The sequence below is a fragment of the Vicugna pacos genome, chromosome 9 (genome assembly GCF_048564905.1).
Source record: "Vicugna pacos chromosome 9, VicPac4, whole genome shotgun sequence".
NCBI classification, from domain to species: Eukaryota; Metazoa; Chordata; class Mammalia; order Artiodactyla; family Camelidae; genus Vicugna; species Vicugna pacos.
This window is the reverse complement of record NC_132995.1, coordinates 2,450,734-2,514,791: the sequence shown is the minus strand read 5'-3', so window position 1 is coordinate 2,514,791 and position 64,058 is coordinate 2,450,734. Positions and strand designations below refer to the sequence as shown.

The 64,058-nt window shown below is 56.7% G+C and overlaps 5 protein-coding genes and 1 long non-coding RNA gene across 25 annotated transcripts; 5 read left to right on the top strand and 1 right to left on the bottom strand.

The window, feature by feature from the left end:
* Positions 1-3,501: 3,501 nt before the first annotated feature.
* ZNF580 (zinc finger protein 580) lies at positions 3,502-16,118 on the top strand. 12 transcript variants are annotated; one of them, XM_072968439.1, is made up of 7 exons: positions 3,502-3,697; positions 4,073-4,156; positions 7,350-7,614; positions 7,940-8,164; positions 8,601-11,429; positions 13,188-13,964; positions 15,153-16,118. In XM_072968439.1, exon 7 carries the CDS (start codon positions 15,165-15,167, stop codon positions 15,681-15,683), a length of 519 nt encoding a protein of 172 aa, XP_072824540.1. In that variant the 5' UTR covers positions 3,502-3,697; positions 4,073-4,156; positions 7,350-7,614; positions 7,940-8,164; positions 8,601-11,429; positions 13,188-13,964; positions 15,153-15,164; the 3' UTR covers positions 15,684-16,118. The 12 variants fall into 12 exon arrangements, with proteins under 12 accessions (XP_072824540.1, XP_072824545.1, XP_072824541.1 ...); XM_072968440.1 differs by lacking the exon at positions 3,502-3,697 and adding an exon at positions 3,746-3,931; XM_072968441.1 differs by lacking the exons at positions 3,502-3,697; positions 7,350-7,614 and adding an exon at positions 3,746-3,931.
* Positions 16,119-16,146: 28 nt separating this feature from the next.
* On the top strand, positions 16,147-18,312 carry ZNF581 (zinc finger protein 581). Of its 3 annotated transcripts, none has more exons than XM_006216268.4 (2): positions 16,147-16,436; positions 17,224-18,312. In XM_006216268.4, the coding sequence occupies exon 2, from the start codon at positions 17,243-17,245 to the stop codon at positions 17,834-17,836; it is 594 nt and encodes a 197-aa protein (XP_006216330.1). In that variant the 5' UTR covers positions 16,147-16,436; positions 17,224-17,242; the 3' UTR covers positions 17,837-18,312. The 3 variants fall into 3 exon arrangements, with proteins under 3 accessions (XP_006216330.1, XP_031537552.1, XP_015105071.1); XM_031681692.2 differs by lacking the exon at positions 16,147-16,436 and adding an exon at positions 16,475-16,503; XM_015249585.3 differs by lacking the exon at positions 16,147-16,436 and adding an exon at positions 16,509-16,645.
* Positions 18,313-18,796: 484 nt separating this feature from the next.
* On the top strand, positions 18,797-23,742 carry CCDC106 (coiled-coil domain containing 106). Of its 6 annotated transcripts, none has more exons than XM_031681689.2 (7): positions 18,797-19,177; positions 19,820-19,886; positions 20,551-20,626; positions 20,738-20,845; positions 20,933-21,109; positions 22,178-22,390; positions 22,798-23,742. In XM_031681689.2, exons 3-7 carry the CDS (start codon positions 20,596-20,598, stop codon positions 23,112-23,114), a joined length of 846 nt encoding a protein of 281 aa, XP_031537549.1. In that variant the 5' UTR covers positions 18,797-19,177; positions 19,820-19,886; positions 20,551-20,595; the 3' UTR covers positions 23,115-23,742. The 6 variants fall into 6 exon arrangements, with proteins under 6 accessions (XP_031537549.1, XP_072824528.1, XP_072824526.1 ...); XM_072968427.1 differs by having other exon boundaries at positions 20,436-20,626; XM_072968425.1 differs by having other exon boundaries at positions 18,798-19,177; positions 20,478-20,626.
* Positions 23,743-24,390: 648 nt separating this feature from the next.
* U2AF2 (U2 small nuclear RNA auxiliary factor 2) lies at positions 24,391-40,646 on the top strand. 2 transcript variants are annotated; one of them, XM_072968393.1, is made up of 12 exons: positions 24,391-25,403; positions 29,181-29,316; positions 29,987-30,031; positions 30,320-30,423; positions 30,708-30,859; positions 32,108-32,224; positions 32,416-32,554; positions 36,033-36,112; positions 36,214-36,336; positions 36,622-36,708; positions 36,943-37,191; positions 39,887-40,646. In XM_072968393.1, the coding sequence occupies exons 1-12, from the start codon at positions 25,355-25,357 to the stop codon at positions 40,019-40,021; spliced, it is 1,416 nt and encodes a 471-aa protein (XP_072824494.1). In that variant the 5' UTR covers positions 24,391-25,354; the 3' UTR covers positions 40,022-40,646. The 2 variants fall into 2 exon arrangements, with proteins under 2 accessions (XP_072824494.1, XP_072824493.1); XM_072968392.1 differs by having other exon boundaries at positions 25,155-25,403; positions 36,622-36,720.
* A 501-nt stretch (positions 40,647-41,147) lies between these two features.
* Positions 41,148-55,405, top strand: EPN1 (epsin 1). The gene is made up of 11 exons (XM_072968371.1): positions 41,148-41,442; positions 44,247-44,573; positions 49,334-49,583; positions 50,791-50,915; positions 51,255-51,329; positions 51,780-51,863; positions 52,542-52,845; positions 53,198-53,308; positions 53,425-53,511; positions 54,450-54,704; positions 54,791-55,405. Exons 2-11 carry the CDS (start codon positions 44,346-44,348, stop codon positions 54,997-54,999), a joined length of 1,728 nt encoding a protein of 575 aa, XP_072824472.1. The 5' UTR covers positions 41,148-41,442; positions 44,247-44,345; the 3' UTR covers positions 55,000-55,405.
* LOC140698342 (uncharacterized) lies at positions 47,788-51,784 on the bottom strand. The gene is made up of 2 exons (XR_012076086.1): positions 51,696-51,784; positions 47,788-50,017 (listed from the first exon to the last, which is right to left on the bottom strand). It is a non-coding gene; the product is annotated as an uncharacterized lncRNA (long non-coding RNA).
* Positions 55,406-64,058: the final 8,653 nt, after the last annotated feature.

The window sequence follows — 64,058 nt, the reverse complement described above, 5'->3', positions numbered from 1 at the left end:
TCATATTCTTTTTCATTATAGGCTATTATAAGGTATTGAATACAGTTCCCTATGCTGTACATAAGATCCCTTTTTTCTGATTTCAAAATTTAAAATTTTTTTCATTGTCCCCTAAAAGTGGCCTCAGGCACTGTCTGTGCTTGCTGTGTCTAATAGAAAGTTAGCCTTCTCTGTCTGTTTCCTCATTTACAAAACAAAAATTATACTAGTACTTATTTGTGGGAGGGAGGGCATAGCTCAAGAGGTAGAGCTCATGCTTAGCATACATACACAAGGTCCTGGGTTCAATCCCCAGTACCTCCCCTGAAAACAAACAAATAAGTTAGCCTAATTACCTCCCCTCAAGTTAAAATAAGTAAATAAGTTAGTTTAAAAATAGTACTTATTTAACTCAGCTTCATGTTAGGTGCTGTGAGGGTTAATGAGTCATTATCTGTGAAGTGTTTTATGACACAAAGTAGCACTGTGCATTAGCTGTAATTGTTACTGATTTACACTCCCACCACCAATGGATGGGCACTCCTGTCGCTAGACAGCCTTCAGAATATTTGTCAGACTTAAAATTTTGCCAGTCTGATTTGTATGAAATGGTGTTCTACTGAAACTCCTTTTATTAAATGAGACAAAACCCTCACAGCATGGAGTCCAGCACACAGAACTTATCCTCTGTCCCCCCTTTTTAAAATTAACTATTTTAATTTTTATTATTTATTTATTTATTCATTCTTGGGAGTGGTAGGTAATCAGGTTTATTTTTAAATTTTTCTTGGGGGTGTAGGTAATCAGGTTTATTTATTTATTTCTTTAATGGAAGTACTGGGGATTGAACCCAGGACCTCGGGCATGCTAGGTACGTGCTCTACCAATGAGCTACACCCTTTCCTTGTCTCCCCTTTTTTTGAGGGAAGCATCAATTACATCTCTACACCCACAGAGAGGAGGCATGTAGATGCCTCACTGAATGGTTGGTGAATGACTGAACAAATGAATAAGTGAATCAATGAATTAATGGAGATAGAAGATTGAGATTTTTGAGAATATTAATATTGAAATATTAAATATTTGAAGAGGAGGGCACAGTTCAATGGAATGACACTAAGGTGTCAAATCAGATGAACCCAGATCCAGAGCCATCCGTCCACCTGCTCTGCAGCTTCTGAGTGTCCGGCTGTCCTTTCTCGGTGTCCGGCTGTCGTCAGCACACCAGGCACCATGGCGCTACTTGGTGAGGCTGTAGTGAGCATGCCCAGCTTGAGAGCACTGTGGGTCTAGCATAATTCCTGGAACTAACTGGTGCTCAACAGACGTGAACTCCTAGCCTTTTCCCTTCTTGTCTGTTTTCCTCAGGGGCTGGCACTCCACTGACTGTCCATCACATGATCTGAGGCTAGAATTCTGGCTAGATGGAACCACTAGAAAATGGCAGTAAGGGTCCTGCACTTTAAATCAGAAGACAGCATTCCCATATGACCCAGCAATTCCACCCCTAGATATGTGTCCAAGAGATAGATGTCCACACAAAACCTTGTAAACTGATGCTTTTAGCAGCATTGTTCATAATAGTCAAATAGTGGAAACAGATGAAAATGTCATCGATTGATGAATGGATAAAGAAAATGTAGTATAGTTCCATACAATGGAATATTATTTGGCCATAAAAATGAATGGAGTATTGATACATTCTTCAATATGGATGAACTTTGAAAATACATGTTAAGTGGAAGAAGTCCCTCCTCCCTGCCCTCTCCGCACTGATCACCATGAGTGTGTTTTTTGTATCACTGAGTCTGTTTCTGTTTTGCTACATACATTCATTTTATTTTTTAGATTCCACATAGAAGTGATATCATACAGTGTTTGTCTTTCTCTGACTTATTTCACTAAGCATCATATTCTTATGTGTCCATCCATGTTTCTGAAAATGGCAGAATTTCATTTCTTTAATGGCTGAGTAGTATTCTAATGTATGTATGTGTATGTACATCTTTGTTATCTTTTTGTCTATTGATGGACAATCGGGTTGCCTCCTATCTTGACTATTGTAAATAGTGCTGTCATAAGCAATGGGGTGCATGTATCTTTTTGAATTAGAGTTTTTGTTTTTTCTGGGTATATATCCAGGAGTGAAATTGCTGGACTATATGGTAGTTCTATTTTTAGTTTTTTGAGGAACCTCCGTCCTGTTTTCCATAGTGGCTGCACCAATTTATATTCCCACCAACAATGTAGGAGGATTCTCTTTTCTCCACCATGATTACCATCCTCACTATTTGTTATATGTAGATTTTTTTTGGTGATAGACATTCTGACAGATGTGTAGTGATATCTTATTGTAGTTCTGATTCACATTTCTCTAATAATTAGTGATATTGTGCAACTTCTTATGTGGGGTTGCGAAGCTTGTACAACTCATAAAAAGAATACAAAATTTAAAATACAAAAAAAAGGTATACAAGGGAACACTTATTTAGCATAGAAAATAAATTCCAACCAATTACAGACTTAGAAGATGACAATTACCATGCACGACCCCCAAATTTAAAAGCGTATATGGTATAGTATTTTAATTGGTTGACTACCTGACTCCGCCCTGTAATACTTGAACTCTGTTTTCTTTGATTGCCTCTTTATATGACAACAACTTTGTAATATCATTTTCTATAGAGAGAATAGAAAGATTACCTAATCTCTCCTATCACGTGATTGATCAAAACTTTTTTACTATTAACTTAAAGTTTCACTTCAGGTTTACAATTTTTTCAGTATTGTTGTCAAGTTTGGGGAAATTCGGATCAAGTTTCTTTCACCTATGAATTTAAAGTTACAAGGCATTGCGAGTTGTTTTTGAGCAGTGACTATCTGAAGCACTCTTTGAATTGTGGACACTCTGGGAAGAGCTTGTGCAAGTGCGGAGGCTCTTAAGCATCATTAGTTTCGTGGTAAATCCACCTCTGCAGTTTTGCTTAACTACTTTGAAAGGAAAAAATTAGATCTGTTTTGCTTTGTGTGAAGAATCCTTGCAGATGGGGCTGGGAATCGGACTGGAACCTGACTGTGAAGGCCCTGCCCGCCTCTTTTAGGAGCTCTTCTGTTACTATCTACCTACACCTATTTTAAAACAGAAAAACACTGAGGTTCCGGGAACTGGGAATCAGGGGACCCTGGCTGGAGTGCCATTTGGTTCCTGGTTGACTCGTTTTGAGCGTGTTCCTTCCCCATTCTTGGCCTCATTTTCCCTGGTCTGTGATATGAGGTGGGCATCTCCTGATTTCCTTGTCTGTCTCTGACGCTGTCAGAATAAAAATGGAACGAGAGACAGGAAACTCCTACAGAGAGAGTGATCCTCTTGGGATCCCACGTTATCAGAGGGGGCCCAAACGCAGAGCGGATCCTTCCTCTCTGTGCCGCGTGTTTCCAGTCGGAAATATTTTCGCAAAGGACCTAAACGCGCAGCTGCTGCTCAGGGTCCCTCCTTACAGGTCCGGGGTCCCTCCTTTCCCGGGCTTTCCGTAAAAGCACTTCCCCGGGGGCCGCCGTTTGCGCTCGGCCTGGCCAGAGAGGCCGCTCGGGGAACGGATCTCATTGGGCGCGGGAGGCTGATGGCCAAGACTGAGGCGTTTAGAGAAGGAGCTGAGAAGTTGAGAACGAGAGACGAGGGCGTACCATAGAGGAGCTGGCGGCGGATAGAGGGGCCATGGTGGGCGGGGAAAACGAAGGGAGGTTGGGGAGCGGAAGTGGCCTCCGAAGGCGGGAACTGAAGACCTAACAGAAAGGGCTCGGGTCGAGGGACGGGGGTTTTGGAATTGGGGGTGTCAGGTCCAGTTTCCCCACATCCTCATTAAAGTCTGGTGTCTTTGGGTTCGCTGTACAGCCGTTTCCTTCAGGTCCTGCAGCACCTCCTGCCTGGACTCAAGGCCTTAGTACATGCGAGGTCTGGAAGCACGCACTTCACCATCGAGCTTCCTTTTCTCACCCTTTATATCATGCCTGCTTCTCTGATTCCTTTTTTTTTTTTTATGGAGGGGGGAGTAATTAGGTTTATTTTATTATTTTTATTTTTTATTTAATGGAGGCACTGGAGATCGAACCCACGACCTTGTGAAAGCTAAGCATGTGCTCTACCGCCGAGCTATCTTCCCCTTCCTTTGGATTCTTGGTAAGTACATTAAATTGGGGGACACTTTGGTAGGGAAGTATCTGACCATGTTCACTATTAGAAAGTCAGGTGCTAGGATGGAGATTGTGTAACTGTCTCTGCTTTGCTCTTTCCATAGACTGAATGTTTGTGTCCCCCCGACCCCCAAATTCATATGTTGAAAGCTAGCCCCTGATGTGATGGTATTAAGAGGTGGGGATCTTTGGGAGATGGTTCGTGCATGAAGGTGGAGCACTCATGAATGGGATTAGTGCCCTTATAAAGAGACACCACAGGACTCCCTCACCCCTTCCTCCAAGTGGCATTATCATCAAAACAAAGCCATCTGTGAATCAGAAAGCAAGACTCACCAGACACAGAATCTGCTACACCTTGACCTTGGACTTCCAGCCTCTAGAACAGTGAGGATTAAGTCTCTGTTGTTTATAAGCTGCCTAATCTGTGATACTGTTGCAGCAGCCTGAGCAGACCGGGACAGCAGTGTACCATGAGCAAGTCACTGAGTGCTCCTAGATCTCAGCTTCCTCAACCCGCCCAGCTTCCTGCGTGGCCATTGACAATGAGAGCTTCCCTCAGCTTAAAAATGAGGGAAATCTTTCAATAGATATTTCACAAAAGAAGATATTAAGGTGGCCATTAAACACAGGCAAAGGATTCGACATCATGAGGGGTTAGGGAGATGTGAAATGAGATTCCAGTTCACACCAACTAGCATGGCTGAAAGTAAAAGGACTTTCAGTATCATGTTTGGGAAGCATGTGCAGCAACTGCAGCTGACATTGCTGAAAGGAATGTAAATGGGTACAGTTCCTTAGAAGACTGTTAATACCTGCCAAAGCTAAGCAGACATACAAGCTGGGACCCAGTGCTTTCAGTACCAGATAAACACTCATAAGAAATGAGTCCATCAAACACATGTGCAAGAATATTCCTTGTAGTTTTACTCATAATAGACCAGAACTCAAAACATGTCTGTCAACGGTTGGAAGGAAGGAAGAAACAAACTGTGGGATAGTTATTCAATAGAATACACAACAATGTGAAAAAAAAAACCTATCAATACACAACAGTGTGGATGATCTCACAGATGTAAAATGTGGAGAGGAAGAATTCAGTCTCAGAAGAGTGCCCACAGTACGATTATGTTTGAATGAGGCTTAAAAACAGGCCAAAGTAATCCTTGAGAATAGAAATCAGATCACTCTCGGTGGGGGCTGATAGGGAGACTTCTGGGGTGCTGGTTACACGGCTGTGTCCAAGTGCAAAAATTCATCGCCTGTAACTTTAAGACTTCCGTACTTTAATCAATGCAACCATCGAAGCAAACAATCAATACACAACCTGTAATAGGAATAGAAGAGAGTTTTATTCAAGCCAAACTGAGGACTGTAGCCTGGGAGACAGATTCAGGGAGCACTTGAATTGTGTTCCACCTGACTAGCTTCATCCCTGTAGCTCTCAGGGGCCATAGAACAACTTCTGCAAAATGGAACTATTGGGATAAGACAGTGTAAAGCCCTCCCCGACGTAGGCTGTAATCCTGGCTCTGGCACCCATTTGCTGCAGGATCATCAACGTCTCCCTTAACCGCTCTGAGCCTGTTTCCTCATCTAGGAAGGACTAAGGCTGAATGTGTGACACCTTGTAGGAAGTTCTCTTCTCAACCTATATAAGATTCTTTAGTGAAGGACGCTGTCCGTGGTTGAATTTCTCCTGATTGTCCCTAACCTGCTGCTCCCAGGTTGTCGAGAAGCGCGGAGGCGTTTCAATATTTTGGTCTCTGTCGCCCCCAGGAGGCTCAGGAGAGTTCTTGGATGCAGTAGCTGTCCGATGCATTTAACGTTTGTTGCCTCTAAGGTAGAGGAAGTCAGGGACTACCTTTGGTTGGCTCATGCTTTTGTCTCCAGAAGCTGGCATGTAGGAGACACTTAACAAATGTTTGGTGACCGAATGACTGTGATACAGATCAGCAGAACAAAAGGCTCTTGACACCTTCCTTTGAAGGTGTGTGTTTCCAGCCAGAAGGCTTTCACGTGGACCTGGTCCCCCTCCTTGCTGGTCGCAGTGCCATGGCCCCCTTAGGGCTCCAAGAAGGTCTAGTCTCTTTGCCTCCTGCGTCCTGGGGATCAGACTCCTGGGAGGCAGCTTTGGAAAGGGATGGTGGGGAGGTCGTGGAATAGGTTGAATGCAGACTCTCAGAGGTGAGAGACTTCCAGGGAGATGGGAACACTTAATTGGTGTCGCAGGACAAGCATGAAAGGAAGAGGTCTTGGAGTTGGGGAGGAAAAAAACTCGAGGAGTACGGGGAGGTCTGAGAACAGAGGAGGGTTACTCCGATGAAGAGGAATGGAGATGCAAGGAAAGGAACCCCCCATCCCAACACACACACAGATTCTAGGGGCCTGTAAGCAGACCCTCAGCGCACATCTTACGGGCTGGTTGATGGATGCAAGAGGCCTGTGCAAATTCAGGGAGCGTGGAGAAGTGGTAAAATTAGAAAGTCTAGGGTTTGGGCACATAGAAGACCATGAAAAGCCCCCCAGTCCCTTGGAGAGATGAGGCTGGGGTGGAGGGGTTTAAGGAGTGTGTGTGTGGGGGGGTTGTTGGGTGACACAAGTAAGCAAAGATTGGGGGATGCAGACAAGTCCTCTGGTCACCTCAAACCCTAGTTTATGTCTTTGCACCTTCAGTCAATGTAATTTTCCCTTCCTTTAGCTGCTCCTCTGGATTCAAAGATGACTATGACTTAATTGTTATTGTGGGTGGATTCTCCTACCTTTAGCCTCACTCAGGAGGCAGGGACCCTGGGTTTTAACTGCACAGCGTGGCCTCAATAACCCCTTTGTAAACTAGGAATTGATTCTCTCCTCCCTGTTAGCAGCCAGATGGTAGTGATTTGGCAAATCTGCTAAGACATCTATCAGCTTGTCTTGTTCTTTTTTGCCTCTAACTCTCAGTTTTAAAACTGGGAAAGTCTGGAATGCATCTCAAACGAGGATGAGTTGGTCACCGATTTTGTCCTCAACTGTGCCCCCCAAACTCAAGTAGTCACTTGTTGATTACCGTGGGGTGCTCTGCACACATCCTACTGTGGTTGGAGGAAGCAGTTCAGGACTGTGCAGATGGGTGGGCCAGCTTCCACCCGGCTTCCGCCCTTTGTGCTTACAAACCTGTAAAAACCTGCACTCCTCAGGCAGCATCGTGTCTTGCACTCGGAACTCCGGCCCTAAGTGTGTGGCCTCTGCGGGAAGACATTCAAGTGCTCCAGGAGTTCAGATGTATACCAGACCCGGATTTCACTTCCCTCCACCACTGCAGCCCTGTGGAGGCGCTAGCATCATACTAGCCAGCTCTGACTAGCTGTGTGACCCAGGGCCAGTGACTACCCCTCTCTGTTCTTGGTTTTACCACCTACACGGAGAATGATACTTGACTCTGTTTTCTTCCTAGGTAACACGGTAAGTCACAAGGCTGGGGTTTCCTCAGCAGTCCCAGAGGCTGAATAATTCTGGCCATTTGCTGTGTAGCAACAGACAAGTCACTAGCCCTTTCTAGTTTCCGTTCCTATTTGTAGATAGACTTTATATTTTCTTTCCTATTGAAAGAAGTCTTATTGTAGAACCATTGGTTCCTTCTCCAGCCCAGAAGGATAAAGTGACCTTTTAAAAGTCACGGCTTTTCGGATAAAAATCCAACCCTTTTGTCTCCCATCCCTGTGCATCTACCACGTCGTCAAATAGTGGTTTTATATTACACCCCCGTCCCTCCACCGCCCGGTTGCAGAGAAGTGAGGCGGGCAGACACGCGGAACCCTTGTTCGGAGGTGTTTGTTTCCCGCCGGGGCGGATTTCGAGGGACCCCGTCCGGCCGCGATGGCGGCGGAAGCCGGGCTTCAGGGTCTCGGAGTCCATCTCCACCTCGCGCTGGACACCCTGCGGCCGCCCCTAGAGCTGGTTCCCGCCGCGCTCGGCCCCGAGAGGCCCCCGCACCGCGAACCGGCGCCAGGAGGTAGGCGCTGAGCCCCGGGCGCTGCCGGGGCAACATGGGCCGGCGCCGCGGAGGCGTCTCCGGGCGGCTGGAGAGGCCCCGAGCGGGGCGTCCGCCGGGTGGCTCGGGACGCGGGATGGAGAGGCTTTGAGCTGGTGAATTCTGGGGAAAGAACTTCATCTAATCGCCCGTCTGCCCTCCCCTCAGGCTCCCAAGGTATACCTTGTCCCCGAATCTCTCTAGAGGCCATGGGCTCCTCCCTTCCTAGGATGGGTCCCCCGCCTCTTAACCGGCTCCCGCTTTCTCCACGTCCCCGCCCCACTCGCGGCCTGTCCCCTCCTCCAAAGGGCCGTCATCTGCTCACTGACGGCAATGGTGTTCCCTGTATGTGCACACGGAGGTGGTCCCCGGCGGAGTCCGAGCCCCCAGGGACTTCAGTTGTCCTTCGTGTTTCCAGGTCTTCAAGAGCTGCCCTCACCGGAGGAGCGACAGCATCACCCCACTCAGAGCTCCGGCCCTACGTCTGTGGGGAGGCCTCCAAGCGCTGCAGCGAGGTATCCCTCATACAGCAGCCCCGGTTTGGTCGGTCTCACACCTGCCTGCTCTGTTCTGGCTTTGCAGGATGCAGGGTAGATGGTGCGGCACGTCCAGGACCACTAGGTTGGAAAGAATTTCCTGGGCGGTGGAGAGACCCCAGGGGCTCTGTGGAATCTCTCGTTTCTGGTACAGAAGGTAGAGGTCGGGGTTTGGCCTTGCTGCTGCTTACTTGCTATGTGTCCAGGGGCAAGGGGCTGCCTCTCTGGGCCTGGGTTTTCTCATCCTGAAATAGGGAATGGCTTGTGGTCTCCAGCCATCCTCACCAGAGGTGAAAAGCTGGAGTCTCTTGTTGGATCCCTGACTCTGCCACAGTCTCTCTAGTCTGGGGTCCATCACCACCCCATTCTGGAACCCCAGTTTCCCTATCTGTAAAATGGGATGGAACGGTGAGCTACAAACATCAGGTGCTGAACGGAGGTAGCAGATATTGCCCCCTCACTTCTTTGTAGCAACTCACGATGGCTGCTAAGACTGGCTGAAATAAATGTTTGTTAGTTTTGATTCTTCTTTAATTGCGGGGGTAGGGCTGGAACCCAAGTGAGGTAGGAACCTTCCTTTGGCGGGTGTGAGTCGCTGGCTGGAGTGCTCCCCTAGGGGCACTTCCATCTGCTTTGGAGGTTGGAGTCATCCCAGAACTCATCCCTGCAGCCCTTTTCTGACTGGTATTGGCTGTACCTGGGTCTGATGGCCGGGCTGGGGGCTCAAGGGAGGGGAATTTACAGAAGACATAGATAGTTAAGAGTCCTGCTCAAGGGAGAGGAATTTACAGAAGACATAGATAGTTAAGAGTCCTGCTCAAGGGAGAGTGAGGGCTTGAGGTGAGGTGACGGACTTGGGGTGTGAGACTGAGAAGGCCTGGAGGGAGGGTTGGGGGTACCCACGGCCGGGTACAGACAGGAGGCCAGAAAGCCTGGTGAGTGGGTTACTTGGACCCAAATTGAGCCCAAGGCACAGACTTGGCAATGGCTTTATTCTCCAAGGTGGAGGAGGGCTTGTTGCCTGGGGATACAAGCTAGCTTGGGATGGAGGATGGCCGCTGACAAGAGGGTAGTCCAGGAAAATTCCAGAAGGAGGCAGGGCTCAGACTTTGGGCTGAGGAGGGTTTGGGCAGCCATGGGAAGTGAGGGTGCCGGAGCAGAGGCACTAGTTTGAGTACTGCCTCTGCACTCGGGCTGGAGGCCGGACCAGCCTCCTCTTGCCCTTGCCCTCAGGGGCTCAGTGCTCCTGGTCGCTGCCTCACTGGATTGTTGAGAGGATAAGCGAGGCCCTGGATATTAACAGGCAGCACGAACTGAAGTGGGGGGTACATGAGTGAGTCACATGTTGCAGAAGATTCTGGATTGGGGACCAGGCGCTGATTCTGACTGGGGACCCAGGTGCTGATCTGACAGCTGGGGAGGCTGGGGCCGGAATCCCAGGCAGCGTGAGCAGAGGCACAGTGTTGCCAGGTCCGAAGTGTGGACTGAGAGGTCAGAATGGTTCACCGTGGGGCCAGTCAGGGTGGGTGAGGGGCAGGTGATGGGGAAAGGTGTTTGGGGCAGATGGGGAGAGGCCTTGAGTGCCAGGCCAAGGGGTTTTGACTGCAGGCAGAGCCATGGTGGAGGTCCATGGGAGGAGGGTGTTAGAAGGACGCTCCTGGACCTGGTGGACTAGTGGTGTTCAGGAGATGCCTCGCTAGCTTGGGAGGTCAGGACACACAGGATTCCAGGAAGCTGAGGAGGAGGCTGCCCGCAGAGGCGATAGGGGAGTTCCAGAGGGGAAAGTACATACTAAACCTTTGCTCCTGGAGCTGCACAAGGTCTAGTCAGGGTCTGTGAGATGCTGTGTGTGGTTGGGGTGGGGTGAAGTGGTAGGCCACCTAGTGGAGGGCCTCAGGTCCCAGGACTGAGGAACCCGGGGACTTGGTCCTGAGGGTCATGTTGAGGGGGGGAGTGTGATAAAGTCTGCATGGTGCAGAGGTCACATGGGACACAACTGTGAGAAGAGTGTCAGGCCAGTGGGGCAGGGAACTGGAGGCCAGGATACCAGGGAGAAGGCAGGGCTCAGGTGACTGGAAGGGGCCAGAGCTGGGGCTTGGAGAGTGGTGGGAGGCAGATCGCCCTAAGAACCTTCAGGATGAGGGAGGGACAGAACTTGGTGCCTCTCTGGCTTTGGGGAGTGCGGAAGTCAGGGGCGGGGTGAGGACAGTTGAGGTTCCAGACTTGTGTGGGTGTGGGGGCTTCATCATGATCCTGTCCCAGGAGAGAAGCAGGTGCGTGTGTGTGTTGTGGGGGTTGTGGGGGGAAATTATGCTTTACTTTTGGATGGGGTGATTGAATTCATTCATTCATTCATTCATTCATTCAACCAGTGCTGCCTCCAGCCCCTACCCTCTCCCCAGGCCTTTGCTAGATCCCGAGGCTAGAACGTTGCTCAGGACAGAGATGACAGGCAGGCGGTGACACAGCCAGTCAATAAATGAGCAGGAGCACCACAGACCGCGGTCCAAGATGCGAAGGAACTAACTGGTAGCCTGACCAGCCAGCGGGGCCTCACTCCTCACCTGCTTGACCTCTGACACGACCAGCTAAGCGTCAACCATGATGTGTTTATTTGAGTCAAGACCTGAATGGCCAGAAAGGATTTTGTCCCTATGAGGGGCTGGGAGGAACACCCCAGAGAGGGGAACAGCAAACACGAGGCCCTGGAGGTGAGGAGTTGGCAGGGCGGCACCTAGGTGATGGGGGCCAGTCCACACAGGGCCAGGGCAAGGAGCGGTGGTGGTGGAGGTGGGGGGGGGAGGGGTGCGTCTGAGTTTTAGTCTATGTGCAGCAAGGAGGGTTTTAGGTCAGGGAGTGACATGATTATCTGGGTTTAAAAAATACATGTTTATCCCTTCCCACCCTCTTCCCCCCCTTAAGGGGTAAATTGGTAGTTCAAGATTTGCAGATACAACAATAGCGAAATATATGTATTGCTGCAGTGTTCCCGCCTTAGAGAAACGGGCAGAGGAGGCAGAGGGGTGGGTGGGAGGCTGTCACTGAAGCTGGGGTGGCAGTGGCAGTGGGTTGGGGAGATGTGGGAGGTGCTTGCAGACAGTGGTCATGAGCTCTGATTCAGGGGTCAGGCGGAAGCAGGTGCTGGCCTGGCTCTCCCAGCCCACGATGGATGACCCGGGCCCGTCATGTGACCTCTCTGTGCTTCTGTTTTCTCATCTATAAAATAAGGATCCCCGTGGCATCTCGTCCTGGATCCGCTCTGAGAAGTTGGTGCATTTAGCGCTGACTGGCCCCATAGGAAGGTTCGATAAATGTTGGTCATTGTCACTATTTCCAGAGATGGGAGTGGGATGGCTGTCATGTACAAAGCCAGTTATTCGGATCTGAAACTCAAGAAAGGGATCTGGGTGGGAGACTCATGGGAAGTTTTCAGGATCCACGTTAAAATTAAGTAAATTTTAATAACATACTTTATTTAATCTGCCATACCCAAAGTATCATTTCTGAATGTAATACACGTAAAAATCACGCAGGAGACAGTCTACACTCATTTGCACTAAGTCCTCAGGATCTGTTGGGTGTCCTGCATTTGACACATCTCCCTTAAGACTGGACTCATGTCAAGCGTTTGAGAGCCACATGTGGCCGGTGGCTGCTCTTTAGGACAGCATAATTCTAGAGGATCTTTCGTTTTAGCCTAATATTACAACAGTCGTGTCATCTGGGGTTTCTTGAAGATTTTCTGAAGAATACTCCATGAGTTCCAACTTAATGTTGCTACATCGAGAGACTTTTTTCCAAGTGTGCCTGGGAATTTGTCGGTGCATTTTCTGGCTTTTAAAATATTGCCCAGTAAAACATTAAAAATTATCTTGTGATCCAAACCAAATATACACTGAGCTTTTTCTGGCCCGCTGGTCTCCAGTTTGCAACGGGTTGAGGGTGGTTTCGGAGACCTACGGTAAGGTGGGCAGCCACGAGCTATGGCTATTTAGATTTAAATTAAGAGAAATTAAGTAATATTTAAAATCCAGGTCCTCAGCCACTAGCCACATTTCAAATGCGCCATAGCCCACGTGGCTGGTGGCTGTCGCACCAGACAGCGCGCAGATCACAGAAGGTTACCTACAAAGCAGAGAATTCTTTTTGGCCCAGCTCTGGCCACTCCGGGGTCCTGGGGCTGGGCGTGACAGTAAGGCCGGTTCTCTGCCCTCTGTGCTCCCAGCTGCCCTTCCAGCTGCTGCGGCTGCCCGGTTCTTGTCCCCGCCGCGCCACGACCTGCTCGTGGACACGCGTGGTGTGCGACTAGTTCACCGCGCAGCTGGGGACGAGCTGCGGGCGCCCCGACTGGCCGATAGTTGCACTCGACGCTCCAGCCCTCCACGTGCGCCGCCTGTGGCCGGCTTTCCAGCGCCCAGGCCACACGCACAAGGTTCCGAACCCGGCCTGTCTGCCCTGCCCCTCTCTAGGTCAACCCTGCCGCCTGGCCGCCGCTTCCCCTCTGCGCGCAGGAGCGTCGCGTCCATCGCGCTTCTTGTGGACACCACCCAGACACTGGCTGCTGCTCCTTGCGCCTCAGTTTCCCCACCTGCCCGATGGGAAGAGCCACCCTTGCCCACCTGTGTATCTGGCCAGGTGTGACCTCGGGACCAGAGGATAATGGCGGTGCCACATCAGAGCCAACGGCTGGCCTCTGGCCTTCGGTCTCCCCATTTGCTGATCGGACAGAAACGACCCTCCTCCCACCCTCTGCCGTGCTGGGCAGGGGACGCCGGCGGGACAGCCGGTGGGAAGAGGACAGATTGGGCGTGCCCATTCCTCATGGGACTTCGGGCAAAGACAGCCTCGCCTGATCTCGTCTACTAATCGATCTCCGTTCCAGAGACCGACGGTTCCCGTCGTGGGTGGGAACGAGGCAGGGGGTGGCTGCCTGTGTGGTTCCCGCGCCCTCGTCCCCCTCCCCTCTCCCCCGACAGCTGCTCAAAAAACGCGGATCGTTAGAGCGGCAGGCTCAGAGGCGGCGGAACCTTCATTGCGGCGCGCGCGTTTCCGGCCGGCGCCTTTTCCCAGGGACGCCGCCGCCCCTCGCGCCCCCGCGCCCGCGCCCCCCGCGCCCGCGTCCCCGGCGCCGCCGGCCCGGAGCTCCCGGAAGCCTCGGTCCCGCCGCCGCCGGCTCTCGCGAGGGGAAGACCGGGCTGCTCGGGACCGCTGCCCGGTCCTCCGGACCCGAGAGGCCGCTGCACGGGGTACGGGGGCCGGGATGGAGGGAGGAGCCTGGCTCCGGGACGACGCGAGGCCGGCAGGGCTTGGGGGAGGGGGCTGGGGCACGGCCGGGAACGAGCTCGGGGGATCAGGGCGGCGGGGACAGACTGGTGGGAATGCAGGAGCGAATCGGTCCTGAGGGTGTAGCGGGGAAGGAGCAGACGGGCTCAGGGGCCCTGGGGTAGAGAAGGAAGCGGAATAGAGGATAGGGATGGAGAATTAAAGATGCCAGGTGCGCACAGAAAGGAGGGAGAACGGGGCTTGGCAGAGGTTGTTTGGGAAAGAGACTCCAGAGGCTCTGGTGTGTGCCACGGGGAGTGGGAGGAGGCCCCTGAGGGGTATAGAGAGAAATAGTAAAGAAGTCAGCGGCTTATACTTTGGGACTGGAGAGAGGGAGGGACCCTTGGGTGGGGCTCTTAGCAGGTGGCAAGATTCATGGGCCGTGGGCTACATGGAAATCAGGCAGTTGAGGCGTCCTTGGTGTGCACACCTGAAATTTCGAGGATTGGTTAGATAGTGGGAGAAGATGCTGAAACCTTGAGGTGCTAAGTATAGGCACAGGATAGAGACGCCCTGTGTGAAAAGTGGGGAATTGGGTTAGTGGGGCTCTGGGGATGTACCTAGAGAGGAAATTAAGAGAGGCGGCGGGCGTATCTTGAGATGGGAAGCCTTCCAGGGAACCTAGTGGGGACAGAGATCTAGGAGGGCTTGGAGACCAAAGAAAGAGGCTGCTGCGGTGGTCCTGGCGGGGAGAAGATGCAACCTGAGCTGGGGCTGGGGAGAAGAGGAAGCGACCCATTAAAGAAATTCCGGAGGCAAGGGCCCTGGGTGGGATGAAAGAGGCATGAATACGTGAAGAGGGGAAACACACCTGAGAGCTGACTGGCTGTTGGAGAGTGGGGAGAAGGGAAGCGGCCGGACGATGCCCTTCAGTCTGGCTTGGGGAAGAGGAGGACCCCAGAGAAAGGCCAGTTGGAGCTGGGCGATGCTGAGCTCAGCTGTAGGAGCCTCCAAAGCTGCTTGATGGAAGTAGAGCGGGCTGGCCTGGAAGCAGTCTGTTTTCTGTAGGGGACGCAGGTCAATGGTACAGGGGGGATAATAAGCAGTGAGAATGGGGAGACCTTCCCTAGGAAGGGGTGATTTTAACTTCTGTCCCCTTCCGCCGCTCCCAGCTGCCGCTCCAGATGCTGCTGCTGCCGCCGCGGCCACCCCACCCTCGGTCCTCCTCCCCGGAGGCCATGGACCCACCGCCCCCCAAGGCTCCCCCTTTCCCCAAGACGGAAGGCCCTTCCTCCACTCCTTCCTCGGCCGCAGGGCCCCGACCCCCGCGGCTGGGACGCCACCTGCTCATCGACGCCAACGGGGTCCCCTACACGTATACGGTGCAGTTGGAGGAGGAGCCCCGGGGTCCACCCCAGCGCGAGGCACCGCCGGGAGAGCCGGGCCCTCGCAAGGGCTACAGCTGCCCGGAGTGCGCCCGTGTCTTTGCCAGCCCTCTGCGGCTGCAGAGCCACCGCGTGTCGCACTCGGACCTCAAGCCCTTCACGTGCGGCGCCTGCGGCAAGGCCTTCAAGCGCTCCAGCCACCTGTCGCGGCACCGTGCCACGCACCGTGCCCGTGCCGGCCCGCCGCACACCTGCCCGCTCTGCCCACGCCGCTTCCAGGACGCCGCGGAGCTGGCGCAGCACGTGCGCCTCCACTAAGTTCCAGACCCGGCCGGTGCTGCCCTGACCCGCCCCTCTCTGGGCCACCAAGGCTGACCCACACAGCGTCACCCCCCCCCACTCCCTTGCTCAGCTGAGGTTTCTGCCTTGCACTGGGCCTCAGTTTCCCCAACTATCTAAAGGGAGAAACATTCCTTCCTTCCCTTCCTCTCTAGCTGTGTGATACAGACCAAGTCGTTGCCCCTTCCTGGGCCTAGGAGGCAGTCGGAACCCAGTTCCAGCCTAGCTGTGCTGTGCGAGCCTTTGTAAGTGGCGTAACTTCTCTGAGCCCCGGTTTTCCGCTCCGAACTGGTGAACGGTTGTTGTCTGCGTGGAAGATTTGACAAAAGAGCACAGCACGGCCTGGTTTATTTCTGTATCTCCCCCTTGCGCCCACTACCCTCACCCTCTACTCAATAAACATTCCGCACTCCATTTTAGGGCTCTTATTTGCGTACGGGGGCGGAGGGCAAAGCGGCGGAGTTGGGGGTGGAAACTGGACCATCGGTGCCTCGGAACCTTCTTCTCGGCGTGTGTTTCTGGCCGGAGCCGTTTCCCGAAGGCCCAGGCGCCCCGCCCCCACCACCCTCCCCTGGACCCTCTCCTCTGTCCCCTGGCCCTCTCTTCACTTACCCGACGCCGCCAGCTCCTGGGGGACACCCAGACGCTCCCCCAACCCGCCGCCAGCTGCAACCACGGGGGTAGCCCGGGGCCGTTCCGGAGTCGCCCGGACCCGACAGGCTGCAGCACCGGGTACGGGGGCCGGGAGGCGGGAGGGAGCCGGAGCGGGCCGTGCAGAGGGGCGGGGCCGGGAGAGCGGGTACCTGAGCGCCGGGCTGGGAGGGGCTGTTCTGAGGGCTCGGAAAGGGCGCTGCCGAGAACTCGCGTAGAGGGGCTCGGAGGCCGGGGCCGCGGACCAGGGGTGGAACCCTAGAGAGCGCTGGGACACTAAAAGAACTGGGGTAGGGGGAGGTGGCTGGGCGTGGACTGGAGAGAACCTGCAGGTAGCCAGGCGAGGGGAGGGGGCGCGGAGGTGTTCCAAGAGGTGACTAGCGGCCGGATTAGGACATGGGGGTCCTAATGTGAGAGCCCATTTGGGAAGGCTTGAGCACATATAGAGGGGGTACAAAATGTAGGCTGGACTGACACCCAAACCGGGGTCAGTGGCGTCGATGCTTGAGAGACCTGGAGAGCTATCGGGTGGGCTCCAGAGACGCTCTGCCGAGTGGCCAGAGTAGAGGGGCAACCCACGAGCTGAGGAGGGCACAAAGAGGGAAGGTAGAGCGAGGTCCTGGTCTTGCTTAGAGGGGTACAGAGATCCCGCGCCTCATTGTGTGGTGGAACAGAGGATAGGAGAAGTTCTCCAAGGAGAGAGCCCCTGGGAACCTTACAGAGGGCTACAGAGTCCAGTGTAGGACTGGAAACAAGGAGGACAGGGGATGCATTTCTGAGCAGGGTACATAGAGGGGAAAGAACAGTGCCCATGAGGCTGAGCTTCCCTCCTCTATGTAACCTTCTCATCCTCTCTCCCATCCTCCAGGCCTCAGCCACCCCTCCGGATGCTGGTGCCGCCAGCCCCCTGCCCCCAGTCCCTGGCGCTTCCCTCTGCTGAGGTGATGGAGGCCCCTCCCCCTCGGACAGGCCGGTCCCCAGAACCCGGACCTTCCTCTTCCACAGGCTCTCCCCAGACTTCATCCCCTTCGAGGCCCAACCACTACCTGCTCATTGATACCCAGGGCGTCCCGTACACCGTGCTGGTGGACGACGATTCTCAGAGGGAGTCCGGGCCCGATGGGGCTTCAGCTCAGAAAAAGTGCTACAGCTGTCCCGTCTGCTCCCGGGTCTTCGAGTACATGTCATACCTTCAGCGACACAGCATCACTCACTCGGAGGTGAAGCCCTTTGAATGCGACACTTGCGGGAAGTCATTCAAGCGGGCCAGCCACCTGGCGCGGCACCACTCCATTCACCGGGCGGGTGGCGGGCGGCCCCATGGCTGTCCGCTCTGCCCTCGCCGCTTCCGAGAGGCAGGTGAGCTGGCCCAGCACAGCCGGGTCCACTCCGGGGAGCGCCCGTTTCAGTGCCCGCACTGCCCACGTCGATTTATGGAGCAGAACACGCTGCAGAAGCACACTCGGTGGAAGCATCCGTGAACCAGGCTGCAGGGTACCCCAGGTACCATGGGCTTCTGGGGGGAGTATGGACTGCTGTCGCACTCAGACACCCTGCGAGCACCAGAGGCTGGGCTGCGGGGCCCTGGAGACAGACACAGACCCATCGAGCCGAGGCCTAGACCGACCCGAAGGAGGAGTCCACCAGTAATCTTCGGGTCCTCTGTGTTCTGGAGATAAGATGGGAAAGAGACCTCACATTAACAGAGTGGCGTCCCCTAGCCTCAGAGACATCAGCTATTCCCTGGCTGAGCCCTGACTGGAGGGGTGGAGGTCAAAGTGCTATGTGTTGAAATTCTCTGGCTTGCAAGCCATGGTTGGGGGGCCATGAGGAATCTGCACCTTCTTCCAGAGGTTTCCCTGTGATGTTGAGGGAAGGGGCGGGGTCCCAGACCTGCCCTCTACTCCCCAGTCAGGGCCTGAGACTGGACATCCAATAAATACATTTTCCACTTTGAGCAGGTGAGGTTTGTTTTGGGGGACTGTGTCTCTGCCCTGTCTAGCAGAGAGACAGCCTCCATTTGGGACTCGGCTCACCTGGCTGGGGAATGAGTAGATGGCCTGCACTGGGGTTAGTCCAAGCTTGCTCCTGACCACCTGTGTCATCTAGGCAGAGTGTTTTTAAACTTTTCTTTCTTTTTTAAAACCATGATCCATTGTAAGAAACACGTTTTATATGGCATCCCAGTATACCCGTACACAAAACATGCGAAACAAAAGTTTAACAATAGTTATCTCTGCCATGTGTAGGTCTCAATTTTTTTCCATCTTTTTTTTTTTTGAAACTGCCGATTCCAGATTTCATTCAACTATACGAAATTCTCTGCACGTGAACCTGTAATTTGAAAAAACCGATCTAGGGCAGTGCCTCCCCCTGGACGTTTTGACCCAGGCTGGATTTATTCGTAATGTGCAGTGGGTAGGAGTGTGGCCACAGCTTTCTAGGTGGCGCAGACACTTAGGTTTTCCCACTGCACGGTTGACGCATCGCTCTCCTAAGGGCTGGCAAAAATTCCAGAGCGCGGATGTTACTGGGAGAAGAAGGGGCAGGTGGAGCTGGGCCCGGCGCTGCATAAACATCTGCCCTCTTAATGAATTTTCCTTGCGTGGCTGTTTTGTGCCAGGCGTTGTGCTGGGCCTCATTTCTTCTTCCGACCTCTTTTTCGGCGGAAGAACAGATCCGCTGTCTGACTTCGGATAACCCCAACAGTACCCATCTGGAGCCTGACTACGGTCAGGCGCTGGGTTGAGCGTTTTGAGTGTGTCACATCATTGGGTCCTCACGACGAACCTAAAAGGGATTATAATCTCGCTGCTTTACAGGTGAGTAGACTTGAGGCTGCGGAGGAGGAGCGGCCAGGGCTGGGATCTAAGTCTCAGTGTTCCCAAGCCAGCTCTTATTCACTAACACTGGGGTGACGGTGCCGAGGTGGGGAAGATTGTGGTGGGGTTCTAGGTCTCTGTGTCCACGGAGGGGTAACTCATTCCCCCACGATCCTGGGAACCGAGGCTGCGCTGATGCTCTGTGGGAGATGAAGGAGGTCCACACTGGCCAGGTCCCAGGGTATCGCCTAAGGCGATTCTCCCAGAGCTTCAACTTTCCTGGCAGTTCCCTACATTTCCCCGCTTCTCCCGGGGCGATTCAGCGTACCGTCACTCACCCGGGGGACCCCCGGAGCCGCCAGCTCTCCAAGAATTGGGAGTTTCGCGATGTTCCCTGCCCAGGCTTTGCGGAGGGCGGGGGAGTGCTGCAAGGGGCCATCGCGCAAGTGCGGCTCCGGTCTCCACCGCAAACGGCGGGCCTCACCTGGGGCCGGAGATTCCCGGAGAAGGCACGCCAATAGGCGGACCTGGCCGTCCTGGCGTCCCGGCCCTCCCGGTCGCCCGGCTCAGAGACTCGCCGCCCCTGCCGCCCCGCCTGCGCGTGGGTGGTCGCTTTCCTCCGCTCCCCGTTTCTCTTTGCAGACGCTCCCCGGCGCCGAGAATGGGCGCCGCCGCCGCCGTCGGTCCCCGGGCCAGATTCCACGAGCGGGTGGGTGAGCACGGGGCCCCGGCCACTCCGACCCCGGGCACCTGCGGGCCGTGGGGGGGGTGGTGGCCGCGTCGCCACGAATGGCCTGATGCCTCCCCCGCTGGGACTACTTGCCTCCATCGCTTCCAGTCCCACCCACGGGACAATGGGCGGGGGCGGGGGGGGGCTCATCTCCACGCATGACCTTCCCCGCACTGCGCACGCGCCCAGCCCCTCTAGGGGGCACAGGCCCTGCTCGCCCACGCGAGTGCGGGGGAGGGGCGTGAGGTGCCCCTGGTGGGGGGAGGCGCCGCGTGTGGTCTAGATCCCACCCTACGCCTGGAAGTTGGGGCACAATCTCCCTCCCCCGCACCTCTCACTTCTTTTGGCCCCGAGGCGACCTGTGATGAGGGTCCGTCCCATTTAGGCCAGGATATCCCCGCTCAGTCGACACCCCCGGGAACCCAGCTCCTTCCTTCTCCAGCCCTCTCATTGTCTAGGAGTCTAGGAGTTCATAACCCTAGGCGTCCTCCCTCAGTCCTGAGGGATCTGGGTCCCCTCCTCCCTTAGACCGGGAGCCTTGGCCCTCAGCACCTCCCTCCCCCCACCCAGTCGTGAGAAGTTGTGCCCCAGCTCCCCCGCGATGTCCCAGAGGGGTCCATCTGTGGCTGCTGTTTCTGTCCAGTGCCCCTGAGGCGCTCAGCTGCTGGGGTCTGCAGGAGGCCACACCATGAATGACCGAAACAGCCGGAGGAGAACAGGTGAGGAAGCCAGGACCCTGCTTTTACCCTTGCTCCTACTGCTGCTTGATTGAGGGCTGGTCCAAGGTGCCCAAGGACTCCCCTGGGGTGACACTGGCCTCTGTTCTCCAGTGAAGAAGGACAATGAGACCTTTGAGATTTCCATCCCCTTCGATGAGACGCCCCACCTAGACCCACAGATCTTTTACAGTCTGAGCCCCTCTCGGGGAAACTTCGAGGGTGAGTTGATGGGGTGGGAGCATCGAGTCCGGTGGGGTATGGGGCCCTTAAGGCCTGGGGGTGACCGGGGTCCCCTGCTGTCCCTAGAGCCTCCGGAGCCTGCATCCCCGACTGTGGCCCTGATGAACGGTGTCAGGGCCCAGCTGCACATGGCCCTGGAGAGGAATTCCTGGCTGCAGAAGCGCATTGAGGACTTGGAGGAGGAGAGGGACTTCCTGAGGTGTCAGCTGGACAAATTCATCTCCTCCGCCCGCATGGATGCAGGTGAGCGGGCGAGTTCCCTCCCTGTCTCACTCCTGGGTACCCGCACCGGGCCTTCCTCAGGGACACAGGGCCCTTCTCACCCACATTCGTCTTTGATGGCTCAGGGGGACCTGGCATCTTTGCCCTCTCCTTGGAATGAACGGTGGAGTCTCTGGGACGCCAAGCCCAGCTTCCTTCCTGCTTGAGTTTATCTGCTAATGGGCAGGACTCTGTTCCCTGCTTGCCCATGTATTTTGAACAGTACCCCATTCCCCTTCCCCAGAAAGGGCTTTCCTTTGTCAAATCTTGTTTGTGTTTTGGAGGAACCAGCCTCTACTCTCTGCTTCGTGGTGTTCAGTCCCTGGCTTGGCTCCTTCGAAAACTTCTGCTCCTCTGTGAATTCAGTTGAGAGTCTGGGCAAGGGGCCTGCATTTTTTTCAACACCGATGCTATTGGGGACCCCTCTGCTCTGGAGCTGCCTCTAGCCTGGGTTGCTGGGACCTACCACTGTCTCCCCATGCTGATGGGAACCTACCTAGGATGGTCAGGCCCAGGGGCCTCTGGACTTTATCAGCAGGAACCCCAACACTGGACCCCCCCAACCCACCTTTTCGAAGGCCCTGCATCAGAGCCTCAGCTGCTCCCTCTGTCTGGGTGAAGGTGGGTGCCTGCCTTTACCAGCGCACCAGACCCAGGGCCTGAGGTTGCCCTCAGGGTTTGAACCCCCTATCCCAACCTGGAGACCCCACTGGGTCCCCAGAAAACCCCTCCTCCACTGTGGGAACCCCAGTAAGTTTCAGACTCTCCCGAGATCCCCTTCCCCAAAGCTCTTGCCACCAGTTTAGGGGTCAGCAGAGCATCTTCAGCCCCTACCCTACTCAGTGACCTCTGTCCCCAGATCCTAGCTGATTGTACAGTATTCAGCTGGTAAGGACCTCAGCATCTACTTAGCACTTTCTGTCCCTCTGTTTCCTTGGGGATCTCTGTGATGGGATGTCTGTCCCCACCTTGCAGACAGACCTCTTGCCTCTTCCTCCTTCCTGTTCCTGCAGTTCATGCATGCTCCTGTCTCTTCTCACCTCTCTCCAGAGGACCACTGCCGGGTAAAGCCTGTGCTCCGGAGGGTTGAGGGGGACGGCCGAGGTGGGGCTGGGGGCGAGGCCTCAGACCCGGAGTCGGCTGCCTCCTCGCTCAGTGGAGTGTCTGAAGAAGGCAGTAACATCGAGAGGAAGAGGCAGAAGCAGAAAGGAGGCACCGGCCGGCGGCGATTCTCGAAGCCCAAGGCCCGGGAGAGGCAGCGGGGTGAGCAAGGCACAGAGGGTGGGGGCTTCAGCAGGGGCCTGGGGTAGGGACTTGCAGGGGTGACCTCCAAAGAGATCCCCGTCTCTCCCCAAGCCTCGGTCTCCACACCCCATCAGCAAACAGGCCAGACCTGCTTGTCTGTAGCAGCCTCCCTGTGTGGTCCTGGTTTACAGCCTCTACATTTTGGTTCACCCTCATTGCCTCCCCCCTCCCCTTTTCCAGTTGGTTCTCCTGGTCTTCCTGTACTGGGCTCCTCTCTGCTCCTTGCCTGTCTTTGCCCTCCTTGTGCTCATCTTCCTTCTTTATCCCCAGTGGCTGCTGTCCCTTACTGTCCCACTCCTCCCTCTCTGTCGCCTCACCGCGTCTCTCTCTGCCCCCGTGTCTCTCCCTTCCCCGGGGCCCCGCAGTGAAGGACGCCGACGGGGTGCTCTGCCGCTACAAGAAGATCCTGGGCACCTTCCAGAAGCTGAAGAGCATGTCTCGGGCCTTCGAGCACCACCGCGTGGATCGCAACACGGTGGCGCTGACCACGCCCATCGCAGAGCTGCTCATCGTGGCCCCCGAGAAGCTGGCGGAGGTGGGCGAGTTTGACCCTTCCAAGGAACGTCTGCTGGAGTACTCGCGCCGCTGCTTCCTGGCCCTGGACGATGAGACCCTCAAAAAGGTGCAGGCCCTCAAAAAGAGCAAGCTGCTGCTTCCCATAACTTACCGCTTCAAGCGGTGATCCCGCCCCAGCCCTGGTCCGGGACACGCCCTCCGGCCCCCAACTCCCTCCCCCTCCACCCGCCTGGCACCTGGCACCCCGAGCAAGCAAGCAAGCGCGTGCAAGAGTGGTGCACCCCTCACGAGGGTATGGGGTAGAGTGGGTGGCTTGTTTCTGCGTGTGCCTCGCTCCCTCCCCTCCTGCGGACCGCCACTCCCACCCTAGGTACCCTGTGTATAGATTTGCCTCCCTTGCCTTCCCCATTCCTAGCATCTTCTCTTTCCTCAGCATTCCCTGGGTTGAGGGGGTGGATCGATCCTCACTTTGCCAGGCTCCCAAGAACTACTGTCCAGGGGCTGGTTTCTACCCTTTCTTCAACACTGGCACCCCCTCCTCCCACTTGAGCAGCACCGTCCTGTCTTCACTGGGTCCTTCCTCCTGGGGTAACTGCGGGACTTTGCTGGCAGGGGCACTGTACATACTCCGTCCCCAGCCCCGTAGAGAGGCTGGCCCACCTGCCCGCCCTGCAAGGAGCTCCCCACCCGCATTCCGGGACCGCCCCAAATCCAAGTGAGATAGAGAATTATTCAGAGAATTTAAATTAAAAAGAGACGATAAAATTTGGAATAAACTAGACCCTGGCCTGTTCCTGAGATGGGTGGCCGCTGCCACGGAGACGATGACGGAGGCCTTAGTGGGTTCCGGGAAGCGGACGGTCATGCGGGAAACGGGGAGGCTGGGGAAGACAGGGTGTAATTAGTCTCCCGGAGGTAAGGGTGGAAGGGGGAGAAGCTGTGCTCTGGGGAACTTGGAGGGGCAGAGCTCCGGAAAAGAGGTGTGAACACTACGCGCTGGGCTACTTGGACTAGAGGCATGGCGACAGGAGGCGAGACTCAATGACCTCTGGCGAAGGCGGCCATCGTGGGGAGCGAGGCATCCCTGGGCAAAGGCATCCTCTTGCCCGCCAGGAGGCGGTAATGCGAGCTTATTTGCCTCCCGGAAGTGCCCGCTACGTCGTCTTCTGCGCCTGCGCGGCGGGAGAAGGGGGGGGCGGCGACGCTCCTGTGAGGGTGCCGCGGCAACCAGGAAAGGGCGGCCTTGCTTAACGGTTGGGAATGCAGTACCTTCCCGGGAAGAGGAGAGAGTCTCGCGCACGCGCGCTGTGGGCTCTAGAACCCGTCCATCTCCCGGAGCAGTAATAAACCTCGTCTCACATCGGCTTCTACGCAGGCGCAGAAGCCCATCTCGCTTCCCTCGCCTTTCACCCTGCGCAGGCGCAGAGAGCCGCACTGGCAACCTCCGCAGCGGCCGCGCGCTCTCTTCATCCCGCTGGCTGCTTTTTGTCTCTCGCAATCTTCTTAGGCCCTCCGCAAGATCAGCCCTTCTTTTCCTCCCCTTTCCCCACCCGGAGAGCCCGGTGCCGAGAGCCGGGACCCTACCCCTCTTCTGTTTCCCTTCCCCTAATCCACCTCGCCTCCGTTCTCCCTCCCTTTTCGGCTCCCGAAGCCGGAAGGAGCCGAAGTGCTGACGGAAAAAGCCGAAGCTGTTTCCAGTGAGTGAGGCCTTCCCGAAGCAGCAGGCGGAGGGAACCGAAGCTCTCCGAGAGGGGAGGAGTGTGCTGTTGGAATCTCCGGAAAGAGCCGAAGTTTGGAAACGAGCTTAATCTCTGGCTGGGCCCGAAGGTGAGCGCCGGAAACCTTCGGAAAGTGCCGAAGTCCGGGACGGTTAGGATTGTCGGAAGTAGTCGATTGCTTGGACAGGGCTGGTGGAGAAGAGCGGGGAGAGTCTGCGGAAGACACCAAAGACTGGGACGATTTGAATTTTCTGAAGAAGTCGAATTCTTGGTAGGGGGGCGGTGCTGGGCGCAGAGGAACGCAAGGACCTACGGAAACACCCGAACCTTGAAGAGCTAGTATCCGAAAAGTTACGAAAACCTGGGAAGCCGGCGAAATTCTCGCTTCGGGTGTTTTCGGAAGCAGCCGAAGCCGCTGCTCCCTACGCTTTCCTTTACGGCCCGGAAATAGCCGACGCGTTTCGGAGCCAGGCCCTGGGGGGAGGGGCGCCTCGCGGGAGGGCTAGTGGGGAGAGGGGCGGAGCCGGGGCGGGGCGGGCGGCCGGGGCTTGACTAGGTAGGAGGCGGCGGAACGCCGGCGGCGGCCGGAAGTAGCCGAAGCAAGCGGCGGAAGTAGCCGAAGTAGCCGGAGCAGGCGCGCGGCAAGGCGAGGCGAGAGCTGCACAGGGCCCTACGCGGCCGCCTCAGCATGTCGGACTTCGACGAGTTCGAGCGGCAGCTCAACGAGAATAAGCAAGGTGAGGGCGCCGGGGGCGCGGGGCGGCGGGCGGGGCGGCTCTTGGCTTCCCTCCGTGTTCCCCCGCCATTTTCCCCTCTCGCTTCCCCCTCTCAGGGCCGCGCGGCGCCCCCCCCGGCCGCGGCGCGCGCCTCGTTCACGTGACCTCCCGGCGTGCCGGCGCGCGGGAGGGGAGGGGCGGCGGCGCGGGCCTGGGGCGCATGCGCGGCGTGCTCTGTCCCGCGGCCCACGTGGTCCCCGGTGGCGGTGGCTCGGCTCCGCGAACTTCGCCAGGTGTCCCTTCGCGGACTTCTTTTTAATCTGTGAAGGGGATTATATGGATGGGGTCCCACAACCCCGCCTTTTCTCCCGCTGCCTAGGCACTTCCGCTTCCGGCCGAGCCCGCGGCCCGGATCTCCACGCCCCCTTTGTTCCAAAATGGCGGTTGTGCGCCCCCTTCACGTGGGCGCGGGCAGGGCGAAGCGTGGGGCCATCCTCGCAACGCCGTCTTTGGGCCTCTCCCTGCGGATCGGCGCGTGTGAGGCGAGTCCCTCGTGGAAGAGGGTCGCATTTTCGTGTTAAGCGTGTCCCCGCCGCGTGCGCACAGTTCCCTTACCCGGGGCTTTGCAGTCCCGACGATCACAGTATGGCGTGTTTGCCGCCCAGCTCTCCTCAGCGGGAGGCACAGACCCGACATCCTGTTCGATCCCAAACTCGGGGCGCCTACACCTACACTCATGTCTTCTCGGCGTGGAGATGGGGACCTGGTTCACCCGGGAGCCAGGGAGACAAGTTCCCCCAGGCCATGCCGAGTCCAGGCTCGGGGCCGCGCTAGTGTTGATGCGTGTGGTACTCCCAGAATGTTATAAGTCGGGGAGAGAAGATCGGCGTTTAAAACATTTCTCTTGTATTCCTATTACGGCTTGTGAGTGAGGAACCTTAGGCCTTTGGGAAGGTGTCGGGCTTGAGTCTTAAGCTGTCTGTGTTCAGAGGGTCGCTGGGATTCCTTTTCAACTCAGCCTAGAGTTGGGTAGGGGGTGGCTGGGTTAGGAGACAGTCCTGGAGAAGACGTCACGTTTCGGAGTGCCCACGGGGTGTCTGCTCATGTACCGCATAGCAGCACAGGCTGTGGAGGTGAGCAGACCTGGGTTCTGGTTCCCGAGTTTTACTTAGCTGTGATACTTTAATATTTCTGTGCTTGTTTTCTCGTGTAGTGACTGTCATTGATTTGGTTGCTGGGTTTCTGGAATTAACAGGGTGAGAGTAATGATAGTTGGAGTGAAACTTTGAGCACATGCCTTCCTTGTGGCAGGCACTTTGCTAAGCTCTTCCTTAGTTTTTCTAAGTGGATTCTTGTAATGACTCTTAGAGGCTGAAGTAATTTCTTTCCTTCCCTTTGCAGAAGAGGAAACAGGCTCAGGAAACTTAAAAAAACGTTTCCAGGTTTCAGCTAGTCAGAGACAGCTGGTATTAAATGGGGTAACATAAAAGGGTGGCTTGGCCTACATTAAGTGCCCAATAAGCAATATTTTTTCTTGTGAAGTAATCGCTGTTGTAATCTCTTGCTTGGAAGAAAGTAGACAGGCTGGCCTTTAGCTCAGATGGCGTCAGAGTTCGGAAAGGGCAGGACAAGGTGTTTTCCAAACGGCATTCTGCCAAGTTCCACACCTGGGGGTGGACGTGAGCGACATTTCAAGAAGAGAGAACTAAGGTTTAAAGGTTAGGTTGCTGTTGCGTGGTTTTATGCAGTTGGTAAGCCGAAAGGCTGAAACTGATCCTGAGCCTGTCTGGCTGCAGAACGATGTCCCGCAAGGCTGGACAGACAGGCAGGTAGAACTGATGGAGCCTTCCTGGGGGCACTTGGCAGATGTGCTGCTTGGTTTCTCCCTGGGTGTCTGCACTGGTACTGGGAAGCCCAGCCTTCAGCCCTGGCACATCCTCTGGGATGGTGGAGTTGTTCCAACAACAAGGTGGCCACAGCATTTTAAGCAACCGAAGCTGTCATTCTGTTCTCGTCTGTTCAGGATCAGTACGTGCGTTGGGGGAGCTACTTTTGCCTTAAGGGGAAGCTTTGCATCCGTGTTGCTCTGCCCATGGGTTTTTGTCTCTGTGGTCCAGCCTCCTCCAGGCTTCAGCTCCTACCTAGTGCCCCTGTGTGTCCAGGGAATTAGTTTTCTTGAGTGTGTCCTAGGCACCCAGCAGGCACCATGTTTTCTGTGTGTCTGTTTCAGAGTCTAGGGTGCAGGAAAGGGTCTCAGGTTCACAGCCTGTGCCTCTTCTCAGTGTGGAGCCAGAGGCCCAGAGCCTTGGGCCAGACAGAGCTCCGTGCTGTGTTCCTGTGCTTACCTACTTTGCACTGTTGCCTGTTCCCTCTTGTCCCCTCCTGGCTCCAGTCTTTGATTTTTTTATGTTTAATCTTTTGTTTTCAAGGAGGTAATCCCACTGTCCCTAGGGTTTCCAGCCAGACCCGTAGTGTCTGCCCGTGTCATGTTCAGGAGTGTTGCCTGATGCTTAACTGCACTTGCTAACTCTTCAGGGTTCACGTCTAGGCTTCGCCATTCCCTTGCTTTTTGGCCATGGGCAAGTCACGTGACCTTCTTGTGCCTCAGTCTCCCCATCTGTTATGTGAACCTCTAGCAGTGTTTTCTCAAAGTAGTAGAGATTAAGTACTGGTAAAACTAGCACAGAATGTGCTTTTAGGAAGCATCCTAACGTTTGCTACAGCTTTTTTCCTTTCTGAGGTGTATGTTTTTACTGCTTTAGTGATTCTGGAGTTGAAATTCATGCACAAAAAGTTCACATTTAATTGCATCAAAAATGCATAAGATAAAGCAGCACAGAGGAGGCTAAGGTCTGCTCTGACGTCCCCTCCTGTTGCCTTGTCTTTCCCCGTCCCCAGACACATGGTAAAGCTTGTGAGTATGTTGAGACACGTCTGAGGGATACTTGAGGAGTCAGTGCAACTTAAAACCAAAAAAATACAGCACAACGTGGTGCTGGAGCTGCACCTCCTTCAGAGGGTGAAAGGTCTGTTGGGAGCAGAGGTTTCTGTGGTTTTGCTGGCAAGGCTGTGCGCAGTTTGTAGGTGCCACCTGCAGGGCAGGTGAGGGGAACCAGCTGCTGCTGGTGGGGAGCTCTGGAGAAGGCCCCCAGCCCAGCTCTTGTCCTTGGCTCAGAGAAGGTGGGGGTGTGCGGGGGTGGGCGGGTCGGAGGAGCGTGGTGCCTCCCCCTTCAGACCAGATTCAGAGTCGCCTTACCAGAGGAGGGTATTCTGCATTATTCACCTGGTGGGGAAGGGATGGGTTGGGTTTCCCTGCTTCCCAGGCACGTGGGAGCCTGCCTGGCACCCGACCCCGGGGCCTGATGGTGGGCTGTGGGGGCCAGCTGGTTGAGGATGTCTTTCCTGAGGGGTTGCTGGGTCCCTTCAGGAAAACATCATTGGGTCTCTTGATTCCCCAGCCTCTAGCCCTGCCCCTCTCAGGGACGACCCTGGGGTCAGGCCCCTCAGCCCTCGAGGGGGACCAGGAGCCAGCCTCCTCTGTCTTCTCTGGCTCCCCAGCTCCTCCTGAGCATCCTCAGGTATCTTACACCCCTGGGCACTTGCAGGCCCTGTCCCCTCAGGTAACCAGCTCCCACCCCTGGTCCTGCAGGGTCCTTGGACTCGCTGTGCTCTGTCCCCTCCTCCATCGAGCCCCTTTCCCTTGGGGGTGGCCTCCCCTGGGCTGGGGCATGGCCACCAGTGTGTGCGGGTGGGTTGGGCCGCGTCCTCCCTCAGCTCATCCTCTCCCCCCTCGTCCAGAGCGTGACAAGGAGAACCGGCACCGGAAGCGCAGCCACAGCCGCTCTCGAAGCCGGGACCGCAAGCGCCGCAGCCGGAGTCGCGACCGGCGCAACCGGGACCAGCGGAGCGCTTCCCGGGACAGGCGGCGACGCAGGTACCAGGGCACGGCCCAGCTGGGTCAGCCCGGGGAGGGGACGGGGCTGCATCCTGGGGCTCCGGCCGAGCTGCTCCTCTCTGCGCATCTGGGGGAGGGCTCTGCTGCCGTCTGTCTCCTTCAGTTTTCCCGTTTCTGGGGTTTCCTTTGGTTTCTGGGGGGGTTGTTGGTACAGCAGGTTCCAGGCGAGTCTGGAGACAGGGTGTCACTCTGTCTCTTCCTTTGTGAGGGGCTCCCTCCTACCCCGCCTCCAGCCCGGGTTCTTCTCTGTCCCCTCTGTGCTTCTCTGGGGCTGTCCAGGAAGAGGGAGTCCTTGGAGCGGGGCAGCACCTCCGCCCTGGCTCTGGGATGGCAGTTTTCTGTTCTTCTAACGCCTCTTCCCTCTTTGGCGCCCCTCTGTTCTCTCTGCCCCTAGGTGAGGAAGGCGGGATAGGTGGAAGTCCTCCTGCCTCCTCCCACCTCAGTCTCTCCAACTAGAGAGTGGTCTGTCTGGCCCTTCCTCCCTTCCTTGCGTTCTCCTGCCGGGGGTGGGGTCTGGGGGAAATGAAATGGCAGGGCCGAGGGGGCCTGCCCCAGCCCTGGGGCTCAGTGCCCTTGGGGGGGTGTGGCGTGTGGGGAAGACGAGGGTCCCCAGTCACCCCTCCCCATACCTTTCCCTCCCACCCCCCAGCAAACCTTTGACCAGAGGCGCTAAAGAGGAGCACGGTGGATTGATGTGAGCTTCTCTTCCTGCCCCCTCACCCCGACGTCCATGCCCTTGGCCTCCCGCCCCGCGTACCCTGCCCCGTCCTTGTCCAGCCCTGGCCCAAGCACTGGGGAGGAGAGTCCACCTGCCTTGAAACAGCACCCTCCCGGGGCCTGGGCGCGGCCCTAACCCAGATCCGCTCCCTCCTGGAGAGGGCTGAGCTGGGGGGGAACCGAGGGGAGCCTGGGGGTGCTCGCAGGCCCCCCTCTGGTCAGACTGAGGTTGCCCTGCCCCGCTCTCCCCTCCCCCCTCCCCCAGTCGTTCCCCCCGCCATGAGAAGAAGAAGAAGGTCCGTAAATACTGGGACGTGCCACCACCCGGCTTTGAGCACATCACCCCCATGCAGTACAAGGCCATGCAAGGTAGGCTCTGGCTGTGCTCTGCCACCCTTGGGCCCCGTCCTTGGGGTTGAAGGGTTGAGGGGTGAGGTTTGCACCCTGGGTCTTCTGCCTTCTGCCTTTTGAAGCTCTCATGGTAGGGTTGGGGCTGGGAGGAGGCCAGGGTGATGGCCTGGCTCTTCAGAGGTAGTGGTGGCCAGTGTTTGATGGTGCTGCTGCCAAGTGGGCCCATGGGGAGTGTTGAGGGTGTGCGGGGCGGGTCCAGGCTCACCCTGATGGCCTCCAATCCTGTTCTGTCCCTCCTGAAGCTGCGGGTCAGATTCCAGCCACCGCCCTTCTCCCCACCATGACCCCTGACGGTCTGGCTGTGACCCCAACACCGGTGCCCGTGGTCGGGAGCCAGATGACCAGACAGGCCCGGCGCCTCTACGTGGGCAACATCCCCTTTGGCATCACTGAGGTACTGCCCTCCCCTGCCCTCCCCCGCCCCTACCTCTCCCTATCCCCTACCTGTTCCTCCCCTTCCCCCACCCCCCCCCCAACCTGCACGGGTCAGACTCCGCTCCTGCAAGACCCCCCGGCCCCCTCCCAGACGGACCGATGGAGTTGAGCCAGCCAGGGGCCGGGCTGCGGGTGGCCCTCTCCCTCCTTCCTCTTCCCTCTCCCCTCTCCCCTCCCCTACCTCCTCCAGCCACCCAGGGATCAGCACACACAGAACGTTCCTACGAGTCCACGAATCCGAATCCGTGTCGAGAGAGACAGAGAGGGAGACTCGGACACACACACACACACACACACACAGACGCACGCCCCAGTTTTCTGACACGCCTCTTGTTCTCTGCCGCCTGTCCCCATCCTCTTCCCACCTCCCTCCCATGGTCGCTGTTCTTTTATTTTTGATCGCCCTGACCTTCCCCACCTTCCCCACCGCTCCTCTCCCCTCCCCTCCCCCACCCCTTCCCGTGGCACCCCCGAGAATCCCGAGATCAAAGAGTTGTTTCCATTTCTCTTTAAAGTGAAATATTGTGGGGCTGAGATCCCTCGTAGCAACAAAAAGTTTGCTACCATCGTCGAAGGCAAGTAAGGTCCATTCTGACTTTCTCAACCTGCACTTTGCTACATTTGATAAACCAGCCCCCGGACTCCAGGGCCAGGTCCCTCCACATCACTCTTTTCTCCTCCCCTCCCACCCGCCCCCTCCCTCCCTCCACCCTGCGCCCCCCCTCCGCCCTGCCCCTCTGCCCCCCTGCCCCTCTCTTTCTCTGACTCGGGCTCTCTCTCCTGTCTGCTGCTCTTCTTCTTTTCTGCTCTTTTCTCTTATTGTCACTGTGGGCTGTCTTTTCTGTACGTGTTCTGCCCTTGTTCTCTCTGCTGTGTGTTTCTCTCCTGTCCCTGTCGTGGTTTCCCTGCATCTCTCTTGAACACTTTCTCCTCCCCTCCTGCCTGGGGCCCCGTGGCTCTCCCCACACCCCCGGCCTGCCTCCTGGCCTCTGGCTGTCTCCCTCTGCTGCTGCCCCATCTTCTCTGCTCTTTCTCCTGCTTCTGTTCCTGCTGTGGATCTCTATGCCCCACCCATATTCCACTGTCCCTCCCCCCTCCCCACCCCTCTCCCCTTACTCCCCACCCCTCTGTGTCTCCCTCTCTCACCCTCCCCTCCTCTCTCCACCTCCCTTCCCCCGCCCCCCCCTGTCTCCTCTTCCCTCTGCAGGAGGCCATGATGGACTTCTTCAACGCCCAGATGCGCCTGGGGGGGCTGACCCAGGCCCCCGGCAACCCCGTCTTGGCTGTGCAGATTAACCAGGACAAGAACTTTGCCTTCTTGGAGGTGAGCTGGGCATGTGGTGGGGGTCAGGGAGGTGTGTGCTGCTCCCGGCCCCAGCCCCTCTGCCACAGCCCTTGGTCCCACTCGGCCCTCCCACAGTCTGTACTCCACCGGTCACTGTCCCAGAGGCCTCAGGGTTGGGTGGTTGGACATCACTCACCCTGCCGCTCACCACCCCCTTTTCTTTTCTTCAGTTCCGCTCAGTGGATGAGACAACCCAGGCTATGGCCTTCGATGGCATCATCTTCCAGGGCCAGTCGCTGAAGATCCGCCGGCCCCACGACTACCAGCCCCTGCCTGGCATGTCGGAGAACCCCTCTGTCTACGTGCCTGGTGAGTGGGGGAGCGGCATGAGCGTGGCAGAAGGGGCGTGTTTTCTCGTCCCACCCTCCAGACTATTGCGAGCTGAATGTCTCCCCATTTGGTAGCGTGGCCCGGAGAGGGTGAACTGTGAACTGCTTGAGGACACACGTCTTGTACGTGGCAGCCGGGACCAGAGCAGAGGTGCCGTGGGACATGAAGACCCCGCTGGACCTCGGGGTCAGTGTGAGGGGCGCAGCATGTGCGCATCAGTGCAGGCCGGCAGTTTTGTCAGGGGAGCTCCTGGTGTGGGGTCTGACCCCTGGGTGACCTCTCGTCTTGGTGCTTCCAGGGACTCCTGTCCTCTGGCCGCTGCCTGCAGCTGTGTTGGGTGCTGTCCCGGACTGATAGGCAACAGCAGGCCTGGGGGTTGCAAAGCGTTTTCTGTCAAGGGCAGAGAGTAAGCCTCGCAGGCCATTGGTCTGTTGAAACTGTTCTGCAGCTGTAACAGGAGAGCAGCCCAGCCCACGCCTGAGTGAACGGGTGTGGCTGCGTCCTCCATGCTGCCTTTGTGGATGCTGGTGTGCCGTGCACGTGCAGCAGAGTGACCTTCCAGAAAGCTTGCAGGCCGCACAGGAATGGGAAGTGCAGCTTGAACCGCAGGCTGTTTCCTGACCTCTGCGGCTGGCTGGTGGGGTGTCAGTGAGGCTTGGGGCCTGTGGGGGGTGGGGAGCGCCAGAGCTGGAGGATCCAGTGCTGCTGTAGCTGAGCTGGGGGCTCAGGTCTCGAGCCCCTGGGTTTGTTCTGGCCAAGGAAGGGTGAGCACTGGTGTGCTCTGGCTATGAGGGGAACTGGCCAGGCCCTTGGAGTTTGAGAACGTGGGGCCCACTGGCTGAGGCTTCCCACTGAAGGACACCTTTTAGAAGCTGAGTCAGCTCTTCACTGTCACACAGGGACACGGGGTCCCAGAGAAGGTGGGGCTAAGACCCAGGGCTGGGTCCCTGGCTCTTCTCCAGTGCTTTCCACCACAACAGTTTGGGTAAATTCAGCACTTCTCTTTAAGTTGTAAAGAAAAGGAGGTGTCTCTGGCAATTCATGTGTGCATATGTCTGGGACCATCTCCCAAATCAAGCTTCAGGACATTCGTTTGTGCCTCTTCCCAGTAAATTCAGTGTGTTAACCCACTCTTATTTATTCAGGGAGCCTATCTCTTGCCTGTGCTGTATGGAAGTGTGCCCTGTGAATCACGTGTTGGTCTTTGTGAATGTCTCTTAGTATAGTGTTGGGCAGGTGTGGCTGCTGCCTGCTTTTTAAATAAAGACTTATTGGCACGGAGCCACTCCCACTTGTGCATGGTTGAGGCTGCTTTTGTGCCACAGTGGCCCAGTAGTGACAGAGACCATGTGGCCCACTGACTGAAAATACTTGCCACCTGGCCTTTTCCTGCTGTGGTGTGTGCAGAGGGGACAGCGAAGCTCGGGCGAGATCAGTGGGATCCCGGGCGAGGTAGCTGGACTCCAGACTCGGCCTCCCTGCCTCCCTCACTGTCTCCCACGTGTCCCCTTCCCCCATGGACATGGAGGTATCGCAGGTACAGGGCCAGTCCTCGATCACAGGCTCTGTCACTGGTGAAGCAATAGAAAGATCATTCGCTGATCTTCTCTCTGGGATTTGCCTGTCCAGAGAGGCCTGGGGGTCCCGCGCCGGTAGCCAGGCAAGTCCATTCTCCCCTTGGGCGTAGGGGGTGGCAGGAAGCCTGATTCTGCCTGCAAATTAAACGTCTCTGGTTTAACTTTCTCTTTTTCAGTAATAAAGCTAATGTTTTGATCTTCTGTTGTCCTACTCTAAAAGAAAAAATCAGTTTTACAATTAAAGGGGAAAAACATGGTAAAATTCAGCAGATATTACTGGTTGGAGAAGAAGCAGTTGGGCAGGGTGGCAGGTAGCTTCCTCACCTTGGTGAGAGTGCGGATGCAGAGCTGGGAAAGCGCCTCATTGGGCACGGGGAGACCTTGAGTACACTCCCCGCCGTCAGGCCCCGCCGTCCAGCGCTGATGTGGGCTGCTGGTCGTTCCTTCCGAGACAAGATGGAAATTGGGAGCAGGGAAAGCCTGTCTTTGGAGGCCAGAAGGTGCAGTCATCTTTGAATTTGTGTGTCCAGCATAATGCTGAGCGCCTGCCTACCTTGTTCCAGGCTCACCCCTTGGTTCAGGAATGCTCCCACTCTGCCTCCAGTGGCTTCTACCTGTGGGGCCTTCCCAACGTGCTCAGCAGGCTCGTAGGGGCCGGGGCACAGCAGTGTGTGAGGTGACCCTGCAGGGAAAGAAAGATATCTTGGTCTCTTGGTGTCCAAGGTGGCCTTCAGGGTCTGTGGCCCTTGTTCCCAGAATGCTGCTGCTCCTCCCTCCTTGGATGAGCCGGGTCTCAGTCTTCTGCACACCCCACGGTCCCACCCTGATGGGTCCTGGCGGTCAGAGTGGCTGGGTGGGTGCCAGCACTTCTGCAGGGCTGTACGGGCTGGAGTGGGTGGGGTGGCAGTGGGAGAGCGAGCACTTCTCCACCGGCACAGTGGCTATGTCTGGGGGTCTTCCCTTCGCCTTGTCCCTCACCTGTGCTGTCCCAGGGTCAGGAGGAGGTGGAAGGGGCCACCTGGTGCTGTGTTGCCAAGGAAGGAAAGGCTGTGCTGCTGAACTCAGAAGTCAGGAGCAGGTCAGACTGGATGGGTGGTGGGTCGAGTTTCCACCCTCTCGTGTTCAGATGGCACGCTGGAGCTCTTCAAAGCGCACTCCCGATGGGGAGGCTCCAGGAATTGAATGACGGATCTCGAAGCCTGCAGAGAACTGGGCTGAGACGTGGCAGGCGCTGGTCTCCGAGGGCGGGGATGGGGGTGGATGTGCGGTAGTCATTAAACTGCTGAGCTGATGTGACCCCACTTGTGGGGGCCAGGGTGCTGAGTGAATCCGGCATGTCCCAGCCCTCATAGGTGCGGAACGGCATGGCCCTTCGAAGGCACACACGACCAAGGGCAGAGAATGACTCAGGGCTAGTTTAGCTGTGCTAAGTGCAGGACCGCAGGGGAAAGGATGGAGGGGCATAATGGGGAGGCCCGATGCAAGCAGAGGGTGATGGGAACGGGCTCTGCATTGAGGTTTGAAGGATGAAGGATGAACTGTGAGTGTCATCGTGACCTCTCGCCAGTAGTTTGAGAACCAAGGGGACCTGCCTGGGTCACACAGCAGCAGGTGGCAGGTTTGGGGTGTGAGCTCGTGTCTCTGACCCCAGGGCCCCCAGTGTGCTGCTGTGTCATGCTGGTTTGTCACAGCGCATCCCAAGGAGTGCTGCTGGTGTGAGCCTTGGAGACTGGGCAGGTCTGAGAGTCGCAGCTGCCAGGGGGAGTGCAGGCCTGTTTTTGCCACTCAGGCGTGACGGGCCTCTCCCTGGAGACTTCCCTGTGTGTGGGTAATGACCTTGTGCTGGGAATTGAAGTCCATCTACTCGCTTCTCTCTTCAGGAGTCGTGTCCACCGTGGTCCCAGACTCTGCCCACAAGCTGTTCATCGGAGGCTTGCCCAACTACCTGAATGATGACCAGGTAGACCCTGCCTCCTCCTGCCCCACCCGGCCCTTGCTCACTCCCACGCACACACAGACACACACGCGCGCACACGCTGACGGAGTCTGGGCCTGCCGCAGGTGAAAGAGCTGCTGACGTCGTTCGGGCCTCTCAAGGCCTTCAACCTGGTCAAGGACAGCGCCACGGGGCTCTCCAAGGGGTACGCCTTCTGTGAGTACGTGGACATCAACGTCACGGATCAGGTGAGCCCCCGGCCCCTGCACTGGTGTATCTGCCCTCACCCCTACCTGCAGTGTATCCACGCTGAGGTCTTCCCTCTTCGAGGTGGGCGGGAGGAGGCCAGCCTGAAGCAGGACCTGGGGGCCCCTTCCCTCCATTCTGGCTCTTTCCAAGCCCTCACCCCTTCGCCTTCCCCTCTCCCCCACTGATGCCCAGCTCTGGGTATTGGGGCTTTGGGGAGGTGTCAGGCTCTGGTCTCTGACCTGCACCTCTCCCCTGCGCCCCCACCCCTCGTCCTCCAAATGCAGGCCATCGCAGGGCTGAACGGGATGCAGCTGGGGGATAAGAAACTGCTTGTCCAGAGGGCCAGTGTGGGAGCCAAGAATGCCACGCTGGTGAGCCCCCCGGCACGTCATCTTCCATTGGCTCGGGGGACACCTGGGGGTGGGAAGGGGCCGGGCGGGGCCAGGCGGGTCCTCCTAAGCTCTGCCCTGGCTTTCCTTTAGGGAAGGGCATGGTCTTTCCCCAGAACAGCATCTGAGGGAGGCCGGGGGGGCCGCGGGGAGGCGGTCTTGGAGGGGGCGAGGGCCAGGTTGCCCCGTGACGCCCGTGCCTCTGCCGCCCCACAGAGCACCATCAACCAGACCCCTGTGACCCTGCAAGTGCCCGGCCTGATGAGCTCCCAGGTGCAGATGGGCGGCCACCCGACCGAGGTCCTGTGCCTCATGAACATGGTGCTGCCCGAGGAGCTGCTGGACGACGAGGAATATGAGGAGATCGTGGAGGACGTGCGGGACGAGTGCAGCAAGTATGGGCTAGTCAAGTCCATCGAGATCCCCCGGCCTGTGGACGGCGTGGAGGTGCCTGGCTGCGGAAAGGTGCGTGCGCATCCTTGCCCCACAGGGTGCCCTCACTCCCCCGACCCAGAGCACGCGAGCCTCCGGGGTGCAGGGCCTGTGGCAGGACTGCCTCGGTGCGCGGCCGAGGACTGGCCTCTGTGTCGGAGCCCCTCTGCTTCATGACTAGCTCTGTTAGGAAATTTTGTAGGGGTTCGGTCTTGTCTGTGCAGTGGGGAGAAAAGTGCTGGAAAGAGTCTCTGCAGCAGCCAACCCTTGTGTCTTCTGGTGCCAGGTACTCTGCTGAGCTCACCTGTGCTAACCCTGAGCTGTCCCCGCCCCTCCCCAGGCCTTCCTCCGAGGACACGGGCCTCACAGTCTAGGTTTTTGATTCCTGGGGTCTGGTTCTGAGCCCACTGAGTCACGTCGCCTCTGCCACGGGCCAGGTGTCAGCCCCTCACGCCAGCCCTCCGGAGCCTGGGAGCATTCGTGACTTGTGTCCCTTAGCTGCTCACCTAGGAAGCCCACACAGGCTGCCCTCGATAGTAGCTGGGAAGGGAGTGGGATCGCCCTGGGGGCTGTTTTTACGTAGTTTTTACGTAGCAGGCTGTAGTGACACCCAGTTACTGCAGCAGGCTGGCAGGGTCCTGGGTGGCAGGCAGCTGGCCTATGTGCTTGGGGACATCGAGGAGGCAGTGCAGCCAGAGGGGAGTGAAGCAGAGAGCAGTGGGGGTGGGCGTAGCAGACTTTGGAGGGCCAAGTGGGCCATACTTACATCCTAGTAAGAATGTCGAGTGTTCTGAGTGGAAGGGGAGGGGAGTGTTCACAAGGTCTTAACTGGAGGAATGCCTGGCATATAGAGGTGGCCCCCTTGTAATACGGTGGGGATGGGACCTACCTGGCTGAGAGTTTGGAGGGGCAGAGAGGTGGCAGTGGTGTGATCGGTCTCTCTGGAACTTTGGGAACTAATTGCTTGTGATCATCCGGGTGGAAGCTTTCTGGTTGAGAGCAGCGGCAGGAAGACGGAGAAGAGTCAGTGGCCTGTAAACGCCTGGACCCTGGTGGCTGATTTGGGGGTGCCGGGAGTCGGGGGGAGTCCAGTGAGCAGGTCAGACCTCTGGTTGGGCAGAAATGGTAGGGGAGAAGCCAGATGGGAGGGCTGGGAAAGGGGTGATGGTCAGGGTTGGGGGGCTGGCTTTGAGGTACTGAGATACCCCAGCAGAGATGTTGTGGGGCACTGCTTTCCAGGTGTGAAGTCTGGTAGACACACTGGTCCCCATTCTGGTGTCAGGCCGGATGAACTTGCCCAGGAAGCTGTGGAAAAGCATTGCTGGTGGGGGCAGAGGGGCAGGACAGGGCTGGAGGAGGAGGGTGGGGGGTCCTGCCCAGTCCAGACTCGGTCCCGACGTCTCGGTATCCGCTAGACTGGGGGAGCCTGGTGTGCCTGGGGGCTGAGTATTTGTGGGAAGTAAGAATAGAAAGACCCCGCCTGGTCTCTGGGATCAGCTTTTAAACTTCATTATCATTCTTTTCAAACATACGTAAGAGAAGAAAGAAAATGTCATAGTGGTAGAGTAATGTGTTACTTAAATCTTGTTATAGTACATATATCAGTATCATGGTGCACTGTCGCCCAGCTTCAAGTTACCAAAATCTTGTCATTCTTAATTTCTGTATTCAGCTCCCAGTTCCCCCTTCGTTGGCTGAAACGAAATATATCTCATATTTCACCTGAGATATTTAAGAACGTTTCTCTGTCTCAGCTACCGCTATTTTGGGCCTGGTAGTTCTTGCCTTGGGGTCTGTGCTGTGTGCTGTAGCCTGTTTAGCCCTGTCGCCAGCCTCCATGCTCTAGACGCCCGTAGTGTTATACATGCCTTTGTGCTGGTGAAAAACGCCTCCAGACATTGCCAAGTGTCCCCTGGGGACGTGGTCACCTTGGTTGAGAACTGCTATAAACAGGACTTTTAAACATTTTTAATGAAACCACACAATACTGTTAGTACATTAACAAAATTACCCTTAGTATCTACCTACCCACGCTGTGTTCATATTTCCCTTACTGTCTCATAAATGTCTTTTTACAGTTGGTTTGATCAAAATAAGGAACTGTACAATTTGGTTTCTAACTTTATTGTAATTTATCAGTTCTGTGTCACCTCCTCTCCCTTTTTTATTTTTTGAAAGCTGTGTTGCTTGTTGAAAGCTGTAGAGGCATTTATTTTATAGAGTTGGCCTTGTTCTGAATTAGGCTGGTTGTATCCACCCCTTCCTCTACTTCTGTAAACTGATGGTTCACACAGGATGAGAAGCTTGAGTAGATCAAGGTCCAGGTTTTTGCTTTAGAGTCAGACTGGGTTTGAATACTAATTATGAGCTTTCCTTACTTCATCCATTGGGGAAAACATGGCCCTTCGGGTGCTTGGTGCTGCGGAGACAATTCACACAAGTGACCCATCTCCTGGAGCTTGCCCCTGTTTGGTGGGGCTCTTGACTCCAGCTTGCCTCTGCCGTCACTCCATGCCTCTGCTCTGTTCTCTAGTTCTTTGATCTTGGGATGCTGGAGGATGTTTGGGTAGATGTCCCCAAACCTGCAGCGAGGTCTTCTTTCCCTCCATCTCACTCTTTTGGAGTTGTGGGTTTGGTTAGATGCTGGCTGGTTGCCGGGAGTGAGCCAGCTCATCCTTGGAGGCTGAGAGGCTGCTCTGTCTTCACAACCTGCCTCTTGTTCCCACAGATCTTCGTGGAGTTCACCTCTGTGTTTGACTGCCAGAAAGCCATGCAGGGCCTGACAGGTCGCAAGTTCGCCAACAGAGTGGTTGTCACAAAATACTGTGACCCCGACTCTTACCACCGCCGGGACTTCTGGTAGAGGCGGCAGGGGAGGGCAGGGGCAGGGCTGGTTGGGGACTTCTCCCCTGCCTGCTCCCCCTCTTTTTCCCCCTCTGAAGACGATGGGCAGAGGAGTGACAGCCGAATGACAACCGGCAGCAACTGGAATGGCAGCAATTAAGGGTGGGGGGTGGGCTGGGGGTTCGGGGCTGGGAGGGGGCTAGGGAAGTGCGCACACAGGCCCACACAGACACATGCACCCACAGACACAGAGGGAAGGGGTTGGGAGGGGTGCACAGCAGGGTGGGGTCCGACCCCCATGGCCCCTTCCCAAAACAGTCTCTCTTCCCTTATACCCCCTTTCTCTTCCCCTTCCCCACTGTAGAAACATAGCGTGTTTATATTTTATGGCCAAACTTTTGAATTTTGTTGTCCGGCCCCTGGTTCCCTGCCCTCTCCCCTTTCAGGACCACAGCTCCCGTCCTCTTGGCCTCTGGTCCTCTCCCCGGTGTCCTCCCTGGTTTCTTACATAGTTGATTCTCTCTTTAGTCTCCCTGGACCTGCCCCCCAGCCCCATGGACCCTGTCCCTCTCCTACTCTCTGTGGCAGTTTCATATTTGCTAAGACGAATTTGCTCATTAAACATTTTGTTGTATTTTACTTTATGGAGCTGCTGTGTGTCCGGTGTATGCAACTCTTCCTTCCCTTCCAGTTTTCAGGGTTCCCTTGGCCCCAGGCTGAAGCTCAGCTTGGGGTAGGGGAGGGCTCAGCTGTTACCAGCGTCGCCCAGGCACGGGCACCGCAGTGCCCTTGGCACGCCCCAAATGGCACACCCGGCCTGCGTGGCCTGCTGCTCTGGATGGGGCGTAGGGCGTGGCCCCGAGGGGAGGGCGCGGGGGCGGGCAGCCGGCTGGCCTCGTCGATCCAGGAGCTTAGGTCGCCCCGAGGCACCCCGCGCGGCGGGGGCGTGGTCTAGAGGGCCCCGCACCCTCCCGCTGCCTTCGGCGTGCCGACACAGCTACCCCTTGCTCTGTCCCGCCTCTCCGTGCGCGGCCCCGAGGTCTCGGTGGCGAGCGGAAGTGAGGGAAGCGGGCTCTGGCGACTCGGCCCGTGCGCCGGAAGTGACGCCAGGCGGGGCGGGGCTTCGAAGGTGACGGCTGCGCAGGCTTGCCGCAGGCGGGTTGACCGGGTGGGGTGCGCCGCTATTTCCGCTTCCGGTCCGTCGCCTCCTTCGGTTGCTTCCCGTCCGCTCGGCGGCTCCCCTCCCCCGCCCGGCTCTCCGCGCCCCTCCCGGGCGCCGGGGCGGCGGGGCCGTCGGCGTGCGGCCCTCCGTGCGTCCGCACGTGCGCCGAAGCGCGGCTCCGCGTCCGCCGCCTGCGGCGCGCCCCGCGACACCGAGGCCGAGCGGGGGCTGGGGGCTGCCCGCCATGACCCCCCGGAGCGCGGCGTGAGGGGGCCGAGGTGAGCGCGGGCCGGGCGCGGGCGGGGGACGCGGCCGGCGGGCGGGCAGGTGAGCTCGGACGTCTGTGACTTGTCGGCGCTGCTGGTCTCCGTGGCCTTTGTGTCTGTGCCCGGGCAGCCTGGACTGCTCGCGGCTTCCCGTGTCTGTCTGACTGTGTCAGCGACTCTGTCTCCCGCGGGCCTCCGCCTGGGCCTCGGTGGTGCTCGTGTCCCTGTCCTTTTGGGTGTTTTTACAAAGCTCCTGTCCGCGTGTGTCCGTCCTGGGTCTAGTTCTGCCTTTCTGTCACGTCTCGGTGTCTGGTGGTCAGGATTAATGTTCGTGTCTCAGTTCTCCAGATGTCCCCAGCCACCTCTCCCTCTCCTCGTCTTCCTGTCTCATTTTTGTCCTGGTACCCATCTTTTCCAGCCCCGAGGCCCTCAGCGGGTCTGTTGCTTGGTCTAGGATCTGCCCCTTCCCCCAGGTTCTTGAGTTTGTGTATTGAAGGACCCGGCTGTGGAATCAGCGGCCCACTTTTTGCTAACATACAGTATTTTTCAGATGACTTATCTTCAAAGCTTAATTTCCTAGTTTTTAAAAGCAGAGTAGGCAACAGTTCCTACATAATAGGGCCGCTGTGCCTGTTAACACAGGTGGTCCTTGTGGCTAACTGGCCCGTAGTAACTGTGTTAACTGCGGGGAGCTCTGGTTTCCGTAATTACTTAGATTTTTTTTTTGTCCTACACAGTAAACATTTGATGTCAGTCATCTGAGTACCCCTTGGAGAATTTTGCCATGTTATTTGTCTTTTATTTAATCTTTTTGAGTCAGCAACTTAAAAACTTAGTCTTGTTCTAAGCAGTTATCTGTGAAGTCAGCTTTGTTGTGGTAGTTGAATGTTTTTTTTCTAATGCACTTTAATATAAAAACACGGTGTTAAGGTAGCGCGTCTTTTGATGCCACCCTTTTGGAAATGTCCTGTTTTTTCTCTGATGGTAACAGCAGCCAGTGGTGTTGAGCGTATACTGTCTGTGGGGCACCGTGCCAGGCACGCTGTGTGCCCACTGTGTTTAATCAGCAAGCCTGCCAGGTAGGAGTGTTTCCCTTCATTTCAGAGTTGAGCAGACTGACTGTCAAGGAGGCCAGAACTTGGACCTAAATCTTGTGTTCCTTCCAGGATAATCCATTTTTCTTACTTCTCATTCCTAGGTTACTGCTGCTGTTTGTTTCAAGGCCTCCGTTTTGTCTCTCCATCTGCCTCCTTGTCTTCCCCCGTTTCTTTCTCTGTGTCTTGTGTCTTTTGTCTGCCCAGGCTTCTCTGTGCCTCTTTTTTCCTCCTCTTTCCTTTTCCTCTCAGTCTTCTCTGTATTTGTTACCTCAGCTCTTTGGGTTAGTGTGTCCGGCTGGGCACCCTGGCCATCTCTTTCCAACTGTTCACATCTGTCTCCAAGTGCCCGGCTCTCCTGAGTTCAAGGCAGGGGCCTGCCGCCACCCCTGGGGTTCAGGACATGGGAGGTCTCAGCAGATCTCTGTCCGCCGGGGAGAGGCAGTGGTCTGTGGTGGTCAGAGCCGGCTCTGGAACCAGGCTGCTCGGGGGTTGAGGCCTGTGTCCCAGAGCGAGGGAGTCAACCACTCTTTGCTTCAGTTTCCTCCCCTGTGAGGGGTCTGAATCGTGGAGCTGTGGAGATGAACTGTTACCGTGTGTAAGGCACCCAGAAGCACACCTGGCCCAGGGAACGGGCTGTGTGAGTACTTCCTGTGGCCGGCTTCATTTGCCAACCCTTCTTCTGTTTCTTTCCCATTACCCTCCTCTCGGCAGAGGTGAACTTGGAGCCCAGGCTGGCCTGGGGTTGAGTTTGCGCCGCCTTGCCTAGTTTGTGACCTTGGCTGGGTTATTTAACCTCCACCAGCCCCTGTCTCCTCATCTATTAGAGCCCCGCCCGCAGTGTTAAATGAGATAATGGACATCTCTTGCTCCTTGAGCTCCTGGCTAGGGCCCAGCCAGTGGGCTGTACTGTTCTTTATCTCTCCTCCCCTGAGCCTCCCCCACCCTTGGGACACCCTGTCCCCCTGGCTTCCACCTCCTGCCCATCTCTGCTCCCTTCACTGGCCTCCCTGTGTGTCCTTGTTCTGCAGTGGATTTGGCCCCCTCACCCCTGCTCCTGAGGTCTTTCCTGCCCTCCGTCCTTCCCTTCCTTCCTGCACTGGTTTATTGAATGGCTCTTCCGGGCCAACTGCTCTGATGGGAAAAGCCACGTCCAGGCAGACGTGGTCTCTGCCCCCATGGGGCTCTTGGGTCAGCCTCAGCCGCAGGATGAGACAAACGAGTGGAAAATCATGGGGGTGACTGAATCTACTGACAAGTCCACCCCTGGGTGGGGAGCTGCGACGGCGGTTTTGGGGTGTTTCAGGTCTGGGAGGTTTATGCAGAGCCCTATGGGTGAGTGGGAGTGCCCTGGTGAGAGGGTGAGGAAGGGCAGGCTGACCGACCACGCAGTTGTCTGGATTACGGATCGAAACCCCATCTCAGAGGAGAAAGCTGTGGTGCGGGAGTTGCCGGGCTGGAAACTGTTGAGCTGGGGTGTACCCTCCGTGGGCCTGTGACCCGCCACTGCGTGCCTCGCTGAGCGGGGGCCCCGAGCAGGAAGGAGCTGGGCACATTTGAGGAACTGAAAATGGATGGGGTGATGAAGGTGGAGGTTGGCAAGGGCCAGGGTTGGGACCTCGGCCTGGACCTGCAGGTGGCAGGGAGCGCCACGAGGGCTGGGTTCGGGCTGGGTGGCTGCAGGTCCTGTTTGTGTTTCTAAATGTCCCCTTCCCTCCTCAGATGCGGTGACCTGCCAGCCCCTGCCGCGGCCTGCCTCCTCCTGTCGCCCGGTTTCTGCACGCCCCGGGGGGCCTGCCCCCCCCCCCACTGCCTGGAGCCATGTCGACCTCCTCGCTGCGGCGCCAGATGAAGAACATCGTCCACAACTACTCGGAGGCCGAGATCAAGGTCCGTGAAGCCACAAGCAACGACCCCTGGGGCCCGTCCAGCTCCCTCATGTCTGAGATCGCCGACCTCACCTACAACGTGGTGGCCTTCTCGGAGATCATGAGCATGATCTGGAAGCGGCTCAACGACCACGGCAAGAACTGGCGACACGTGTACAAGGTCAGTGCTGGGCTGGGCCTGGGCGGCGCCAGGCTTGGGTGGATGGGCGTGCACCAGTGCATCCCCCTTTCCCGCTTCCCAGAGGAGCTGGAGCTGTGCACCTCTGTGTGAAAAATCTCTCTCTTGCTCTGTGAGGGCCACAAATGTAATGTTTTAAGAATTTTGAGTTTTGTGGCTTTTGAAGAAGTGGCATGTTCGCAGGGCTGATCTATGTAGAGGGCCACAGTGGGTGCCCAGTGTCCACCCCTCTGCGCCCAGAGCCCAGGTCCCTCTCGGAGGCAGCTGGGTCCCAGCTCTGTCCTCCTCTGCGGGGATCTGTGCACGTAGTTCCAGGACGGTGGTGAGCACCAGGGCGTTCCGGGGAGCCACAGTGGTTACGTGGCTGTACGCAGTTACCAGAACTCAAAACTGCGTGTAAAAAAGAGTAAATCTGACTGCTTGTAAGTTACACTGCAGTTTTAAAAGCAAAGCAAGACTGTCTCAGAGAGCGTTCCCACTAGAACGAAAAAGATGTCGCTTTGTTTTTATTTATTTATTTTAAAAAATTTTGTGTGGGGTGGCAGTTAGGTTTATTTATTTTAACGGAGGCACTGGGGATTGAACCCAGGGCCTTGTGCATGCTAAGCATGCGCTCCAACACTTGAGCTATACCCCCTCCCCCCTATTTTTAAAACAGTTGTGTAACTGTTTCAAATGGGTTGATCACAGTCGATGTCACCAGCTACCTGGTGATGGATTTCTGAGTGGTCTGCAGTATTTTGCTTTTACAAACAAGACTGCTGTGAATATCTGTGTATATTTGCCATTTTCTAGAACTGGAGTTTCTGGGTTAGTGTGTGCCATTCTGATCAGTGTGGTTAAAGTGGCCCTAGTGATACCCGGACCTGCCCTAAGCCAGTGAGCAGACGGACATGCCACAGGTTCTGGGCAATGGGAACTTGGTTTCAGGCGGCGCTCAGTGGGTGGTTTTCTTGTGTGACTGTTGTGCTGGGGACTTGGGGCTGGATGTCCCCATCTTGGGTCAAGAAGTGGCAGAGGGCATGGCCTGAGGCAGAGGACCTGGCCACACTCCCAGCGGTGTGGCCTTGGGCTAGTCCTGGGGCCTCCCTCTGTGTGAGAGTCAGATGGGCATCTGGGGCCAAGGCTGGCGAGTCAGGCCCGTGGGTGTTGGCGAGTCCTTTGGGTGCTGTTTCTTCAGTAAATGGTGGTTGAGGGCCTGCTCTGTGTGTGGTGCTGGGCAAGGCGGGTGGACCCGGGGCTTGTGGACTGGACTGGAGTCTGTGCTGACTGGGCACTCTGTCCCTTGGAGACAGGGTGGTTCTCTCGATTCCAAGACCAGGAGAGGTCCCACTGCTTTGGGTTGTCTGGTCCTGGTGGAGATTTGAGGCCCGTTCGCTCTGGCTCTTTCATGCCCCTCCCTCCAGACCAGGCTTGGGGCTTTGATCTGATGGAGTCATTGTTGAGTCAGTCATCCCATCACATCTCGCTGTGAAGGGAAAGGGCAGGGAGCTGGGGAGCCTTGTTGTGGCGGGGATGGAGGGGCCTGGATGGCTTGGACTTGGGATGGAAGCTTTGTGGGGCTGGGGGACGGGGGTGTGAGGGGAGGGCAGGTTCTGGGGAAGCGCTGCTGTAGGCGGAGAGCTGTGGAGGTGCTCCTTCAGGTGAGGAAACTGAGTCACAAAGGCTCAGGCCGCCAGGATGTGCTGGGCTGAGAGCCGAGCCCCCGAGCCAACCCTGGGCTGTGTCACTCAACTTCTCTGAGGCACACAGGGTCTCAGTCTTTACTTTCTAAAAAGGGTCAGCGGACCCAAGCCTTTGGCCAGATCTGGCCTCCTGCCCAGCCGTCTCTGTAAATAAAGCTTCACCTCCTGCAGCCACGGTGAGGGCCGAGTTGTCAGGACCGGGACCGCAGGCCCGAGGAGCTGGGATATTATCACTTGGCCTTTTACAGGGGAGTTTGCTGATCCCTGTTGGAAACTATCAGTTGCATTCTGACGTCCTGCGACGTCCTGGACCAGGCTGTTTTGAAAACGAGCAGGGACAGGTTTAAAAACTGTTACATTTTCTGTTGAGGGACAGGTCACGTGTGCCTGCCTCCCAGATGGAGACGGGGGACATTTGCCCTGCGGGCGCCATGCCCTGCTGGCTGGCTGCTGAGATTGTTCTAGAACTTTGTGACCAGTGCTCTTGTATAGCGCGTGGTCCTCGGCGCCTGCTTCCTTTGTGTCCGGGAGGTTGGCAGGCGTAGCAGGCGCCCACTTACTTACGCTGCCATGGGTGGTGGTCCCGGCATCCGACCACCACGGCTCTTTCGCGGGCATCTCGCCCTTGCTGAGTGTTTGGGTTCTTCCTATGTTCACAATGTTTTCAGCTGCAATTCCAAAGTCCCCTGAATTCTGAAAGTTTTTAAAACTCCTTTGGCAACAGGGTCCTATCTGGACAGTGGGGAGTTGGTTTATCTGGTGTTTGTTGGTCCCGTGCAGCGACACTGTTGGTATTGCCTTCCTCTGGGGACTTCTGTTGCACGTGGCGTGTGCTGTCTCTCTGGTCTGAACTCGGGAGTGTTCTGAATTCCAAAACAGCTGGCCCAGGAGTTGGTGAAGTCTGCCTTCTGCACGCAGGTGTGATTTTGCTTCTTAACTTTCTTCTCTAAGGCGTAAACACCTCTGGGTCAGTTAAAGACTATCTCCAGTGAGCGAGCTGACTACTGCTAACACACCTCGGAGGCCGCGTCCACGGGAGATTCTGATGGCCCCCAGTGGGGTTCCCTGGTGAATTCCGCTGCGGTTCCCGAGCTTACCAGGGCTGCCCACTGTTTTGTTCCACTGTAGACTTGGGAGCCCTGGTGGCTCTGGGAGATTCTGCAAAATAAGGTATGCCCTTTTCCCGAGGGTGGTGGCCATGGCCTCCTGCAGAGCCGTGACCCCTGACTCCAGACCGCCTGGAATCTGAGCTCTGAGACCACAAAGACCCTGCCTGGGTTGGAGCAGGTGTTTCCCATTTAATTTTAATTTGTTGGAAAGGATATTTATTCACATGTCGTAAAATGCAGACGATGTGCTGTGTGTCCCTCCCCAGAGCCCCCGGCCCCACGGGCCTGGCGCCTCCCTCCTGACATCGCCACCTTCAGGTTGTCCTGTGTTGGTGTGAGGTTTTACGCTTAAGATGACACACTTCATTTTAGTTTTTTATTTCTTTTTTAATTTTTAAAAAATTTTTAAGTTTTTAACATTTTTTTTATTGAGGTATAGTCAGTTTACAGTGTGTCAATTTCCAGTGTAGAGCACAATTTTTCAGTTGTATATGAACATACATATGTTCATTGTCGCATTCTTTTTCACTGAGAGCTACCACATGAAACTCATTTTTTTTTTTTAGATTGAAGTACAGTCATTTACAATGTGTCAAGTTCTGGTGTACAGCACAGTGTCCCAGTCATGCAGATGCATACATATATTTGCTTTCATAATTTTTCCATTAAGGGTTATTACAAGATATTGAACATAGTTCCCCGTGCTATAGAGAAGAAACTTAAAAAAAAGTCTATTTACATATAGTGGCTAACATTGGTAAATATCAAACCCCCAAATTTATCCCCTCCCACCCCCTTTCTCTGGTAAGCATGATTGTTTTTTTGTGTGAGTCTGTTTGTTTTGTAGGTGAGTTCATTAGTGTCCTTTTTTCTTTTTCTAGCTTTCACATATGAATGATATCATATAGTATTTTTCTTTCTGGCTTACTTCACTTAGAATGACAATCTCCAGGTCCATCCATGTTGCTGTAAATGGCATTATTTTATTCTTTTTTTGTGGCTGAGTAGTATTCCATTGTGTAAATATTCCACTACTTCTTGATCCAGCCATCTGTCGATGGACACTCAGGTCGCTTCCCTGTCGTGGCTACTGTACATAGTGCTGCTGTGAACATTGGGGTGCAGGTGTCTTTTCAAATTAGTTTTCTCTGAATATACGCCCAGGAGTGGGACTGCTGGATCATACGGTAAGTCTGTTTTTAGTCTTCTGAGGGACCCCTGTACTGTCCCCCACAGTGGCCGCACCAAGCTGTATCCTCATCAGCGGTGCAGGAGGGCTCCCTTTCCCCACAGCCTCTCCAGCATTTGTTGTTTGTGGACTTTTTAATGGTGGCCATTCTGACTGGTGGGAGGTGATACCTCCTTGTAGTTTTGATTTGCATTTCTCTGATAATTAGTGATAAGATAACACATTTCAAACGTCCAGAACACGAGGGAGGCAGTTGGATGTGGCTGGGTACTCCTGACTGTGCTGTAACCAGTGAGCTTTTTGGCCGTGCTGTTTAGGTCCTGATCTTCAGGGATCAGAGCAGGGTGGGCGCCCCGCAGTGACCACGGGTGGCTGCGGTGATGCGGCTGCCTCCCTGGCTTCCCTGGGGTCTGACAAGAGACACGTAGGTCCCGCCGTGCGGTTCACCCTCTTAAAGTGCACAGCTCGGGCAGTGAGCATATCCCCAGTGTTGTGCAGCCATCACCACCATCTAGTTCCAGGCAGTCTTCCTCAGCCCAGGGACTCTGGTTGCTTTGTGCATCACCCCGGCTCTCTGTGCTCCGATTTGCTGTCTGGGCGTTGCCCATGAATGGACTTGTGCACTCTGCTCTTTGGGGCCCGGCTCCTGCCACTTTCAGGGTTTATCTAGGTGGCACTGTGCCAGGGCTTCATTCCTTCCTTGGCGGTGGAGCCCCTGACTGGGGGCCAGGGCCGCAGTGACGCTGTGTCCATCCGCAGGCCATGACGCTGATGGAGTACCTCATCAAGACCGGCTCGGAGCGCGTGTCGCAGCAGTGCAAGGAGAACATGTACGCCGTGCAGACGCTGAAGGACTTCCAGTACGTGGACCGCGACGGCAAGGACCAAGGTGTGAACGTGCGCGAGAAGGCCAAGCAGCTGGTGGCCCTGTTGCGCGACGAGGACCGACTGCGGGAGGAGCGCGCCCACGCGCTCAAGACCAAGGAGAAGCTGGCGCAGACCGCCACGGGTGAGGCCTCCGCGCGCCCTCTCCTCCCCCTCTGGGCCCTGGAACTGAGCAGTGTTGTTCCGCTTCCCCCGAGCTCTGCCTGCCCTGCGCCCCCGGCAGGCGCCCCCGCAGTGCCTCACACTACAGCCTGACGTGGGGGAGTGTGCTCCGTTGAGGCAGGGGCTGGAGGGTCCCGGAGTTGTAGAAAGGCCCTCGTAGTGTGAGCTGCCTTTGGTGGGTGGCATACAGGAATTGAAGACAAGTTAAAGTAGAGGAAATAGAAAGTCAGAATGTGTCCACATGATGAGGTCCAGCTCATCTTAGGAAGTCTTAGGAACTTTAAGTTTTGTAGACGGGTGTGCAGGTCCTGAGCGGTGCGCGGAGAGAGAGGTGTTCTGTCCTTGGACTAGGTGTGTGTCACAGTAGAACCATTCCAGAGGTGGCGTGAGTGCGGCCTGAAGCCATCAGCAGGTTTGAGGCAAGAAGGGCAAAGGTTGAATTTATTGCCAAGAGGTGCCTGGCAGCTCACAGACAGGCAGGGAAGGCAGGAGTGGAGGCGGCCTGGCAGGTTTACGAGCAGCGGGACGTGAGGGTCAGGATGGAGAGAAGTGAGGTGGAGAGTGTCCGGAAGGAGTCTGCCCCCTTTGGGGAGGGCTGGTGCTCCATGCTCGTCTGTTCTCTCTCCATCCTTTCCTCATCCACCCTGGCCTTGTCCCAGCCATGCAGGGTACAGGGTGGGGGCCAGGCTCGCAGCTTCTCCCCCTAATGTCCAGCCCTGGTCCCTGCCAGAGCTGCAGTTCTGACCAGCCCCGGAGACTGAGGCCCCAGGCCCCCCACCTGGGGCTGCTGGGAGGGCCCGAGACACTCAGGGAATCCCTGGCTCCATAGGGCAGGAGCTCAGGTCACAGGCTCAGAGGTGCCTCAGGGCCCTCCTTTTGCTCCTGGGCCAGCGGGACCATCCTTCCCGGTCCCCATCCTTCCTTGGGTGGGGCTGCCTTCCCCCTCCCTAGGGCTTGAGAAACCCCCTTCAGAGGTGCTCCGCACACCACACCACCCTCCCGCCCAGGGGACCTGGGGTCTGGTCCCACCAGGGGTCTTGGGAGAGGGAGGGCCCGGCCCCGGGAGAGTTGGGGCATCCTGGGCTCTGCCAGCCGGGCTGCGGAAGCCAGCTGCCTGGGCCCTGGGATTTCCCTTGCCTCCTCCTGCTTCAGCGTGTGTGTCCTCGCAGCCTCCTCAGCCGCCGTGGGCTCGGGGCCCCCGCCCGAGGCAGAGCAGGCCTGGCCGCAGAGCAGCGGGGAGGAGGAGCTGCAGCTCCAGCTGGCTCTGGCCATGAGCAAGGAGGAGGCCGACCAGGTAGGGCTGGGCCGGCCGGGTCGGGGTGGAGGGGTTGACTTTTGTTCTGCCATCCGTCTCCACGCCCCTCCTCCTCCGGCCTCCATCTCTCCGACTCCTCCTCTCTCCCTGCCCTCTGCTTGCCCTCTGGCCCCCTTCTCTGGGTGCTTGTCCGGCCTGGCCCTGCTTATCCAGCTCCTGCTGCACACCCCAGGCTTGTCTCTGCCTGTCGTTGACCAGTTTGGGGACTGTGTCTCGCTGGCTTGGTCTCTGTCCTTGTGTGTGTGTGTCTCTCTCTCTCCTCCCCGTCTGGGCCTGCCTCTCGCCCGCGCCCCGCCCCTCATGCTGTCTCTCCCCCAGCCCCCGTCCTGCGGCCCCGAGGATGACGTCCAGCTCCAGCTGGCCCTTAGTTTGAGCCGCGAGGAGCACGATAAGGTCAGAGCAGCCTCTCACCCCACAGCTTCCCTAAGGCCCTCCCAGGTCCCCGTCTCCTCTCACCTTCCCGAAGGGCCCCCTGGACTTCACATGGTACCATTTTTGCTGGGTCCCTGTGACAGGCGGGTGCCCAGACAGACGCCCCAGACTTGAAGCAGATGCCTTGTAGCTGCTCCAGGCAGCCAGGGGCCCTTCCTCTCTCTCCATCGCAGCCCAGGGCTTCCCCACCTGCACCTGGTGCATCCCAAGCCTGTTAGAGCCGCGCAGGGCCACATGATCCTCACGTCTCTGTCCCCCACCGCCCGCCCTGTGACCCACCCTCCCCATCCCACACATCGTCCGCATCCCATTTTAATTTTCAGTCACCTTTGTCTGGGTGGGAGGGGTTCTTGGGCGCCGCCCCATCACTCAGATTCTGACTCCTGTCCGCTGCTTCTGGGACCCATCCAGGAGGAGCGAATCCGGCGTGGGGACGACCTGAGGCTGCAGATGGCCATAGAGGAGAGCAAGAGGGAGACGGCTGGCCAGGAGGAGGTGAGCGTCACGCCTGCCCTTCTTGGCACCGTCGTTTGCCTTGGCCCAGGGCTGGGGGTCACTCCCATGGCCTCCTGACGGGGGCTGCAGGTAGCTCGGGGCTGGCGGATTGGCCACAGTGGGGCTGGCTTGGTACATAGCCTGTCTGGGCCAGCCTTGGCCAGAGGTCTTACCAGCGCCTGATGCAGCCCTGAAGGGTCCCGGCCCTGTTCCCTTCCTCTGGGGGAGGGTGGTGCGGGTGGGGAACACCTGGAGAGAGCGGCCCCCGCACCCAGGACACAGAGAGAGTGGGGGTTGTGTGTGTGCTCGCGTGTTGGGCGGCCTGGAGCACAGTGAAGCTTGTTGAGCGTGGCGTGGGAGGCCCAGCCCACCAGTTCCACAAGGGCTTCTGGAGGGCAGGGGGAGGGCAGGTGTGGGGACAGGAGGCGTGGCTTTGGCCTTTGGCCTTTGTCCTCAGTCCTTCAGGGGCTGGTCAGAGGCCCTGGGGCAGGGTGGGAGGGGGACGGAGTGGAGGGTACCAGAGGATCAGGTGGCCAGGCGTCTGCCTCCTCCTGCTCTCTTTCCGGATACTCAGTCCCCTGACAGTGGGTCTGCCTCCCCGTGACCCGGCCCCACTGCCCCTCCTGCTCTCAGGGTTGGGTCTGCCCCGCTCACTCCTCATTCTCTTTTCACCTGCAGTCATCCCTCATGGATCTTGCTGACGTCTTCACGGCCCCGGCTCCTCCACCGGCCACGGACCCCTGGGGGGGCCCAGCGCCCATGGCCGCCGCCATCCCCACGGCTGCCCCCACCTCAGACCCTTGGGGGGGACCCCCTGTCCCTCCGGCTGCTGATCCCTGGGGTGGTCCGGCCCCTACACCGGCCTCTGGGGACCCCTGGAGGCCTGCGGCCCCTGCAGGGCCCCCGGTTGACCCTTGGGGTGGGACTCAGGTCCCAGCCGCTGGAGAGGGGCCTGCTCCTGACCCATGGGGGAGCTCGGATGGTGAGTGCTGGCTGGCCACTGCAGCCCCTGCATCCAGGGTGCAGGCCTGGGCGTGCCCTGGAGGGGGAGGGGCCATAGCGGGCCTTGCGTGATGCACTCGGTGCCCCTTACCCTGGCTGGGGGCTTCAAGGCCAAGGAGGGCTTTGCTAGGAGGGGTCGCTTGGGCAAAGGCCTGGCCGTGTGAAGACCCATGGCTGGAGGGTGGGGACAAGGTGGGAGAGGCCAGCCTGGAGCCTTGGAGGTGCCTGGCCTGGCATGGGGGGCTTCTGGGAGCACAGGTTCCGAGGAGACAAACCCTCAAGCACAGGGCAGGTGGGGCTGCCAACCCTCATGTGTCTCTCTCCTCACCCAGGTGGGGTCCCCGTCAGCGGACCCCCGGCCTCTGATCCCTGGGCACCAGCCCCAGCCTTCTCAGACCCCTGGGGGGGGTCACCTGCCAAGCCCAGTACCAACGGCACCACAGGTACTGGGTGGGTGAAGTCGGGAGGGAGGGAGAGTGGAGCCCTCTCTCAGGGGTCCGAGTGGGGAGGTGCGGGAGGCAGGCCCTGGGGAGCTGGGCAGACATCCTGACTCCCACAGGGGCTGGGGGGTTTGACACGGAGCCCGACGAGTTCTCTGACTTTGACCGACTGCGCACGGCCCTGCCGACCTCCGGGAGCAGCACTGGTGAGCCTCCCTGCCCGCCCGGCCCAGGAGACCTGTCCTCCAGGCGGGATCGCGGGCCCAGCACCCATCCCTTTTTTAACATCCACCCGTCTTTAAGAAGACTTGTAACTTTGTGCTGAAATAATTTCAGACTTAGAGAAATGTGAAAATCGCACAAGAATTCCTCTTTCCCAGCTTCTCCAAGCGCTGCCCTCTGTCGCCTGGAATGTTTCTTTGCGCGCAGTGCAGACCCCCCGGCTGTTCCCTATGTGTGTCTGACAGCCAGGCCCTGAGCCCTTCCCTCTGGGGACTGCATCCCCCTACTCACCTGTCCACTGGTGGCCTGGGGCAGAGGCGGGCCCCCCCTTGTCTGCAGAAGTTGCTCCATGTCTTTGTGGTGTTGGGGGCTCTTAGTGGTGTGTTTTCCCACCTTGGGTGATGGTCCCTGTGACCTCTTTACTTTCCTGCCTCTTCAAGGGTAGCTGATGTGACAGGAGGGAGCAGGCCTGGCTGCAGGGCCTCCCTCACCCCAGGATTCTCTCTCTCCATCTGTCCTTGGCATTCTTCAGGCCTCTTTTAAATCACATTTCTGCATTCTTCTCCACCACTGGGAAGGATTCTTTAATCTTTGAGGAAAAAAAAATCAGGCCTGCCTGTTGCCCAGTCTCCTGGGGTCGCTGGTGCCCTGGCCCCATCTCGGGCAGCTGTTACCCTTGGGGACGGTGTGAGCTGCCCGTAAGCAGGCCCAGCCTGCTGCCACGTCACCTGCTGGGTCAGCCCTTGCTGGTCCTTCTGCGAACAGTCCCTGATCTGGAGGGTGTCGGCGGGTGTGCCTGCCCGGTGGCTTTTCTTGGCTTCACACCTGCCGGGTTTGGCTCTGGGCCCTGCCACTTGGTACTGCGGCTTCTGTGTTGGGGTCCCCAGTCTGCCCTCTGAGCCCTCTCTCCCGCTCCTTCCAGGGGAGCTGGAGCTGCTTGCTGGAGAGGTGCCTGCCCGCAGCCCTGGTGCGTTCGACATGAGTGGGGTTGGGGGCTCTCTGGCCGAGGCTGTGGGGAGCCCCCCACCTGCCGCCCCGACCCCGACACCACCCACGCGGAAGACGCCTGAGTCATTCCTGGGGCCTAATGCAGCCCTGGTCGACCTGGACTCGCTGGTGAGCCGGCCGGGCCCCACTCCGCCAGGAGCCAAGGCCTCCAACCCCTTCCTGCCAAGTGGTGAGTGGCCTCTGGAGCAGGGATGCCGGCCTGGCCCAGGCCAACCCCTGACCTGGCCCTGCTCCCCGGCCTTTCTCTCCCTGCAGGAACCCCAGCTGCTGGCCCCTCCATCACCAACCCCTTCCAGCCCACACCCCCTGCGACGCTCACCCTGAACCAGCTGCGGCTCAGCCCCGTACCCCCGGTCCCTGGAGCACCACCGACCTACATCTCTCCCCTTGGTGGGGGCCCTGGCCTGCCCCCCATGATGCCCCCGGGACCCCCAGCACCCAACACTAATCCCTTCCTCCTATAATCCAGGGCGGGAGGGGGGCTTCCCCCATTTCTGCTGCCTGGGCGACCAGTGTTGTGAGTGCATGTGAAGTGGGGGACCCCTGCCCCCACCCAGTACCCTTACCCCTCCTGGGGCCCACTCACACTACACCCTCTTCCCACGCCCCCCACCCCGCCTCCCTGAGAAACTGGACATGGGGGATGGGCAGGGTGCTGGCCAGAGGAAGGTCCTTCCCATGGCGTTAGAAGGGGGAGGGACGGCTGGGGGTCCCCCCACCTAGTCCCCTTTTCTCCAACTCCTGACTGGCCCCTCAGTCAGTGTTTGAGCCTCCTTGTCCCCTTCCACACCCCTCGGTGAATCCTTGGTGATGATTTTGGCAACTTCGGGAATAAATGGCAATTCTCATGGGCACGGTGCCCCCAGGTTCCCCTTGGTGATTCCTGTGACCTCTGTACCAGGGAAACCAGGGCTCCGAACCCACTGGCCTCTGGGAGGTAGCGGGGAGCTAGTGCATCTCAGAAGCCTTGATTTCCCTGACCTTTTGGGTTCCATAGGCGTGCTGTGTTGGGGGTGGGTGGGTACAGCCTGTGGGCGGCCACTCACCTCTGGGGAAGGTCCGGCCTCTGGAGAGCTGGTAACAGTACTCGGGTGCACGGGCCAGTGGCCACCACGCTGAGGTGGGGGTACAGGGTTCAGTGAGATGTTGCTGAGGATGGTAAGAGTTACTGCTGAGAGACGGCATATACTCAACACAGGTGCCACCACCACCATTGCCCATGTGGGCGCCGCCCTGTCCCCGGCTCTCCTTGGAACCCTGGGGCAGCCTCTGCTGGTCAAGCTGAGGGATCGCTAGGTCTATGTTTTCTCTGAGCCGCCCTGAGGGAATCTGCAGACCATATGGCAAGGTGGCCCCCTGGAACACTGGCTGTTGGCTTGTTCCAGCCCCTTTAGCCCCTTGTGGGTGAAGGGGACCTCTGGGGCGCCCTACAGCACTTGTGGGGTCAGATGCCAACTGCGCAACTGTGGTTTGTTCCCTAGCAGTTCCTTTACAACTGGCTCGGGCCTGGGAGGGGACCCTTCCCGTGGGCTGGGGCCCCTGAGATCAGCTGGCCTTTGTTTTTTCCCAGGAGATGGCCCGGGCACTGGGTGAGGGAACAGGCAGGCGCTCACACCTAGACCCAGAGGCCAGAGGGAGCATGGAGCCGACCTCTAGAATGGCCCCTGCTGACTTACCCCAGCTGTGCCCCAGAGAAGCCCCCTCCCATGGTGCCCAGGGCAGACATGGGGAGGGGGTGGCTGGAGGGACTCAGGAAGAGGCCCGGCGGGTCCTTGGGGCACAGGCAGTGGGTGGTCACTGGCCCTTCTGGCAGAGGACAGGTCAGGCTGGGCTCCCTCCTGCACACCCCGGGTGACTGGAAGGTTGTCGGGGCTGGGCAGACGGAAGGAGGGGCCACCACCGTGCCTCGAGGAGGGCCCACGGGACCCCGCTGCTCAGCTGGTTCAGGACTCAAGGTGCTGGGAGGGCACCTCACGGGTTAGTGGAGGCGTGGGCTCGTGGGTCCCTCCTCGTTCAGGCCTGGGCTGTGGGAGTGAGGGGACAGCTGGGGAGGCCGCAGGGTGGCGGCTAGGGTTGGTGTGCCATCCTTGGGGGTGGTCCTGGTCACTGCCCAACGCTTGGGCTCCTGATGCCTCCTGCTCCAGTCCCCAGGGTTCCCGTGGGAGGCCAACTCCTGGCCGTGCAGGGAAAGGGGCCTCACTACTGAGGATGGGGCGGACGAATGTGACTCCGGAGGTTCAGTGAATTAAGCACACGGTGTCTCGCCCTGCCTGCCTCTTAAAAGCAGAGAAAGGCAGTCACCAGCGTGTGGGCGTGCTCTAGTGGAAGGGTCAGTTTAGAGGCCTGTGTTCTGGCGGTTTCCTTGTCTGTCAGAATGGAGGAGCAAACAGCACCACGACCCTGCAAGCAGGCAGGAGGCCGGGGCTCAGCTCGCCAGGGCCTCGTGGGCTGGCACCTTCCTCTTCAGTCCTTACAGCATGAGGTACCCTGGAGCTCCAGAACCTTGGGTCCCCTCCCAGATCCTCATTCCAGAATATTCTAGCCACTATTCAATAGGAGCTGACGTCTGAGAGCGTCGTCCCCTCTGTTCCAGCACCCCCCCACCCCCCCAGTAGGCCTGCACACACGGTCCGTAGTGACCGGCCCCCAGCGGGGCGCGGAGCGGACGCAGCCATCCGTTCCGGCCTCGGGGCCCACTCCCCCTGAAGAGGCTCCCACGCCCGCTGTGGGTGCTGGGCAAGGTCGCGTGTGCGCCTCTGCCCGGGGCGGGGCGTCTGTCCTAGGGCCGGGGCGGCGTGCGGGCCCGGAGCCACCAGGTGGCGCCAGAGACCCAGGCGGGCGGGCGGGCGCGGGGAGCTCGGGAGCCCCCGCCCCGCGCGCACTCACCTGCTCAGACGCGCACCTCCGCGCCGACCGCCCCGCGCCGCGCGCGCTCGCGGCGTTCAGTGCCGCCCGTGCCGTGGCGGGTCTCACACGGAAGCCCCCGGGGGGCCGCACAGCCCGCGTCTCAGTTGCCCCTACCTTTGCCTCTCGTTCCCTGTAGAACAGGACTGAGTTTCTTCCTTCAGGACCGCGCCCGCTCTGCCGAGTGCCCGTGGGCTCTCGTGGCCCCCGGTGCGGTGCTTCCGGCCACCTCGGGACCAGCGCCCCCTCCGCGCCCCGCGTCGCTGCAGCGCGCCCTTTCCTGGGCGGGGGGCGCCCACTTCGTAAACACAGCTCTGTCGGGGTGAGCCAGAGGCGGCTCGGAGCGGGCGTGGCGGACGCCCGCCGGCCTGAAGTACTCCGTCTGAGGCTTTAAGAAGGGCTTGCCGGGCACCCACCCATCCCAGAGCCCAGCGCGCCCGCGCCCCAGAGACAGCCAGAGGTTCCAAAGGCGCTTTCACTGGGAAGTTGCTCCTTCTGCTGTCTTTTGTCTCCGAATGAATGTGTCTTCCTGCTTTTAATTCTACTTTGAAGGCTAGTTTTTTGTTTCATCCACGTTATTTCTTCTTGAATATTTATAATTTACAAGAGTAGTATTTAACTTAAAATATAACCCTAAAGTTTAATGGCTGTTTTTATGCACACAAAACTACAGACAAGGGGAGCATCACCCACCTATGCACACCTCAGGGACTCCCTGTCTACTTCCAACCACCGTGTACCTTGAGCATCTCCTTTCTCCAGCACACCCCTCACAGGCCCGTCCCCTGGACAATTTGAAAGTGATACTTGTACCCTGGCTAGGAACCATTTGGTGTCAGTGGTTAAGAGGTGTAAGATATAACTGATGCATTTATGGGGTAACCCCATGCATTCAAAGAGGGGGTGAACAGTAGGCTCATGACATGAGCTGCAGCATCGCTTCTGTGTTGCCCTTTGGAATGTTCCGACCAACCACCTCAGATCTCCCCACTCCAGCTGCACAGGCAGACCCGATGAAGCACCGTTCACCTCAGTCACTATAATGATTACTCGAGCATGTGAACAGAACCAGAAGTACTGGAAATGGTACCATGCTGGGTGGAGTCGGATCTCCACTCAGATTCCCTTTACTGGACGGCACTGTCAGCCCCACCTGCAGCGACACACTCCCCAGGCTCTAAAGAGCTGCTCTGCTGACAGCAGCAACCTGACAGACTACAGGCTGCCGGAATGTCTGTGAGTCTCATACTGAAAGGGCCCCACGTCCAGAGTTCATAGAGTACTCTGAAACGCCAGCAGCGAAAACCAGCCCTGTCCAGAAGCGTGCGAAGGGCGTGCACAGACATTTCTCCAAATGCACGCAAACTGCCAGCAAGTACTTGGAAACGATGCTCAGCATCGTTAGTCCTGGGGAAACGCACATCAAAACTGCAGCGAGGCACCACTCACACCCACTGGATGGACACCGTGAAGAGCCGGAAAGTAGCAAGCACTGGAGAAGGCGTGCAGAAGCTCGAGCGCGCTGCTGCTGGCGACACACAGCACTGACGCAGCCGTGGGAAATGCTCGGGTGATTTTTTTATGAGGTTACGTAGGAACACCACACGACGGCAATTTCACACCTATGCGTGTGTCCGGCAACGTGGAAAGCAGGGACTAGACAGATACTTGTGCGTCCGTGTTCACAGCAGCATTACTCACAACAGCCAGAAGGGGGAAGCCACCCCAGCGTCCATCAGCAACCGAATGAATCAGCAAAATGTCATATACGCATGGAATGGAGCAGACTGCAGTCACAAGAATGAAACTCTGACATCTGCCACAACGTGGAACAACTGTGAAAACACCATGCTTAGTTGCAGAAGGACAAATACTGTATGATTCCACTGACGTGAAGTACCCAGCACGGGCAAGTCCAGAGAGCCAGTAAAACGGAGCCCTGGACTGGCGGAGAGGGAGGGGCAACTGATTCTTCTAATAAAGCCAAGTCTTGGGTATGGAGGCCGGGGGTGGCTGCACAATTGTGGCTGTGTTTAATGCCACTGGGTCGCACACTGTAGAACGGTTAAAATCTTAAGTATGATGTGATGCACGTTTTATAAGGACAAACACTTATAAAGTGGGCAACTGGCCAATGATGAGTAAATACAGGAATCATGGATGGGATGGAAGGTGACTTACATAGTTACCCTTTCAAGAGTGATTTCAACAAGTCAGGAGCAGAACCTAGGAAATCTAGGACCCCTAAGGAGCAGCAGGAAGGGGCTAGACGTGGGGAAACATGCAGCCGAAACATGCACGATCTGTATCAACCAGAGATGAGACCCTAAAACAGTGATATAGAAAGTGAGAACAGAATCCAGCACGTAGAAGATGACACAGGTGACCACCAGCAGCAGGACGGTGTGGGTGGCTCTGGTCTCCAGGGGACATCTGTGGTGGCCAGTGGGGGTGTGGATGCGCTGCACTCTCTGGTGGTGTCTGTGCAGGAGAAGAACCGCGGAGCCACCGGACCAGACCACGTGGCCAATAAACATGGCATCAGGAAATGACCACAGGACGACAGCGCCTGCACTGAGTTGAGGCTGAACAGAACCACATCCCTTGGGTGTCAGTGTCACTTCCTGTGCTCTGTGGACCCGTGACTGTCACAAGAATATAGACATTCATTAAGACACTGATCATCCAGCAGGTGCAACAGGAAGGACCAATGAATGACCTTGGGGGCTCTTCCTCTGAGCACCACCCACTCCACCGTCCTGGGGATGAGAGTGACAAGCTGATAGGTGCTCAGGACACAGGTGGAGCACAGGCTGCTGCTGCGGGCCACTCTCTGTATATAATATACAAACTTACACCCAAGGCTGGACAGGGGCTTCCTCAGAACAGAAGTAGCCATTGTGTGGGGAATCCCAGAGGAGAGAAGAACCAGAGATTTGCTACAACCTTGTGGGTGAGAATCGTGTCTGTGGGTCTTCTCTTGTGTCCAAACAAGACATGAGAGAGGCTGCAGGGGAGAAGAGTGACACTGGCCAGAGACCCAGGCATCATCTGTAACAGAAAGGTGGTTTTCACGGTCATGCTACCCACCCCCCACCCGGTTCCTCAGCTCATTTTCGTGAAAAGACAGAGAGGGTTCGGGGGGCCCGAGCGACAGGAGGCCGTGCTGGTGACGACAGCAGTCTTCTTCCAGAACCAATGTTGAGAAAGGGTTCTCTTTTCCAGTCCCTAGAGGGCAGACGCTGTCACACTCCACAAGAGGGGCCCAACCTCGAGAACATACACGTGACCGCAGTCACCCTTTTCCGCGCTGTTATTTTGCTTGTCTCGTGTGTTCTGATTCTGCTCCTGCACGGAAGGTCCACGAACTCAGGAACCATGTCTGTCTTGTTCAACAATACGGTTGATACATTATAGGTCCTACAAGGTATGTACTGAGCAAATGAACACGCGACAGGAGACTAAGACTAGGACATGCTCTACCCCCTCCCGTTAGGATTCACGATCGTCCTGTCTATTGTAATGACATACTAACGTAAGGAAGTGAAGTGGAAAATGCGAATACATCATTGAGATTATAAGATTGTCTGACCAAGTTTAACACAGCCTCAAGTGAATGAGGTGTCCACATTTGAGGACTCACATTTCATCCAAGAGACAAAATAACTTAAAAAGAAATGAACTGTGGACCTCAGGTTTTCGGTTCCTCATGGAAGAAAGTTGGAAGTCACCACTCCATTCTAACAACAAGTAAAACACTGAACAGACCTGAAAATTCTTGCATCAAAGAGAGAGAGAAGAGAAGCAAACGGGACATAGTTAAACTTACAAGTTTTTGAGCAGCAAAGGAAACCATAAGCAGAACAAAAGGACAATACAAGGAATGGGAGAAAATATTTGCAAGTGATACGACTGACAAAGGTTTAATATCCAGAATATATAAACAGCTCATACAACTTCAAACAAAACAAAACAAAACAAAAAACCCAAACAGCCCAATCCGAAAATGGGCAGAAGACTTGAACAAGCAAGTCCAATAAAGAGAAACACATGGCCAACAGGCACATGGAAAAATGCTCAGTGTTGCTAAATGTCAGAAATGCAAATCAAAACTACAATGCGGTATCACCTCTTTCTCTCATCGTCTGGGACTCCAGGGCACAGGGATTTGCCATGACCCTCATGACTCTGGTCCCACTGAGAAACACACCCCAACACCCTCCCCCCTCCTGCCTGCCCAGCCAGGGCACAAATGGGGCACTCAGGGCAAGGCAGGGGTAGCACCTGTCCCACCCACTGGAGCTAACAGCACAGCTCTGAGCTCCCCTCCTGTGGGAGAGCCCTTCCCCTGTTGAACACAAGGGAGCACTCACCTGCCTGGTCTTGGCCCCACAGCTCTGTGCAGGGAAGCGTCACTCAGGATGGACACAGTTATAGGGACAGCGTCCCTGGACCTGATCTCCCCACAGAGGAGCCATTGTCATGTCAACTGTAGGACAGGTGACACTTCTGCAGGGAGAGCCCGGGGCGTCCCCAGTGAGGAGCAATTCCGACGCCCAGGGCTACTCCCCCTCGTCCACTCTTGGGGATTAGTGGCAGCTCCTGGCAGTTACCTAGAAGGTCTACACAGCAGCTGAGCAGAGGGCACAGAGAGTTTTCTGCATTCCCTGTGGGAGACTCCAAGTTGAGAACGAAAGTCACAACTGGGGGAGGAAGGGACACCCAAGAGGCCCCAGGGGCTCCCTTCGCTGTGCTTCCCGTGAGGCACTCTCCCTCATGGCCTCACTTTTACAAAACTGTTGCAGAGTCTGTTCACGCGAATCATCAGTATAGGATCTGGAGGCTGGTCTGTCTGATGACTTCAAGTGCCACAACCCTTGCTACTTATGACCTTAGGTCTGTTTAATGTAGAAAATACCCCATTGGAAGCCAGGGTGTCCCTCCTCAGGTTCCTCAGTTCTCCCTCATATCCATGTGACTCTGCAAGGAGATTTGTTCTAAGTCACCGTGGAGCCCCCTCTTTGAGCTCCTCATTGGACCGCCGGCCTGTCCCTGTGTTCTGGGTAATTGGCACTGGAAACAAGCATTCTTGGATGTACAGACAGGTGTTAAAAAGCAGCAATGGGAAGACATACAAACAGTCAATGGGCACATGAAAAAATGCTCAATATTGCTAATTATCAGAGAAACGCAAATCAAAAGTACAATGAGATATCACTTCACACCAGTCAGAATGGCCACCATTAAAAAGTCCATGAACAATAAATGCTGGAGAGGCTGTGGGGAAAGGGAGCCCCCTGCACCACTGGTGGGGATGCAATTTGGTGCAGCCACTATGGAAAACAGTATGGAGGTTCCTCAAAAAACTAAAAACAGACTTACCATATGACCCAGCAATCCCACTCCTGAGCATATATTGGAGGGAACTCTAATTTGAAAAGACACCTGCACCCCAGTGTTCACAGCAGCACTATGTACAATGGCCAAGACATGGAAGCAACCTAAATGTCCATCGACAGATGACTGGATAAGGAAGATGTGGTATATTTATACAATGCAATACTACTCAGCCATAAAAAGAATAAAATAAAGCTATTTGCAGCAACATGGATGGACCCAGAGATCTTCATTCTAAGTGAAGCAAGCCAGAAAGAGAAAGAAAAATACCATATATCACTCATATGTGGAATCTAAAAAAAGAAAAAAAGAAGGACACTAATGAACCCATCTACAAAACAGAAACAGACTCGCAGATGTAGTAAGCAGTCTTACGGTCACTGGGAAAAGGGGTGGGAAGAGGTAAATTCGGGAGTCTGAGATTTGCAAATGTTAACCACTATATGTAAAAGCAGATTAAAAAAAATTTCTTCCGTACAGCACAGGGAACTATATTCAATATCTTGCAGTAACCTTTAATGAAAAAGAATATGAAAACCAATATCTGTATGTATCTGCACGACTGGGACATTGTGCTGCACACCAGAAATGGACACATTGTAACTGACTGTTGGTCAATAAATAAAAAGGGAGACAGAGGAGAGAAGATCGGGCCATCATTGCTACCAGGATGGGGTAGACAGACAGGTGAGTGGAGGGAAGCCAGGCTTCCTGAAGCAGAGACTCAGGAGCAGAAATCCTCATATGACCCCCTAAGAACTCCCATCAGGGCTCCTCCCTCACCCCTCCCAGTGATTCTTACATGCACGCAGGGCCCCTCACCCCCTGCAGCTCTCCTCCCACAAACATGGTCCACAGCCTCCTTCCTGTGGGACTGAAGGTTTACTGGGGTGAGTGATGTGGTCAGTCCTACTGGGTGGACATTCTGTGGGACACAGAGACCGACACCACAGACAAGGCGCCTCCCTGACACCAACAGTCATGAACCAGAAACGCAGGGGGACTCACCTGCCCCTCCACAGTCCACGACCACCAGCCCCGCACAGTCGCACACGGACACCACCGCAGCCAGAGTCAGACATGAATCCACGGAAGGGCCCTTGTGCCATCCCAGGAACCACATCCTAGTGCCCGCCTCCCTCATGAGCCTCTCCTCACCCACAGGTGTGTGGGGACCAGCACGGGCAGGGCAGTGTCCATGTACCTGGAAAAGTTGGTGCAA

Coding starts and splice junctions, on each gene's coding strand:
- U2AF2 (XM_072968392.1), top strand. CDS start 25,355: ATGTCGGACTTCGACGAGTTCGAGCGGCAGCTCAACGAGAATAAGCAA. Junction 30,424..30,707: donor GCAGTACAAGGCCATGCAAG/GTAGGCTCTGGC, acceptor TCCCTCCTGAAG/CTGCGGGTCAGATTCCAGCC. Junction 32,555..36,032: donor CCCCTCTGTCTACGTGCCTG/GTGAGTGGGGGA, acceptor TTCTCTCTTCAG/GAGTCGTGTCCACCGTGGTC.
- ZNF580 (XM_072968444.1), top strand. CDS start 15,165: ATGCTGCTGCTGCCGCCGCGGCCACCCCACCCTCGGTCCTCCTCCCCG.
- CCDC106 (XM_031681689.2), top strand. CDS start 20,596: ATGAATGACCGAAACAGCCGGAGGAGAACAG. Junction 20,846..20,932: donor CTCTCGGGGAAACTTCGAGG/GTGAGTTGATGG, acceptor TGCTGTCCCTAG/AGCCTCCGGAGCCTGCATCC. Junction 21,110..22,177: donor CTCCGCCCGCATGGATGCAG/GTGAGCGGGCGA, acceptor ACCTCTCTCCAG/AGGACCACTGCCGGGTAAAG.
- EPN1 (XM_072968371.1), top strand. CDS start 44,346: ATGTCGACCTCCTCGCTGCGGCGCCAGATGAAGAACATCGTCCACAAC. Junction 51,330..51,779: donor GCCGCGAGGAGCACGATAAG/GTCAGAGCAGCC, acceptor GGACCCATCCAG/GAGGAGCGAATCCGGCGTGG. Junction 51,864..52,541: donor AGACGGCTGGCCAGGAGGAG/GTGAGCGTCACG, acceptor TTTCACCTGCAG/TCATCCCTCATGGATCTTGC.
- ZNF581 (XM_006216268.4), top strand. CDS start 17,243: ATGCTGGTGCCGCCAGCCCCCTGCCCCCAGTCCCTGGCGCTTCCCTCT.